General features: G+C 33.1%; 9 protein-coding genes and 1 non-coding gene across 15 annotated transcripts; 5 read left to right on the top strand and 5 right to left on the bottom strand.

Moving 5' to 3' along the window:
- The first annotated feature begins 13814 nt into the window (after positions 1–13814).
- Positions 13815–14659, top strand: LOC115723004 (monothiol glutaredoxin-S4). The gene has a single exon (XM_030652399.2). It carries the CDS (start codon positions 13992–13994, stop codon positions 14298–14300), a length of 309 nt encoding a protein of 102 aa, XP_030508259.1. The 5' UTR covers positions 13815–13991; the 3' UTR covers positions 14301–14659.
- Positions 14660–15487: 828 nt separating this feature from the next.
- On the bottom strand, positions 15488–16147 carry LOC133031204 (uncharacterized). Its single transcript, XM_061104646.1, has one exon. The coding sequence runs from the start codon at positions 16145–16147 to the stop codon at positions 15488–15490; it is 660 nt and encodes a 219-aa protein (XP_060960629.1).
- Positions 16148–17943: 1796 nt separating this feature from the next.
- Positions 17944–19122, bottom strand: LOC115720280 (uncharacterized). Its single transcript, XM_030649435.2, has one exon. The coding sequence runs from the start codon at positions 19120–19122 to the stop codon at positions 17944–17946; it is 1179 nt and encodes a 392-aa protein (XP_030505295.2).
- A 2565-nt stretch (positions 19123–21687) lies between these two features.
- On the top strand, positions 21688–27919 carry LOC115721781 (acyl-CoA-binding domain-containing protein 6). Of its 3 annotated transcripts, none has more exons than XM_030650858.2 (17): positions 21688–21920; positions 22118–22167; positions 22287–22371; positions 22465–22617; positions 22709–22786; positions 22927–23031; positions 23619–23685; positions 23781–23842; positions 24060–24199; positions 24363–24489; positions 24601–24715; positions 25298–25386; positions 25567–25650; positions 25878–26222; positions 26805–27329; positions 27421–27480; positions 27565–27919. In XM_030650858.2, the coding sequence occupies exons 2-17, from the start codon at positions 22130–22132 to the stop codon at positions 27643–27645; spliced, it is 2154 nt and encodes a 717-aa protein (XP_030506718.1). In that variant the 5' UTR covers positions 21688–21920; positions 22118–22129; the 3' UTR covers positions 27646–27919. The 3 variants fall into 3 exon arrangements, with proteins under 3 accessions (XP_030506718.1, XP_030506716.1, XP_030506717.1); XM_030650856.2 differs by having other exon boundaries at positions 21725–21920; positions 22054–22167; XM_030650857.2 differs by having other exon boundaries at positions 21751–21920; positions 22102–22167.
- Positions 27920–27943: 24 nt separating this feature from the next.
- On the bottom strand, positions 27944–34096 carry LOC115721782 (anaphase-promoting complex subunit 7). Its single transcript, XM_030650859.2, has 18 exons — positions 33807–34096; positions 33627–33695; positions 33475–33525; positions 32711–32842; positions 32513–32575; positions 32147–32259; positions 31864–31948; positions 31698–31757; positions 31394–31439; positions 30980–31053; positions 30665–30715; positions 30355–30555; positions 29851–29895; positions 29650–29743; positions 29369–29514; positions 29054–29283; positions 28678–28738; positions 27944–28556 (listed from the first exon to the last, which is right to left on the bottom strand). Exons 1-18 carry the CDS (start codon positions 33873–33875, stop codon positions 28470–28472), a joined length of 1677 nt encoding a protein of 558 aa, XP_030506719.1. The 5' UTR covers positions 33876–34096; the 3' UTR covers positions 27944–28469.
- A 1596-nt stretch (positions 34097–35692) lies between these two features.
- Positions 35693–37590, top strand: LOC115722219 (uncharacterized). Of its 2 annotated transcripts, none has more exons than XM_030651366.2 (5): positions 35693–36169; positions 36276–36395; positions 36488–36545; positions 36663–36916; positions 37243–37590. In XM_030651366.2, the coding sequence occupies exons 1-5, from the start codon at positions 35805–35807 to the stop codon at positions 37304–37306; spliced, it is 861 nt and encodes a 286-aa protein (XP_030507226.1). In that variant the 5' UTR covers positions 35693–35804; the 3' UTR covers positions 37307–37590. The 2 variants fall into 2 exon arrangements, with proteins under 2 accessions (XP_030507226.1, XP_030507227.1); XM_030651367.2 differs by having other exon boundaries at positions 35727–36169; positions 36663–36911.
- On the bottom strand, positions 37542–42235 carry LOC115722217 (probable serine/threonine-protein phosphatase 2A regulatory subunit B'' subunit TON2). The gene is made up of 12 exons (XM_030651365.2): positions 41946–42235; positions 41112–41203; positions 40853–40915; positions 40646–40744; positions 40157–40315; positions 39953–40024; positions 39728–39860; positions 39302–39366; positions 39146–39221; positions 38837–38938; positions 38486–38678; positions 37542–38058 (listed from the first exon to the last, which is right to left on the bottom strand). The coding sequence occupies exons 1-12, from the start codon at positions 42082–42084 to the stop codon at positions 37821–37823; spliced, it is 1431 nt and encodes a 476-aa protein (XP_030507225.1). The 5' UTR covers positions 42085–42235; the 3' UTR covers positions 37542–37820.
- On the bottom strand, positions 38199–38317 carry LOC115724352 (small nucleolar RNA snoR104). Its single transcript, XR_004013148.1, has one exon. It is a non-coding gene; the product is annotated as a small nucleolar RNA snoR104 (small nucleolar RNA).
- Positions 42236–59102: 16867 nt separating the features above from the next.
- On the top strand, positions 59103–62835 carry LOC115722745 (probable serine/threonine-protein kinase PBL2). 3 transcript variants are annotated; one of them, XM_030652041.2, is made up of 9 exons: positions 59103–59586; positions 59702–59746; positions 60634–60812; positions 60931–61169; positions 61315–61441; positions 61518–61589; positions 61696–61879; positions 61966–62107; positions 62190–62835. In XM_030652041.2, exons 3-9 carry the CDS (start codon positions 60656–60658, stop codon positions 62436–62438), a joined length of 1170 nt encoding a protein of 389 aa, XP_030507901.1. In that variant the 5' UTR covers positions 59103–59586; positions 59702–59746; positions 60634–60655; the 3' UTR covers positions 62439–62835. The 3 variants fall into 3 exon arrangements, with proteins under 3 accessions (XP_030507901.1, XP_030507900.1, XP_060959986.1); XM_030652040.2 differs by having other exon boundaries at positions 59103–59746; XM_061104003.1 differs by having other exon boundaries at positions 59103–59746; positions 60602–60812.
- A 2242-nt stretch (positions 62836–65077) lies between these two features.
- Positions 65078–66875, top strand: LOC133031203 (uncharacterized). Its single transcript, XM_061104645.1, has 4 exons — positions 65078–65284; positions 65394–65797; positions 66244–66347; positions 66826–66875. Exons 1-4 carry the CDS (start codon positions 65078–65080, stop codon positions 66873–66875), a joined length of 765 nt encoding a protein of 254 aa, XP_060960628.1.
- Positions 66876–70467: the final 3592 nt, after the last annotated feature.

Below are 70467 nucleotides of genomic sequence, written 5' to 3'. Positions count from 1 at the left end.
GACGACCTACAGGCTTCTTTTCCACAGGTACCCCAACTTTCATATTCTTGATGTGTTCTGGGAGAACCCAATCATCCTCGTCACCAGCAAGATTGATGGTATCATCGTAAATCTTCCTCCACGTTTCTTTTGAATAATAAGGTGAGCAAAGCGTGTACACACTTGTGTTCGTTTTCAATGTCGCGGCACATGCATGAAGGCAAGGGAGTTTCAATAACGTGAACACGCGCGAGTGCATGTTCTTTCAACTAGATTCACATCACCACCTCTTTCACCGTTAGGTCCCCTACCAACGTTATACAAATTGGCTCCATTTCGTTGGACGCGCCTGTACCTTGCATTTTCATGAATTTTTGCCAAGTTTTTTTCAAAGAGCGTGGCCAAAGGGGTGGTACATTTGTCAGCATTTTCGAGGCGATCAGTGAACCACGATTGGAGTGTGAACCTGATAAATTTAACCAAAGTAGTTATTGGATATTTCCTGAACTCTTCTGTGACACTATTGAAGCTTTCAGCAGCGTTGCTCGTCATGATGTTGTATCTATCGCCCAAACAATAAGGGTGAGCCCACTTCTCAAACCCTATACTCTCCACGTATGCAGCAATGGCCGAATTCATCTTTCTAAGCTTCTCGAACTCTCTATCACATTCAGTCTTCGACCATGCGTAAGCAACATTATATATTTGGTTGTGAAAAGCATCAGTCTTGAATTTGGCGTTCACGTTCATAACAATGTGGTGATAGCATGCACGGATGGATCGCTTCGGGAAAAACGAGTTCAACAGCATGATCAATGCTTTGATGCCTATCTGACACAAACACTAAGTTCTCAACCACGCCAATTGCTACCCTCAACTTCTGTAAGAAATACGTCCAGGAGTCGTTATTCTCACTGTCAACGATACCATAAGCAACCGGCAACAATTGGTTGTTCGCATCGTATGCCACAGCAACTAACATTATACCGCCGTATTCGTCTTCAAGAAGGTGCCATCGATACTCAAAACAGGACGACAAAAAGAAAAGCCCCTTCTACATGCACTGAGTGATATAAAACAGTACTTGAACCGCTCATCCTCTAAGTACAAGTCAGTAATGGTACCTGGATTCTTCTGTTCCAGCATGTACAAGTACCCAGGAAGCTTCATGTATGAAAACTCAGGCGTACCCCTAACATACGTAAGTCCATCTCCCTGCACCTCCACGCCTTCACATAACTCATACTGATACCATAGTTGTCAAACATGTCCCTCTGTATGTCTTTAGCCTTGTACTTAGTTCCATCTTGGGTGTACTTCCCCTTAATAAGGTGGCCAACTACCCATGGTGCTGCTTGACGGTGATCTGAACGTCTCGCATTCAAGTTACATGTGTGTTCATTGTGAAATACAGTGACCTCAAAGTTGTCTGAATGCATCTTCTTCCTCCCCCTCAATCTCCATTTACAATTTGGAGCCTTGCATGTAACGTACAACACATCAGGGGATGACTTCTTCACCATCCACTCAAAATTGTTATTAAGTGCAAACCTACCCACTACTTGTCTCAGTTCTTCCTCTTTTTCATAAAAATTACCAAGCTCTATCACCCCTGCATCCTTACTTTGTAAACAAGTAGTTAGCTCATGATTTTCCATTATATCTTCCTTTGTCCACATGGGAGCTTTGAACTTGGTACAAACTTCAAAAGAGGAGAACGTTGAGAAGGTTGCATGACGAGCATGTTCTTCAGTTCTGCCTTGTCGACTACTGCTAGTTCCAGGTGTACTGCGATTTTCACTACGAGGTTGTCGTTCTCGCTGTGTACCTTGGTTACTCGGTACACACTCTAACCTCAACGAAGGTCCCGCTATGGCTTCATCGACTGCCAAATCATGTTCATCGTCCATATTCAAATCTACAATAGGATCGTTATTGTAGAAGGTTGTATCGAACTCTTCAAACTGATGAAATCCTGTCGCTTCTTGTTCTTGCTCTACATTGGTCGGAACCTCCTCATTCACACCAATCCCAACATCTGTTTCGGGAACGCAAGACCCTACCACACTTCGAGGGAGAGGATTAGTAGGCGGCGTAGGCTCCGAATTCCCAACTTTTCTCACCTTGGTCACGAATAATGGCATAAACTCTGTATTTGACATTGTTGCCCTCATCTCTAAGAACGTTCTCAGTTGGCGTTCTCTCTTAATAACCTCTGGCGCAACCATTTGTCCCTTCATGTACAAGGAACAAATCTCCAACTTTAAATCATACGCTACCGGATCAACTTCCAACTCTTCATATAAAATTTGTCGCAGTTCTTGTAGGGTTGTCTCAGTTGTAACTGTCAACGTCAAGCTGCTATTTGCTTTGTAGATCCAATTATAATTCTCACATAACCAAACACCATCGTACGATACAACAAGGAACACTTTCTCTCCTGCAATTGCAAACCAAAAAACCAAGGTGAGTAAAGGAAAAAAACACCCAAAAAAAAAAACCGACATCCCATCGATATCAATCGACATAATGTCAATAACAACAACAGCAGAAAATATGACACTAATTGTCGACATTTTGTCGACATAATATCGACATAACGTCGACAACCACACCAAGCATGCTCGCCATCGATATAACATCGACACACCATCGACATTCAATCGACAAACACATAGTGCATGTGTTTCATGTTTTACGGTTACACATTTATTTAATGTTAATAAATTTTACCTACGTTCCCAACAACCCTTCCCAACTGCCACGTTGCATGTCAGACACGTGTCCTATCGACAAGCTATCGACATGACGTCGACATGGTATCGACAAATAAGTTAGCAATGTCACTAAATTGGCATGTTGTCGACATCATATCGACATTGTATCGACATTCAGTCGACAAATACACCATTTCATGCGTTTTACCTGTACAGTTACACATTTAATGACCATTAAATTTTCCTACATTCCCAACATGTTTACTGCTCTATAAAAGCAAATCCCTTTCTTATTCATAAGTGCTCTTGTCTTCTACTTCTCTCTTACTCTTAAAAATTTCTCTTATTCTTAAGTTCTAAATATGGCGCCAAGAAAGAACAAAGGCAAATTCTCCATCTTAACTCCTGAAGAGCTGAAGCAGGAGCCTGATGTTGGCATAATTACTCCTGAAATGCAGAAAGTTTTTGACGCCGAAAGAGCTTTCGAAAGAGAACGATGTGGGAACGAGTTCAGGTTCAGGCAACTTGAAGCACATTTTTGCAAAACTGGTGTATGGCCGGCTCCACCACCAGGGTTCCCCGAAGGATGCCGTCGTTGCAAACTAGGCATATTTAACGGTAAACCTGTGAAGCCTGGAACATTATGCAAGTATTGCAAGGCTCACCCACAAGCCAAAGAATTTAAAAAAAAAATATAATTTGTTATGTTATGGCTTGTGGTGAGTTTTATTTAATGTTTGTTTTTTTTTTTATGAACTTTATTTTCTGTTTTTCAATGTTTTTTTATGTTATGTTTTTATGTTATTTTATTTTATGTTATTTTAATGTTATGTTATGTTTTATTTATGGCTTTTTTCATTTGCATCGATATAATGTCGACATGGTGTCGACAAAATATCGACAATTTTTAAAAAAAGATAAATGCTTTTTGTCGACATGCTATCGACAAATTGTAAATAATATGTTGGTTGCTTAATGTCGATAACATGTCGACATAATGTCGACATAACGTCGATAATGGTCGTCACTGACCTTTCCTCGTGTAATCATCGACAGACCATCGATAAGTTATCGATATATCATCGATAACACTGGAAAACCCAAATTTCGACTGAAAACCAGATCTGCCAGATCTCAACAATTTCAGACCAAAAAACAGCAGTTCCAACAAATAATACACATATAACAATTTTAAACTACATAAAGTCAAACAAAATGCTTAAAACACAACTTACCCATTATAATGGTGTAAGATTCTTGAGTGATATTGGGTTGTGCTTCGGTTTTCCACCAACACCCACCGAGAAACAACCATTCAAGAGGGAAGAGAGAGAGGGACGAGAGAGTGGGACGGACAGAGAGAAATTTTTTGAGAAATTTTTCAGTTTTTTCTAGAGAGAGAGTGGTGCACGAGAGAGAGGGAAGAGAGAGAGAGAAAGACCAATTTCAGTTTTTACCAATTTTATTTTTTTTTTTAAAAAAAAGGGTAAAATGGGAAGTTCATGTAATCAATGGACTAAATTTGTACAAATTAAGGGAGAGTATAAATTTTGATATGGGGTATATTATTAAGGGCAAAAAGTGAAATTTCCCTTTTAAAATAAGAATATTTACTTACATAGTACTAAGATATGAGGTCATTTACTATAATTTTCCTATAAAATATACATATACTTTTGTAATTGTAAAAAAAAAAATATATGAAAAAGTAAACCATGATTTAAGCCAATATATAAAAACAGGTTGACCTGTTTAAGAAATATGGACCGACACAAGCAAAGCATGGCACGAATTTGACCATGACACGAAAATATTGGGCCTACCATTTAAAAATGTTGGCACAATACTGTACGATCCATATTTTTTTGTGGCACAGCACGACACGACCCAGTTTCTAAAAATTTGGATAAATATGGACTAGATCAGCACGACACACACAAACATAAGGAATAATTACATAAGACACTATTTTTTGTAAAAAAAATTACATTTTTACGTTTAAATATTTTTTTTTTACATTTTTACGATTTTCCATAAAAAACACGAAAACAATAAGAAAATTATATAAAAATTACATGAAAATATCATCTAAATAATATTAAAACAACAATAAAAAAGAACATACATATAACAAAAAATCAACAACAAATTAACAATAGTACAACATAAAAAAACTATATTTTCTGTAAATAAAATTAAAAAAATCGTAAAAATATTTAAAATTCTGTAAAACCATATTTTTGTAATTTTTTTTTTTTTGTATTTGTGAAATAATCCCCAAACTTAAACACTACCGTACCGTAGGTAGGTCCTCTAATTTAAGGGAAATTTACAAAAATACTGTAATTTGAGTTAACTTTTACAAAAATACTGTCACACGGAAAAGTTTTCAAAAATATTGTATTTTTATAAAACACCAATAAAATACAAAGCAGAACAACTCAAAACAATAGTAGAACAACTACAAAACACCAGTAGAACACCAGTGAAAACTTAACACAGTATACTGCAGTATGAAACTTATAAAAAAATACAGTAAAAAAGTAAAAAATACCGTCTGACAGTATTTTTGTAAAAAATTAGTAAAAATTAGTATACCATATAAATTTCCCCTAATTTAATCGTATAGTGATGGGCCCTTGGGTTAGTTATAAAAGGATCATGAGAGTAGATCACTCCATTTATCCGAACATGCTTTAAAAAAACTAAACAAGGTTTGGTCCTAACTGTGGGCAAGTAGTACCGGCCTTTATTAATTATTGAAATCAATTTTGGTTTTAAATGTGAGAGCAAAGCTACCATAACACAATTTATATGAGCATGCCCATTCAAATTAGCCACTTAAAAACCTAATATTTCATTCTTTTCTAATGTCGTTTTTCAAGTTGTCATTGATTAAAATATAATACTGTTAATTTAGAATATGATTGATTTATTTCAACTATGATGGTAAAAAGTATCATCATGTCATATTTGTGTTATATTTTATTTAATTTATTTTTGTTTATTTTGTGTCAGGCGTGTACTTGCGACTAATTTTTTCAATTCTAATCTGATCTGTATAAAATTATATTGTGTTTATATTAATCCACTTTGACATGTTTTTTCATTATTGAAGCTAGAGTTATCGAAAAAATAATAGATTTAGGATTCTATTAAAAAATTTATATACATTTATAATAAAAAAATACAAATTTAAAAATATTTTCAATTTTCTTTTAAAAAAATTAAATTTAATTTTTTTTAAATCAACAATTAAATCACTAAATATATAATTTTACATAGTTATATTATTATTAATAATTTTTTATTTTATTTTATTTAAAAAAATTGTGTTAAATTTGTGTTAAGCGGGTCGTGATCCGTTTTTATTTCGTGTTAGGTCTTTGTCCATCTGTTTTCGATCCATATGTCTAATTTTTCTAACCCTAACGCGTAAAATTTATATTGTGTTCGTAATCCGTGTCATTTTGTCACCCCTAATTTCTACAAAAGTAGTGCAATTAAACATGTAATAGGATCTGTCAAAAAAAAACATGTAATAGGTTAAGGATAATGATAATAAAATGATGCAGCAGGTCAAGGGGGTAAGCTCCATACTTAAGAGTTTAGAAAAACACATTAAAAAAGTAATTATAAGCTTTATACCATTTTATGAGTTACTTTGTCAATATTTTTCCTTACCAAAACAAATCTCTTAGTTGGCACTTTACAATATATAATTTAGAATCAATTAAATAAATACAATTTTTTCTAATAGAAAAAAGACAAGTCTCACGTCTTCGGTTATTACATAATAATCGAAGATATAAATGCTTTATGTCTTCGATTATTATTATTATGTAATAACTGAAGACATAGGGCCTACACTCACTTGATTTTGAGAATCAGTTTTATTTACGTTTTCAGTTATGTTCTAATAGCTGAAGACATAGATCTCTTTTACGTTTCAATATTTTTAGAACTTATATTTTTGCCTCAAAACAATTTCGGTAGCAGATATATTTAAGAATAAAAAATAAACTGAGATAAATATATAAGATAAATGTTTTTTTTTCTAGCATTTTTGTTGTTGTATAATTATATGAAAACGAAAGTAGTACTTGACCATAATCGAAATTCATTGCACGAGTTCAATGTGTGTACATACATGTATATCAACATTAATTGACAGAACCAACACTTAGTAACATCTCTTAAAGATGCTGGGGCAACTAGCATCAAGATCAATATATAATGTATATATATATTAATTGTATATCATGATCGATAAATCATCATCATGAATAGGAGAAGCCAATCTTAAAAAACACATTATATACATATATATTATGAGAATATCTTTCCCAGAATAAATATTTATAGTACATTAAATTCTGACATGTGAAAAGTGATCACTTAATTTATACAATCAATTCTAGTAATAATGCTATATTACATTATCCCTTAGCTTAGCCGGGCGGGAATCGTGTTGATTTTCATGATTTTGTTCCCATTTTGAGAATATTATTAATTATTGAAATTTAATCATAATAATAATAATAAATAAATAAAAATATGATGAGATATAATTAAATGCAATTTATGATGAGAATTTGGATTATGGGAGGTAGATCTCTCACCATGAAGTGTGTTATTCTATGTGTCTCAAAAGCGTATCTATAAAAGATAAAGGGGTGATGAGTATAATATATATGGTTCCTATAGCTCAACCTTTTTTTTTTCTTCTCATTATTTTATACTTTTTTTGAGAGAGACTATAGAGGGAGAGAAATTAAAAAGATAACTAGAAGGAATAATTAAGAGAAGTGTACTAAATGTAAATAATATGAAATATTTGTGGTACAAGTATTAGGTGGTACTAAAAAGTAATGCATTACCACATACATATATACCATTCGCTAATTCTAGAGCTGCAATGCTCACATTTTCGTGTCGCTAGAAAATTTATGTCTTCTCGTGTCGAGTAGGTCCAGCATGCCTCATGCCATATGTTGTTTAAGCTTAAGAGAATTTTTATAAATATTGAAAAATAATTTAATATTTAATTTTGTAAAAAAATATTGAATTAGAAAATAATCAAAGTTTAAAATATAAAAACTCAATGTCAAACACGGAGACCTAAAGGCACGCCTTGATCAAAGAAAGAAAGTTGCCCCAGCCTCTAAGGGTATCTTAAATGAAGGAATCCTGGTTGAACTTGCAATCCTCTAGAAGGACATAGCAAGGGTCTCCCGGAGACAGAAAGGAGATGACTCAGAATCAAACTGTGAAGACCGGGAGCCATGTGCAAGAAATATACTAGAGGTTGAACTCCTAAAGAACTTTAAAATGCCTGAAATGACTATGTACACAGATGACACAAATTCCAGTGATCACCTGTCTAGATTCAACAGAGTCATGACAGTCATGAAGGTCAACAATGACGCTAAATTCTTGTATTTTCCACTGACATTAGGAGGATCTAAAGAAGAGTGGTTCAAAAAGTTAGAACCGGGATCTATGGATTGTTAGAATAAATTGTAGACTAATTTCATAAGGTAATTTGCTGTAACCAGAAAGATAAACCTCAAAGTTAGTACTTTAACTAACATCAAACAACTACCAACGGAAACCTTGAAGAACTTCATCAAGAGGTTCAAAGAGGAGGTTTCCAAAACCAAGAAGTAGATGACGGACAACAGTTGGCTTTATTACAAGCCAGAATCCGGACGAGAACTCCCTTTTAGAATGAGTTGTAACTAGAAAGTGTAGTTAGCCTTCAAGATTTCCAAAAGAGAGCCCAAAAGTATATCAACTTGGAAAAAACCCAAATAACCGCTTTCAGAGGGTATTATCCTAATGGGGGCCCTGGGTATACTTTTGGGGTACAATTCCCAGGTATCACACTACCTGCCGCTCCCCAAACGAGTGGCATGCCTAGTGTGAAATTTCAAGCAACACCTAGGTGCTCACTAAACTTTGTCATAGAATTAGCCCATTATGATTATGGACTGTCGGTAAGTGGTCCCACTCCCAAAGCATGCACGCAATATCTTGCTCAATTTGCTTCACTTGCAGCAAGTGCAACTTCAGCTCCCGAAACTTATCAGAGTAAATGGTCATCCAAAGAAAGCACCCAAAGTGATAGTAAGAAGCCAAAAAGGTACGAGTATAATCCCAAGTATAGTCAGTATATTGATTTGGTGGATACTCAAGAGCGTGTATATTTGACTGCAAGGCAAAATGTTCACTACCAAAGGCCACCTCCTTTATACCGAGACAGATCACGGAGGGACCCCAATAAAAGATGTGAGTACCACAATGACATTGGGCATACAACCAATAAATGCAAGAATCTAAAAGATGAGATTGAGAACTTGATACGGTTAGACCACTTGTATGAGTGGATAAGGAATCGCTTATCGCATATGAGGGAAGGACAAGTCATATCTCAACTACCACGTGGAAGCATGGTACAAGCCCCAAATATAAAGGCCCCTTAGGGAAAACTTCCCCAGAATCAAGGGGCCTTACCAGGGCAGCCACCCATACCAAATAAGGGAGCAGATATGATCTCGAGAGGCCTTCATATAGGGAGTTCAACCCGTACGTAATGAGTTAAAATGGTATGTTAGGGCCCTAAACCACTCTACAAAAATCTGCTATTTTTAGTGATAACTTTTTATTCACAACATAATTTTTTTGTGACTAAATGTGACTTTTAGTCACAATAAAATGTTACTTGTAACTAAAACATAGTATTTAGTTACAAGTTGTCACTAATTTAATTTTAATCACAACAAGTATTGTGATTAAAAATATATTTAGTCACAATAAATTGTAATTTTTGTGACTAATACTTTTAGCCACGGACCTTTTAGTCACAACATAGGAATCATGATTTATAAGTAGTTACAATTTTTGTACTTTTAGTCACAAATTTTGTTGTGACTAAAAGTAAATTTTTTTATAGTGCCATGATGAAGAAATATGGGAAGTCGGTTAGTTGTCGGCTCAAAGATCTCATCTAATGGACTAACCAATAATGTTTACTTAGAAACATGCCCGAATAGTGCATTTTTCGCACCATGACCTACTCGTAATTGAAATTCCCAATATCAATAAGATAGTAGCTCGAATGATGGATAAAAATTATTAAATTAAATTATATAAAACTTAATAATTAAATATTGCACAAAAAAATACTTTTAGATTTCACATTTAAAAGGATACAAAATCTATTCTCTAATTAAATGAATATAAATATAAATAATACTAATAATAATATAGATTTTGTAGGCTAAATATTTGCATGTGATGCCAGGATCCGTCGTCGTCTCATTGTTCTTTACCTGAAATATTTTTTATTTTATTATGGAAAAGTTGACATTCTTTTCCCACTCTCTACTTGCCACCCTTTTCCGCACTATGCCAACTACTCAAATTAATTTCCTAACTATACTATGGACTCTATCACCTTATCCTTATCTCACATTTACTCTCTACTACTCTTTACATATCACTACACTATTTTTTTCTCATCAAACAATATATCCATCCCAATATGATCATTAAATATATATTATTATACACACAACACATGTACTAATTGTCATATTATATAAGAATATTTGCGGTCAAATCTCTTTAATATTTAGAATTGGTATTACGATTTTATTACAGACATACCTTTTTTTGGTTGTTAAGTATCAACTAAAGTCTGTTAAGTGTCAGCTCAAAAACATGTAGTAATATATTTCTTTAATTCATTTAATATATAGTCTAGTAGTATGTCGCTATATGTATTTCTAAAAAGTTGACACTTAATGGCTTTGCTGTCACTTTTTCTGATTATGATCATATGTGTAACAATTCTAAATGTTAAGAAAATTTCGCCACAAATATTCGTATTATATATATGATATCATATATATATCCTAGTTTATTACGTACGTATGTATTAATGCACATTATTGTTAAGTGCATGTTTTGTTTTTTTTTGAGAAAAGATTGTTAAGTGTTTAACAATATTAGTTATTACAAGATTATATTTGGAGTATATATATTGCGAATTGAATAAGTTTTATATCTATTTCAAAAAAAAAAATGTGTTTTATATTATACGCAAATGCAAATGGAATATATAAAGGGTGTACGGAAGATAATATTTTACAACCATATATTGATGATAAATTTAGGTAAGATGATTTGTTATTATTTCTAACCTCTTCTTTTTACATTTATTTCTTTATTAGTGATATAATTTAATTTTCGTTTTCTTCAGGTAATTTTAATTAACTTTATTTTTAAAATTAATTATATATTATAACAAAAAAAAGAAAAAAGAAACAGGATACACTTAAAATTAGACTTTTTTTTCTACATTTTAAGAATGTTTTTTTATAAATTTCTTACATGTATTTTGTTTGAAAAAAAGGTTGATCATATTAATTTTCTGTAGCAATAACGTAAAAATAACATTATCTTGAAAACAACGAAAAAACACAATCTCTCAATATTCTTGTAAAAAAAAAAAAATTATAATCCGTAAAAATATAAATAAAATTGTAGATCTATAAAGATATAAATTTTTATCATTTTTCAGAATTTATAAAATAATAATCTCTTAATAACAATTAATCAATCATATATAAATGATGGATAAATATTTACACATATATATATATGTTACTTATAATTTATTAATGCAGATTATGGATATACTAAGAAAGGAGTTAATTATCTTATTAATTAAATTATAAGAATTAAGTTGTTGAAGATCCCCACGAATCCACGTATAGTACCTTACACGAATGCTTTAATAAGTCAGGGCAATTATGTACAAATATATATAAATATTTATATCAGTTGTTATATAAATTAAATATTATATGAGAGTATATATTATTTAATTTGGCCAAAGAGTACTAAAATAAAAATATAAGCAATATGTCAATATAATAAACATAGTCAAGTAAATAAACTAATCATGCATGCACATATATTTATATATGAGACTATTATGTACACATATAATTAAGGCATATGCCGATGCATGATACCTTTATGTATATATGATAACAAAATCCTTTAGGAGATAATATACGAAGAAGAAATATATATATATATATATACATTATTATTATATATATATGTGCATGAATGATTCGATGCGTTATAGAGTAAGTACGAGAGAGAGGTCATGTTACGTACGGTCGACATATAATGATAGTAATAATAAAGTAAAATAGCCTTAGCTATGAAAAAACGGCCCTTGGAGTCCAATTGAGCCAGTTTATAACATTATGGGCATTGTTACCTTAAATATTTATATATATATATACATCTGACCTTTTCTACCACTAATAACACCTATCGTGGCCATATCCAATACCCCTGAACATCACATATATACACACACACGTATACTGTACATATGCAACTAGTCAAGACACAATATATAATTATATATTTTATACGTATATTATTATACCTATATAGATTCGAAATTTATTTGGTAATCCATCAAAAGTAGAAAGACAAAAGAAAGTTAAATGGCCTTTTTTTTTAAATAAATAAATTGACAAATTATGATGATATATATTTTATATATATAAAACTACTCTCGATCTTTCGAGAATATTTCTTAAAAAAATTTTTTAGAAAAAAAGAGTTTGAATATTTTCTTATTGTCGATCACTATACATATTTACATTTGTTTTTTAAATTATAATAAAAAGTGAAATAGTTAAAGTACTCCAAGAGGATAATGTTGGGACCTTAGCATCTGTCTTCTCTTTCCTGGTACGGCCACATTTTTTTTCATATACTCAAAAGTCGAAAGTGAAATATACCGGACTAAGTTTTTGCATATTAATTAATTAAAACTTAGTTAAATTATTATAATTTTATATTATAAAAGGATAAAGTATATATTTAATATGTTTATGTTTGTGGTTGTATTAATTTGTATATGCATTGCTTTCAAAAAAAAATGTGTATATGCATCGATCAATTTATGATGATGATGATGATGATGATGAAGAGTATATTTATAGTAGTGAATATATACTACATTACTAATTATAATAATATGCATGTTGAGGACACGTGTTACTATGTTATAGCTTGGGTTTTGGCTTGGGTGAGCAAATTTGGACTGTAGTATTCTATTTTCATTTGTCTTTAATTTCACTTTCGTGAATTGGGTGCGAATCTCTCTATTTTACGAAAAAGGAGGTCCCAATTGGATAAATACAACTAGTTTCTCCAACTCACAAGATGCCCTCTGGCCTCTACCGATAGCTACACCCCAATTAATAACTTAATAATATTCATCCATATATATAAATAATTTATAGATATATAGATAGATACGACAGAAACAGAGTAATATTTGTTTGTAAATATAATCTCTAAATATGGAAAATTTTAGGCTACTCAATTTAAAAACAAACTTACTATTTATGGATAATCATAGTGTGCAAACTATGAATGAATAAAATATATATAAATTTGTAGTTTATCCATACATAACAACCAAAACATCCCTTTTAACATATACTATATAATATGTTGATTATTTTATGATAATGAACAAAAAAAGGTAAATTAATAAAATAAAAATTATGGACGTAGCTAATATGATATAGTATATAGTTTTGGATCAAATATATATGTAGTAATATGAAGCCGTACGAAGAACACGTCGTATTAAGTCCGTATGCAATAGAATCGTGTGGTTGTGACGACTGTTTATGATTATATTTATCTGTATACACATATACATATACATATACAACAATATATATATTATAGAGCAATATATGGTTTGGTTCACTATCAAAATGATATCAAAGTGTGATTTGGAAGCATTGCAATATTAATAACACAAAAACACGTACAGAAATATCTAATGGAACATTCTCATCCATCTTTTTTTTAATTCCTTCGCTATCAAACTTTTTCGATTTTCATGATCTCTCTCTCTTTCTCTCTCTAGCTAATAAGAATCATATGTAATACCAATCTATAGCTATAGTATTATAGTGCTATATAGCTAGTAATAATAATAAAGTACACATGTACAACACAACACCCCATCACAAGACCCTATATAAACACATCCTTACCAGCCTAAATTTCCCACAACAAAAACATCATCAACTCTTCTTATTACTACAAACTACAACAACTTCTACTACTTTCATACCATTCCAGCCTAGCTCTACTACTTCTTCTTCTTCTTCTTCTTCTTATTGTCAAATATTATTGTTGGCATTGTTACATTTTGATATATTATTAATAATTATAATGGAGAGAGTGACTAAGATGGCATCAGAGAAGCCAGTGGTGATCTTCAGCAGAAGCACTTGTTGCATGTGCCACACCATAAAGACATTGTTCTGTGATTTTGGTGTGAACCCAACGGTTTACGAGCTAGACGAGATCCCAAGAGGGAGAGAGATCGAACAAGCCCTCACCATGCTCGGCTGCAGCCCCACTGTACCCGCAGTCTTCATTGGTGGTCAGCTCGTTGGTGGTGCCAATGAGGTCATGAGCCTTCATCTCAAGAGGTCCTTAATTCCAATGCTCAAAAGCGTTGGAGCTTTATGGGTTTAATTAATCCCAATATATATTATGTTTCTTATAACCCTATTACCTTTCACGTACGTAAGTTTAGAGTTTTAAGAGATTATATATATATATTAATATTATATATATAACGGAATATGAAAATAGCTTATAGAATGAGCTTTAATTAAGTTATTATAAAAATAATAATAATAATAAGCATAGCTTAATTAGACTACTTTTTCCTTTTTTGAAGAAAGTAGTTAGTAAGCTAGCTAGCTAAATATATATATATATATATATATAATATGTATAATCTACTACTTGGTGTGTACTGTGTAGTACTTAGCCTTTTTGTAACACTATTATTATAATATAATTAATGAATATATTGTGTTTTTCTTATACATTATATATATATATGATCTCATGGTATTATTAATTAATTAGTTCTTAATTAATATTAACAAAATTGATCTGGGCTGGCTGATCTTGGTATATATGGGTCCTCGCCAATATTGATATGATGGTCTGGTATGGATTGAATTTCCTTTTCTATTTTATATATATAAATAAATTAATAATCGCAATTTCCACTTTTACAAAAACGAGACATAAATTAATCCATTGTATGAGAAAAACATATATACCAATAAAGAATATAAGATGATTTTATATGCAACTTGATCATCACTTTTAAATAATATAGATTTGAGCATTTTTCATGGCCCCCATTACCAAATTTCCTAATCAAGTAATTCATTATTATTGGTGTAAACGCTCAAAAATTGACACTTCTCTATTATGGGATATATATATTTATATGTATAGAAATAGCTAACTCGACCTTTCAGCAATATATTGATTATTTATTCACAATCACAACATGCAAGTTTGAAAAGAATATATTTATTCACTCTCTTTTTATCAAAAATAACTAGCCTATGACGGAGAGAATTCTTTACCAATCTTGCATATCTGCATGTCATTTATATTCTGGATTGATTATTTTATTGAATAATTTTGTTTTAATATATAAATATATATATATCAAGTAATTATCTTATGGTTTTATATTGCTTGACTTTATACTACTCTATTTCAATATTAATTATATATATAATTAAGATGGGAAAATAACGGAATCCATAATATATACTCTATTTCGTATTAAAATATAAACACTCTCTTGTTCATTAATTATTTTTTTTTTTGAATGGGAATGGATGATATTATTAAATTAAATCCGCAATCACAATCGATTTGAGAGTACTAGGAAGAGTACTCTCTGAAAAACTACGATCAGACCAATAACAAGAGCCACGAGCCAAACAATGGGCAGCCTTGTTAGCAGATCGCTTAACATGAGAAATAGTTACATTAAATAAAGAAGACAATAAAACTTTGCAGTCTTTTACAACAATTCCAAACATTGAAGGCATATCAATTTGACTTTGCAAAGCTTGAACGGCAGTAAGGCAGTCCGTTTCGATCACCACATTCGACAGATGTGAGTCTTTTATCCAACTCAAGGCTTCTTTTATGCTAATTATTTCAGCGAAAGGAGCGTTAGAGAAGCCATACGAGTAGGTAGAAGAAGCCAATATAACCGTCCCACTAGAGTCTCGAGCTATGAAACCTGTGCCAAAAGAGTTGGTAGCATCAAATGTAGCTCCATCAACATTGATTTTGGTCATTCCTTCAGCTGGTTTGGACCATGAGTTGCAGCTGCTGGTGCAATTAGAGTTTAGGAAAATTGGCTCAAACCGAAGACTTTGTGCTGAAAGCCATTGTCCAAGTGATTGATGAGCGATAGAGACTACATCAGCTGCAGAACTAACACGATTATTCCAAATGAGGTTGTTGCGAGCTTTCCATATAGACCAACTTACCATTAGGATTTCTGCTATATAGTCTCCATCATGCCGAGACCATTTTTCAGCAAACCAGTCGAAAAAACTGGTGCTAATTTATAATAAACTTAAAGTAGTTTTATTTTATTCACATAAAAAGAAAAAAGAAAATTTTTTCAACTTGCATCGTCCATGCATGCATTGACTATTTAATTTAATATATTAAATATGGACTATTATGATCTATGGAATTTTGTTGAATCTTTGACCTCGAGCCTGAATTTGTAAGATGATGGGCAAATTGTGAAGAAAAAAATAATTTAGGAGACTAATTTTTTATTTTTATTTTTGCTGAAAAGGGAGACAAATCCTTAATAATTATATACAAATTTATTTTTTTAATATTTAATATATATATATAATTTATTTTTGAGGACTACAGTGCCCTTTAGTCCATTAGTTAATTTTCCTTTTATTGAAATAATAAAGTGGTCAACTTTTTCTATTGTTTGATAATATAATTTTTTTATTTAATAAACTAAGACAAAGTGACATTTAATTAAATATATATTTGTTTTTTTTTTATGTTAATAAGTTGTTATAATATTTCAATCCATAATATTTAAGTGGGAAATTTGTGGCAAAAATCCTTAAAAAGATTACTTTTATGTAGATTAGTCTCCAATCTTCAAAAATAGTGGCAATAGTTTTCAAGATCATGCTTCTTATTTATCCGTTAGTCCTAATTTTAACTGAGCTGTTTGTTTTTTTTAAAATTGTCACGTATCGAAATATTATTCGTCCAAATTATTATTTTAATTTTAAAAAAAAATTATTTAAAAATGATTTTTTTTTCTTTTTTCTTTCTTCTTTATTCTTCTTCGTCTTCTTCGTCTTCTTCATCTCCACTCCAGCACCGTTTCACCCCCAACCTGACCCCCACTCCCAGCCCTCATCTTGTCAACCAACTACCAAAACTCACCACCCACTCTCTTGATATCCGAGCCGCACTATTTTAATCTTAAACATCCATCTCCTTCGCCACAAACCACTCCGAGCCACCAGCTGCACCTCAACCATTCCCAAGTGTCATCATAACGATTTTTAAACCTACATGCACACAAAAACCTCGATCTTGTCAACCGGCCACCAAAAACTAACCATCCTCTACAAGACCCTCCGCGGTCCAGTCGTGGCCAACGAGACACTCCGCGGTCCAGTCACAGCGAGACCCCGATCTTGGCATTCCAGTCACAGCGAGACCCTCTGCGGTCCAGTCGTGGCTAGGCTCTCCACCGGCGTGGTCCAAATCACAGTGAGGTTACAGATTTGGGTTTTGATTCGAGGTTTTGGATTGATGGTTGTTGATGGAAAGTAAAATAGAAACTGAAGGAGGGTGGATGTGAATGAGTATAATATAATATATACTTAGGTAGTTTATAAAAAAGTATATGCCCAAATAATATTTTACTACATATATGATTAGATTTTTCTTTTGTATCTTTAAGAAATGATCAGTAGGGAAAATAATTAGAGAATCTAAATTTTTTTATTGATTTGCATATAATTGATCTATAAAAAAACCTTGTATATAGTTATTTTTTTTAGTGCATGCACATCAATTATTTAATGAGAAGAAATATTTACTTGAAAGTGTAGAAGAATTATTGGGTAACTGAAATATTTTGTGTAAGTATTATTCATAAAAAGATAAATTATTGATTCACATGTATTAATGGTTTTGTAATATTCAAAATATATCTTAATTAAAAAATTATTTTTTACTTCTTATTTCGGCATACTTTTTTTTTTTTTTGAATAAAAGGTGCAAAACTTTATTAGATATCCAAACGAATTACATCCATCAACGTAGCAGGGACATTAGATTCCCTGTACATACAATCAGCATAAGAAACGGAAGCTCTAGCAAGATGGTGAGCTACACGATTCGCAGATCGTTTTATAAAACATAAATCAACATCACACAAGTTTGAAAGCAACGATTGACATTCAGTAACACAAAAACCAAATGTTGAAGAAAAGGAAATTGAACTCCTAACCGCTTGTATGGTTACCAAGCTATCAGACTCAATCACCACATTTGAGAGATCATTATCCTTCAACCAACTCAGCACTTTTTTCAAACCCAAAGCTTCTGCAAACTCAGCAGAAACACTCCCGCAAAAGCTGCTAGATTTTGCCCAAAGCAATCTTCCTTCATTATTTCTAGCAACCCAACCAAAACCATAACGATTTTGACTCTCGAAAATAGCGGCATCAACATTGATCTTAATCGTATTTCCAACGGGTTTTGTCCAAAGCTCACCCCCCTCATTCGGTTTCAAATTGAATTGAGAGGGAACAAATGTTTTGTCTTGAGCGTATCTCCATTGATTAAGATTACCTCCAGCTAATGCCAAAATATAACGAGAAGTCCTAGAATTACCTTTCCAAACTTGGTCATTGCGGGCTTGCCAAATAGCCCAGCAGAGCATCACGGCTAACCTCAGATTATCATCATTCCATCGAGCAGCTGCTGCAACAAACCAGTTGCCAAAGGTCTGATCTGCAACAACTCCGGACGCCAAACCAGCAGCAAACCAGCAGGTATACGCCCGAGGACATGATAGCAGAGCATGAAAAGCAGTTTCTGCTGCAATTTGACACCTCGGGCAGGTTCTTTGCACACTCACATGTCGAGAAATAAGTTGCACTCTTGTAGGTAAGCAGTTTGTCAAGGCTCTCCAAACAAGATTAAGTGCTTTTGGAGGCACTTTAATCTTCCAAAACCGCTGCCAGAAACGGGTATCAACATCGGCAATGCTCTCATTTTTCTGATCTTGCTGAAACTTATAAGCTGAGCTAACAGTATACTCCCCCGATTTATCAAAGCCCCAGTGCCATTTATCCGCACCAGCAGAATAAAACAAAGGTATGCTTAATATTTTTTCAGCATCTCTATTGTTGAAAACATCCCTTACAATCTCTTCATCCCATTTCCTATCTCCCAAAACCATTAATGAATCAACATTTTTGTTAATATATCTTGATTTATTTTTTTTCTTTGAACATTTAAAAAATTACATTTAAATATAAAAATTACATTTAATTTGATAAAGTATATTAATATAAAAATATTTTAAAAATTAATACAAAACTAAATAAATAAAATACCATCATTTATGAGTGAAAACTTTATATTTTTAAGAAAATAAAATTTTGGAAACTAATTTATTAAAAAAATAAAGTTTGAGGACTGGTTAGTTAAACTTTATATAGTTTAGGGACTAATTTATAATCAAACAAATAAAATTCAAGGATCAATTTACTAATATTTATACAATTTAGAAACCTTCACTACAAATAAGCCTACTAAGAATTAAAATGGAACCAAAATTTTAAAGATTTTGAAAAAAAAAATTGAGATTTTTTCATTTTTACACTTTAAAGTAATAATTTTTTTTTTGTATTTTTATGAAATTTTACACAAAAATCTATATAGCAATTATGGAATAATTTAAATCGCAATTAAAATTAGTATAATAATCCATATAAAAACTACCTTTTTATAAAAAAAAAATAATATATAAGTAATTCCTTCTATAAAAAAAAATTATGTGATTAAATTTAAGTATACTACCATTCAGTAAAAATTAGATAATTTTGGGTAGTTTAAAGGGATTTTTTGAAATGTATTTGTAATTTGTGTGAATAGGCTTAGAAAGAAATACAATTCCCAAGGTGGGTGGGTTGTACTGAGTTGGGTCCCACTCTCCGTCATGAAATAAATGTCTCAGCCTCGACCACCTCAACTCACTCCTTCACTCTCACTTCTATCAACTAGTCCACTTTTCCATGTGGGCTATCCTTAACGCTCCGCGCATTTTAGCTTCCTTCACCCCTACTAACAATTATTTATTATCATTTTGTATTTCTATTGTTAAAACATTTTAGTTAATTTTACAATATTAAAATAGGTGTATAAATACGTCTTTTTATTTTTGGAAAGAATAAATACATTTTTATATTGTAATAATTTTTAATTTTCATGATTATACATAACAATATAATATATATTTAAAATATATCTTAAATTCTTTAAAAAATTGAAATAATTCAAATAATATTATAAAAGGTAAATAGTATTTTAAATTATTAATTTTGTAAAAAATATTAGCTTTATTATTTATTTTGTTAAATAGCAATTTATATTTTATGTTTTTTAAAATAGTATAAAATAAATATTAAAAAATTTGAATTTTATTATGCTAAAAAGTAAAAACTCAGTTAGGTTGGTTTTTAATTCAAATTAGTTATATTAAAAAAATTAATAAATATTGAATTCATGATTTATTTTGTATTACTTTTGAAAACACAAAATTTAGATTTGAGTTATCATTCAACAAAACAAATAATTTAATTGATAATTTTTAAAATAATATTTATCCTATAATAAAACAAATACACTTATAATATTTAAAATTTATATATATATATATATATATTTTTTTTTTTATATTTTATAGAATATTTCAAATATTTACAATTTATAGAATTTAAATAATGAAAATATGAATTGAGTAAATTCATACATACACATATATTATTTTAAGATACATCCTACAATTTTACTAATTATACTCACAAAATACTCTAAAAATTCTCTTACCAAAAATATTATCTCAATTACAATTTAAATAGGATAATTAGGATTTTTGTCCCTTAAACTTTAACATATACTAAATCATGACTTTTCTGACCATTAAAAATTCTCCCTAAACTATTGAGATTGTTAGATTTAAGAACTTTTGTCTAATTTCATTTAATTTTACTATTTTAGTGATTGTTTATGTACTAAACCATGCTCCCCAGACTTTGATATCTATCAAATTATGCCTCTCGAACTTTGACATGTACTAAATCATGCTCCCTGAACTTTCATCCACGTTAGACTTTTTTTATTAAAGTAGGAACAAAGTCCTTAAATTCAACAATCTTAATAGTTCAGGGGTATTTTTAACAACCTTAAAAATTCAGATGACATAATTTGGTACATGTAAGAATTCGAGGAGTAAAAAATCTTAATTAGCCATTTAAATAATAATATATTAGATAGATTTAAATAGGCTAGTTAGTAATTTTTCCCCCGAGCTTTGACATGTACTAAATCGTGCCCCCTGAACTTTTTTGGCCGTTAGAAATTCTCCTCGAACTATTGAGATTGCTAAATTTAAAGACTTTTGTCTAATTTCATTCAATTTTACTGTTTCAGTGATTGTTTATGTACTAAACCATGCTCTCAAAACTTTGATATCTATCATATCATGCCTCTCAAACTTTGATATATACTAAATCATGCCCTTTGAACTTTCATCTATGTTAGAATTTTTTTACTAAAATTAGACAAAAGTCTTTAAATTTAACAATCTCAATAGTTCAGGGGAATTTTTAACGGCCAAAAAAGTTAAGGAGGCACGATTTAGTACATGTCAAAGTTCGGAAGGAAAAATTACTAATTAGCCAAACAATAATTAAGCTATAAAAGAAGAAAAAAAGGAAAAATCCCCCAAATCTGAAAGGAATATCAAGAAGAGCAACTATCGTATACCTAAATACGGACAAAACGACAAAGTTATACTAACGTACGCACCTTCCTCTATCTCCCTGTCTCTCTCGCGCTACCTCGTTCCAGCTCAGTTTTTTCTCAGAAGAGAGAGAGAGAGAGCGAGTTAGCTCACCGAGTCACAACTCTCTCGACTGGTCTCTTTCTCGTTTGGTCACTTGACTTTCTCAGGAACCAAACAAAACTAAAAAGGTGATTTTGCTTCTGACATTACTGCTAATCAGTTTTTTTAACGTCAACCGTATGCGGTCCTGTTCATGTCTTCCAGAGCTTTCTTTTAGGGCTTTTTGATGATAATGCAGCTTCCTTTTCCCAAAATCTACAGGGTTTTCTTCTGAAGCTTTTTCTGTTCATGGTTGTTTGTGTGATATAGAATGCTTTTCTTTCAGAAGAAGAAAAAGATGCTCGGTTTTTCTCGACGACGGATGAAGTTTGGACGGTGAGATTTTTTTTTTCAAGTAGTGCAGAACTCTAGATTTGGAAAAATAAAATTAAAGAACTTGACTTTTTTTTCTTAGAACTAATAATCTCAGTCAAATGGGTTGGTTGGGCTCTCAGATTGAAGGTTCAACAATCTGACTCTACTCATGGAACTAGAAGTCCAATAAGGCCTCAATCAAAACGAAATGACAGCTCTAATAATGTAAGTTTTCTCAGCTTAATTGATTCTGCTTGTGGGTTTTGTATTTTCAATGGTGGTTGTTTCTTGAGCTAAAGTTCATTTGAGTTTTTGCAGAGTGAAAGTGCTGCCAAAGTTAGTGGTCACTCTGAGGAACGTGATGATCAGTATTTGTCTGCTGCTTCGGACACTGGTAGCTCTACAATGGCGAACTCTGAGAGTTGGATGGTGTTGTCAGTTTCTGGGGATAAACCCACTCCCCGCTTTAATGTAAGGATATTGTTGGTAGTTTTTTTTTCTTAAGATTTTCCATTTGAGTTTATTAAAAGAGAAACTAAAGTTTTACTTCTATTTTCAATAGCATGCAGCAGCTGTGATTGGGAACAAGATGATAGTAGTGGGTGGTGAATCTGGAAATGGATTGCTAGATGATGTGCAGGTAGATAAGTTTCTTTGTTGAATTATGTTCTTTAGGTCTTAGATTCAGGGCAAAGTAATCCTATCTAGCATTATAAGAGCTATACTCATGTTCAATAGAATTGTCATTTAAACGGTTATAGTGTTCAACTCCATTGTCAGGTGCTTAATTTTGATAGGTTTACCTGGACCAAAGCTTCTTCAAAACTTTATTTGTCATCCAGCAATCTGCCATTAAAGATCCCCTCATGCAAGGGCCATTGTCTGGTAATAACACAAATACTTTTAATAGATTTCTTGTGTGATTGAAATCATTTAATTTTCTTTTTGGGAATAATTTTAGAATTCATATTTGCTTGCTTGTTAAAATGATTGATGTTACCAGCTGTGCAATAATGAGCTTAGGACTTTTGGTTGATATGGTTAGGCATGATATAAATATTATGATCACTGGTGTTGATCTAAAAGTTCACTTTCAGAAGAGAGTTAAACAGTTCACGCAGATGAAAGTTCAATGTCTAAGCATGGAAGAAGCCGTGAATCAAGAAGCCATAAATTGATCCGTCAATATATGAAGTATCATAAGAAACTGAAAGAATAATTATATTTAAAGAAGCACACCAGTATAAGATTTAACCTAATAAAGGCTTCTTACAGAAGTAGAAAATTAAGTGGCAGGCATTATGATATTGATTGTTCGAGGATGCCAATGATGTTAAGTAGTTGATGCACATCACATCTATCTTTTATTTTTCCTATTTCTTATCACTAACTATGTGAGCTAGAAATTACATCTTAGTTATTAGTAATCGAATCTCTCATTGTTGTGGCTGAAAAACATTCTATGCTTCTAGATTTCATGGGGAAAAAAAGTACTTCTTGTTGGCGGAAAAACTGAACCATGGAGTGAGAAAGTAAAAGGTTAAATATCCCTTGTGTCTCATTTGTTCAATTAATCACCAATATTTTGTTAAACGTGATCTAAAATATGGCTGTCTTTTCTTTGGTTTCTGCAGTGTGGGTGTTTGACACAGAAACAGAGTGCTGGTCTCTTATGGAAGCAAAAGGAGACATACCGGTAAGGTTATTGCATTGATGATAGTGCAACTACATCTGGGTTAACAGTACACAAACAAATGTATCGTATGGTGTATAGATACTATAAATTATATGCTTATGAGGAGCTTGTTTTGTGGATAATGTTGGGCATGTCAGACACTTTTAAAATCTGTATCAAGTTTGAACAGTCATTATACTATATAATAAGTCCCTTTCACGGATTTTATTAACTGCAGGTTGCTCGCAGTGGTCATACTGTAGTAAGGGCGAACTCTATTCTGTTCCTATTTGGTGGTGAAGATGCCAAGAGGAAAAAACTAAATGATCTGCATAGGTTTGATCTCAAGTCATTGACGTGGCTTCCTCTTCATTTCAAGTGAGTGGACTCTGGTGCTCTGAATTTCTTGATAATGTTCTCTTTGGAAACTTTGTTTGGTGGCGTCCAATTTGTTTAGTCATGGGATGATTTGGATTGGTATCCAATGTCCTTTTGTTGTAAGCTATCTCTTGATCATATACCTTTCATAATTTACCTGCAGAGGACCTGGACCTCCTCCTAGATCCAACCACACAGCAGCTCTTTATGATGACAAAATGCTTTATATTTTTGGAGGGGCATCAAAGTCGAGGACCTTGAATGATTTGTATTCACTTAATTTTGAAACAGTATGTAATTTCCTTTTATTACTTTTAGGTGATCAACTATTTTATCTTTTCATAGACACCCATGAGTAATGTATTATACTTTGACATCTAATAGATAGCTATTTCCCGCAGATGATATGGTCTAGAATTAAGGTGCGGGGATACCATCCATCACCTAGAGCCGGTTGCTGTGGAGTTCTATGTGGAACAAAATGGTATATTGTTGGGGGTGGAAGCAGAAAAAAACGTATGCTCCATAACCTGAGATGATAAATGTTTCATGCTATGTTATTAAATTGTTCTCAACAAGATTTGCTCTATTGACCCAATCTTGTGATTCTTGTAACATTTGATTTGGCTAAAATTGTGTTTTCTCACTGTATGTTTACATGTGTTGGGTTGACAGATAATAATTGATGCCATGCCATAAAATGGAAAACATTCTGTTTTGATATGTTATTTCTTGTGGAACCTTTTTCTTTCTTTTCTTTTTTTTTTTTTAAAAAAAAAAAGGAAAATCTTCAAGCTTCTTGATTCGTATAGGTCTCTGCTTTATTATTATTATTATTAACATGTAATCTGACATATCTTGCACTTTACTATTTTCTTCCACAGTCCACACAATAAATTATTTGGTTCTACTCGCAAGTCCTGGTTGGGTGTCTATTTTTTACTTGCATCATTTGTGCTATTGAAAGAAATCTATTTTCAGATTCAGATATTTTATAAAAGTTTCCTGTTGTGAAATTTGTTAACTTGTTATAAATTTATTGTAGAATTTGCTGTGTTTTTCATTAGTGTTTGTTAACTGATACATGAATTTTTACAGGACGAGGCGAGACTCTTGTCTTTGACATTACAAAAGTTGAATGGTCAGTAGCAAGTACTTCATTCTCATCTTCCATCACCACCAATAAGGTACCTGCTGTTAAATTTTGTTGAGCAAAAATGTTCTGATATGTAGAGTTGGCCGTTTTGCTTGTACCACATTTTATTTTATTTTTTTCCTAAGATTTAAGAGATTAAGCAAGTATTTAATGGCATTTTCTTTTGGCAAATGGACTTGTTAACATGTTCCCTGCTGTTTTTTTTTCTCAGGGTTTCAGTTTAGTTTTCGTGCAGCACAAGGACAAAGATTTTCTTGTCGCATTTGGGGGATCCAAGAAAGAGGCATCAGATCAGGTTGATAAAGGAACATACATTTCATTTCTTATTCTGTTTGCCTAAATCCTTTCAATTTTAAATTTAATTGGCAACAGGTGATTTCCCCTTATTGCTTCAAACATCCTGATTTCCCATGTTTTTTGTCATATATGCCTTTAATTAATAATCACTACTAGGTTATTCTCATTTGTCAGTTGTGTTTACTTTGTTTTTTCTTGCTGTCTGCTTAATTCGTTATGTTTCAGGTTGAAATACTGGCCTTGGAGAAGAATGAATCATCTATAAGTCGGCGACATATCCCCAATAACGTCCCAGGGAGTTCGCTCATGGAAAAATACTCATCATCCACAGATTTGGCTAGTCAACTCAGTAATGGATCTTCCCAGCGCACAGTTGACTCAGTTGCCAGACAAAATTTAGCATCAGCTATTGAACAGCATGGCTCTGGACGATTATCATTGTCAGAATCTCTAATGGATCCAAATCCTGTTCCTGGCAATGTGTCACTTCGCAAGCAGTTTCATAATGAGGAAGAGTACAGCTCGGTTGTTAAGATGACGAAACCAGAAGACGAAAGTTCTTTTTCACAGGTAACTTCATCCCTTTACCATATTGAATATTAGAGTGTGGCTGGGTTTATGGGTTTAAGTTACACCTTAGGTAATGGAATAAATAGAAGGGAGAGGATTCATTTGGGGTGAGTATTGATCTGTAGCTCTTGGGAGAGTATTGGGTCTCTCAAATACCCAACAATGTTCTTGTTCACTTCTTTTATCAATTAATAGAGAATATTCCTATCAATATTGTTATTGAGTGATATGTGAACCTAAAATATACAACCAAATTTTCTACCCAGGGACACAACAAATTTGTTAACCAATCATATCTATTTAAAGTAGGACTCATTATTATTATTATAGAGATGAAATTTTCTGTTCAATTTCTCAACTTTTTCCTCCATACATTCTAAGATACTATTTCTTTAATCTGTATCTTACCCTGCTTTGCCCAATAATTTACACATAGTAAGTCTCGATGTCTGCTTTCCGTTAGTTGCTCTTGATTTCACTTTTTGGGATGTCATGCAAGATTGTAAGTGAGCATGGCTTGTCATTATGATCAGAAAGATTCATGCATATTTTTTTTTGACATTGTAAACATGTTTATTGCAGGCAGTAGAACATAAAATAAGTCAAACTGATACAGGAATTCGATCTAGTTTGACTGGAGGTAAGTTCCATGTGGAAGATATGCTTGCTGCATATGACACTGAAAGTTCAAACCCCCATAACCAAGGAAGTGGGAGTCTGCAGGTTGATAATTGTGATTCAGTTCTCCCTGAAAATGATAGTAAACTGGGAGCATTATCGACTCCTTCAAGTATATCCCAATTTTATGAAACAAAAGTGTCTGCACTGATTAGAAAGAATGCAATTTTAGAAGGACAGTTGGCTGCTGCATTGGCAGGCCGAGAAGCTGCGGAAAAGAATTCATCATCGGCTCTTAAGAGCAAACAAGATATGGAGAAAAAGTTGGCTGACATGATGAAAAGGATGGAGTTACTGAAGGAGAAGCTAGCTGGTGTGGAACTTGCACAAGAAGAAGCTAACAGCCTCTCCAATATAGTCCACTCGGACAATGTAAGGCTAGAGCACGACGTAGCTTTCCTCAAGGCAGTGTTGGATGATACCCAGAAGGTAAGTCATTCTTAGCATTGACTAACTACTCTACATTGATTATCTTATATACTTGTCTCTGATGAACAAAATGCTGGTGAATACTCTTTAGGAACTGCAATCAACAAGAGGAGTTCTTGCTGGTGAACGAGCTAGGGCTTTTCAATTACAGGTATCACGTCTAGTTATAATCAAGTATTGTAACTAAAATCTGATGCTCATTTTTACTATAATTGTCTTGTGTGTTACCATGCAGGTTGAAGTATTTCATCTCAAACAAAGATTGCAATCAATGGAGAATCGAACACCAACACCTCGGAAACCATTCCATGTTTAGTATAGAGGAGACCAACTAGAACATTTTTTTTAATGACCACGAGCCGAAGCTGATACGAAGATCCTTTAGATTCCCACCTGAGCTCGGAATCAAGTACGTTGTATTTCCGTAGCAAGTACTGTACATAATGTAACCATTAGATGTCAGATGTAACATTTTTTTTTTGCCATTTTCTACTTTGTTATTGTTTAGATGCCGTTCCATTAATTATCATTTGTAAAGTAATTGTTACACTAAAATATTTATGGTTAAACAGTTTGACTTTTTTTTTTTATTTCGGAGTAATTTCACAAATGAGTAGAATCAGAAAACAGATGGGCTATTTTATAAATAATAACCACGTAGAAATAACTGGGTAATCAAGAATACAATAATCTCTTTTTTTTTTTCTTTCTCGTAATGAGAACGACCACTCACCTCACTTTATATAATAATACAAGGGCACATTGAGACATACAAAGTGAAAAATAAAATAAAATAAGAGCACCAAAAGAATGAGTTACCAAGAGCATGAGATGTATCACCATTGTTGGGAAGATGAACAACTCTGCAATAGTCAGGCATTGACCAATATTCTTTCCTGCTTTCTGTCATCTGGCACCTCAACTCAGGCAGTTCATGGTTTCAAGTTAGACATTTGTGAGTGCGCATCCTTGACTCAGTAGATAGATATGAAAAGACAAATTCTGTTCTCTAAAGAAAACTCTGAAATAACAGCTCGAGAGCTTGGGACATCCACGGCAGTTCCCATGCTTGTGCTCAGCTTGATCTGCAAAGTGTCATCTTCTCATTTCAGCAAATCTTGAAATGTAAGAGGAAAGTCCTCATATAAGATCTGTCTCTTCTTGGTCCCCATCAACATCCTCTACATCGTTTTCCTCATCTTCTTCGGGTGCATCTGGATCCACCCCCTATGAAGTGTCACAAATATCAAAATTCAAATGTTTTATCAAGTTATTGATATAAAACTGCACTAATTACTCCCTATCATACAAGGAAATGTGAAAGAAAAATAAAACTTTGGAGAAAAACCTTCATTTGTTTCTCTAATCTATCTAAACCCTTCTTCGCAGCTTCATTCTGAGAGTTTATCCTGCAATGTGTGAAAATATATTTGTTAGCATCCATGATGGAAAATCTTTTCACTAACTGTTAGCATCCAGGATGCCTGCAAAAAAAAAAAATATATATATATACATATATATACATAGCATTTGATGTGAAAACAGATATATGGAACAATATATTATAAATATGCACATAATTATCAAGAGAGAGAGTAATAAGTAATAACTATAAGACCAAGCCTTTGTTTCGCATGATTTAGATTTTGAAGGGTGCAAGTGGAATAGCAGATTAATACTTGACAAAAAGTAACTTCGGATGTAATTTTATAGAGTTCTCTAACCTTAATGCTGCTTGATAATGTGACAGTGCCTCCTGCAGCATATTGGTTGCAGCAAATACTTGTGCTAGTTTTACATGAAGGGAGTCATCAGCCCAGTCTTTGAGATATCGCTCGAGGAGAGATACAGCATCTCCATTTCGGCCTTCAATAACATGAAGCTCAGCCAGAGCTAATGCAGCTCCAAGGTAACCAGGTTCGAGCCTAAGGGCTGACTCATAGAACTTTTTTGCCTGTTACAAATTCAGCCTCAATATGATGTCTCGAAACAATAATAGGAGATAAGCTCTACTTATGAACTGACGCTGAGATGATTACCTTCTCCCTGCCACCCGAGTTACTAGCATGTACATCACCAACTAATTTTAGAGCCTTTGCAGATTGAGGCATGGCCTTCATGGCCTCCCTCGCAGCATACAAAGCCTCTTTGATTTTCGAGAGAGCCAAATAAGAATGCACCAAACCTAACACAAATGAATTTACAAATTACAATTGTTGTAAGTATTATAAAATTCTGGGTATGTATTACTTGTAAGAGAATATGTCGAGCTTGTATATACACAACCCAGGTTCAAGATATGTAGATGAGTGTGACAAACCTTGATACGAACGAATATCTGGTCTCAATTCTTGAGCTACTCTGAAAGCAATTACAGCTGTTTCTGCTCGCTTCATTGTTAACAGTAGGTTACCCTGATAAAATCAATCATTGCAAGTATTAAAGAAAAGTCTTGATTTATTGGGATAATCCTAACATGAATTTCTACTCAAAGGTTATTAAAGTAATGAAGAATCAATACCTTCATTATATAACCTGGTATGTGTCTCTCATCTATTCGTATGCTCTGATTGCAAAGAAAGAGATACTTGTCAGATATGTAAGAGCATCTCCAATGGAATGCCAAATAAGTAGTACAATGCTATATTTTGATATTTTTGTAAAAACTCCTTCTCCAATTGTGTGCTAACTTGTGCCAAATTTGGCACACAATTAATACACCTTTTTTTATTTACATTATTGTCATTTAGCATTAATGAGTTACTTAAAAACACTTTAAGTACAATATTGTCATTATTTTTTAGAAAATATATTTAGTTTATTGATTATTAATCATAATTACTTTTTATATCAATTTGTATCTTAATTTGCTATTATGCATTGAAGCACACTTGCAAAAAGTGTGCTAAATATAGCATGTACTTATTTTTTGTGCCAAATTTAGCACATTTTTTACCCTACGCATTAGAGAATAGAGATGGTCTAATGGAAGAGAAAGTCAATTTAGTTAAACCAACTAAAATACCTTCTCAGCATAAGATAAAGCTCCTCTCTCATCTTTCTTTTCCCACAGCACCGATAAAGCTACAAAAACTTCTGGCCTTGTAGGATCAGTGACCAACAAATCGTGTACCAATTTATTTAGCTTTGAAAAATCGGACTTTATCTTTAGAAGCATTGCATACTCATCCATATAAGTCACCAGATATGGATCAATTGATCGAGCCTGCATAGACCAATATATATAATTTAATAATGAGGATGGGCTTCTCCTCATCTTTTACAAGGGTGATAGAAAAATGAAGAGCACTCCAGCATAATAAAAACATGTTTACCTTTTCAAAATTCAATATGGCCTCATCATTTTTCCCAATGATTGCTTCAACCTTCAAAACATTTGTTGTTCACACAGAAGTCATTGAAGAAATAGAGCAACAAAGGAGGCGTATTCTCATTAATTTTGCATAGAAATAACGCAAATTTAGATTTTTCTTTACACAGTCACTAACTACATCAGGCATTTCTCAACACACTCTCAATAATGACCAATTCAAATAAGGCCAATACCCACCTCTCAAAACAAGGATTTACAAAGCACAGATAGCTATCTAATGTAGAATATGAGCTACACAATGTAATTATTTACTAACCTTTGCAATCTCAAGTAATAAATGTATATTATTTGGGAAACGCTGTGAAAGATCTGTAAATAGTTCCAGACCACCTGCAAACACACATGGAAAACAAAATGCTGTGGTTCAAATTAAGACACTTGCATTATTTTTAATTTTTATATGATGCATTTACATAGACTTGAACCCAGGCATCTCACCAGCACAACCACTTAAGGCTAAGTGGCTACACTTGGATCTTGGTTACCTGTTAGAATTTCTAACTTTACTTGGAGTTTGAAGTGCATATGTCATGTTTGAATTTCTCAACATATTAGACATTTGTTGTATATAAAACTTAACCTTTGGTCATTAATTAACAACATATAACTTACCCAAGCAATTTATTTACAGGCTATCACTTATACACATAAAGGATTTGTAAGTTGTTACCTTTGTAGTCATTTGAAGCAACGCAACACTGGGCCTCAACATACCGCTGCACGGAATATTGTTGTATGAAATGTGTAGGAAAATTAGAGAGATTAATAAGTTATAGTCTATTCAAAGCTCAAAAGGCAAGTTGTTGGAAGATTAAATGTGTCAGATTAGCAGACAAAAATGCTTATGCCCTTTTTACAGTAGCAACTTCCAATATTCTCCAACTGTGTTGTACAAAAGAATGCTGATAGTTAAATATATATGTACAACTACATATATTTATGTATTACCAAGTACCAAGTTGTAGAGTACTTACTTGAAGCCAACGGCTTGAGTCCAAACAATCAAAGGGAGCCCTAGAACTTCTGTTTGCAGTCTGGATTGAACAATACAAAGAGGATAAATGTTGCAGTTGAAGAATCTTAGGTTTTCACATTCTAAAAATAATAAATTATAAACTGCTCTCTGATAAATAAACAAACCTGAGGAGACAGTGAAACAATCTCTTTGGCAGAAACCCCAAGCTCTGCTAAAGCTGTGACGGCTTCAATTACATATGGGCACTGCCTGTCAAAACGGCAAAGAGTTGAAGCAGCAACATCGTTAAAGAACTCTAAAGATTAGAAAAAGAAAACTAGGCGTAGCAGTAGTATTATTTATCAACCCAATTTATTCTGCCTAACAAACAAATAAGTTACCGATCTATAAGATAAGACTATAAGCTTAATTATTAAAAGAAAAGTGACATAAAAACAATAGCAGAACCTCAGGCATTCTTTATAACACGTAATAGCAGAACGATTATTTCTGGAATATCTATAAAGCTTTCCCATTAAAAGATTCATCTGCAAGTTTCTTCCTTTGCTGATTTGCTCCATCTGCAGAGTAATAGGATTCAAACAAATTTAACTCATTAAGGAGTAAAAGAAATGAAACAGCTACTGACGAGTAAAATCTATCAAATTCCATTTAGAGTCTTGATATTTCACACCAGATTATCAAAACTGAAATACTCCATGCAATACAAAATAATCAAGTTTTCTTACTTTAAAATGTGTGTACCGAAAAACAAGTCTCACATTTCTATTTTCTCGTATTATTCCCCTAACAAGAATACATGAGTGTGCATACCTCAGCAAGGGCTTGTCTATTCTCATTTATCGCACAATGGCAAGATGCAACTTTGAATTTCACCTGTCAAATAAACAACGGAAAAGAACACTTCTTTATAAGATAATCTTTTGCACTAACATAACATAACATAACAAATAATACTATTATGCTCAAACAAGGAGAAAATATAAAAAAAGTATGAAATAAACAACCTACCTCATTCTCATTAATAGCTGATATGTTAAAAGAATTGGGAGAAGAGGACCTGTTCGACGATAACGTACTTCTAGAACTGGTTGAATTTTGTTTTGCAATCTTGTAATGTTGCAATGCTTGCTTGTACGTGTGCTGTCAACAAAGGAAAAACATTACAATCCATCCATATAACTCGAAGCATAAACCAAATTCATGTATAAGTGACATTCAATTACAGAGATCCATCTTAAAGCCTACTGCCTTAATCGATGTAAATTGGACTAGAGTAGTTATTAAAGCATACTGCCTTAATCAATGTAAATTGAATTGGAGCAGTTATAGCTTAACATCTATAAAACTTCATCCAAAAACTCTTCAAAACCTTATGACATAATAATAGCATGAATACTCTCTCTCTATGAAAAAAAAATAGGTGAGAGCATGAGGTTTGCTCCATTCATTGGGGCATTTCTTGTATTTGGTATGTAGAGAAATTATAAACTAATTTTTTTATATGACGATGTAAATTATAGTTATAATAGGCATTCTATCTGTTTTCTAAAAATTAAGAATAATTTAAAGTGCCGAAAATAAAAGCCACTTAGCCTTCAGTTGCACAGTGTTTGTTTTATTTTACGCACATAAAACAGACTATTTTGAATTTTATTTTTGACACCGAAAAAGTAATCAGAATTGGGATATAACAACTATGAAAATTAGAAATCACCCTACAGTAGGAGCAAATCCCCTATATATATAAATATAAATTGCGCTGATATTCTTACAATTGCTCGGCGATATTCCCTCTCACGAAACAATGCATCACCTAACAGAACCTGTGCAAAAAAAGTAAGAAAATAATTAAAAACAAAAAACAATTGAAAAAGGGTAAAGAATACAATACAGAAAAAGGGGGAACGAAGTTCAAGATCCTTACCAAGCTTTCAGCTTTGAGGTGTGGATTGGTATCGGCATTAGCAGCAGGTGAGGAAACAAGAAAACAACTCTATTCAAAAAGAGAAGAAGAAGAAGAAGGATTAGCTTTTATAATTTGAAAAATAAAAAGATCGAAAATAGTATTGAATCAAGGTTGGGAAAAAGAAAGAGAAAATAATACGAGCATTTGAGCTGAGTTGTAGAGGCCGAGGTCCATAAGGGTCGCAATTTGATCTTTGGGAACCTCCATAGGTGAGAGATGGAGGTCAGGTATAGAAAAGCCGAGGTTTGTTGGGGAAGAAGATGAAAGCTTTGAACCTATTTTTGCTGTCACTCACTAAACACAGTGAAAAGAAACTCTTTTTCTCAAACTCAAACCCCAACCAACCGCTCTCGTTTGAAAACCCCTTCATTCAATATCAATTCAACCCACTTTTCTTTTCTAAATTATCTCTTACACCCCGCAATTATTACATAATCATAAAATTATACACACCCATTTTATTAATATTTATTTTATATAAAAATGGCACTGATGCACCCTTTATATGTTTCGTTTTAGAAAGAAAATTTAATTTAATTTTTTTTCATATTCAGGTACATTATAGTTATTTAATATATCCTACAAAATTTTATAATTTACAATATAAAAAATAGTGTTCAAATAAATAGTCACGCGTACAACACAATATTTGAACTATATTTTCAGTATTTTTTTTTTCTGAATTTCTTAAAATTTTATAAAATGTCTTAAATAATTATAATTTACATGACTATGACACAAAATTTGATTAAAAAATTAAGATACGAAAACAAATAAAATGTATCAGTGCATACATTGAAAAAAATTTCTAGAATATATATCTACTAATTTTTTAATTTTTTTTTCTTCCTTCTTATATTTTTAAAAAATATACTTATAAAATAATTTTTTAAAATATTAAAACAAAAATTAAATTAAAATAAAATATTATATGAAATTTTATTACAAAAAAAATAAAAAATATATACTTATTTTTTTAAAAAAATGTGAATATAAAATTAAAATATATTGATATTAAAAGAAAATAATTTAAAAAGGAAATTTTGAAAAATTATTAAAAGTAATTTTTTTTTTTTTAATATTGGGTATACTTATAACTTGGAATATTTATATAATAGACTAAAAAATTTAAAAAAAAATACGAAAATACATATGAAAAAAATTTATTTTTACTTTTGAACTTTTTTATTTACAAAAATGCATTTTAAGTAAAAATAATAAACTATTTATTTTTGTTATTTTATAATTATATTATAGTTGTCATGTGGTTGTTTTTCTTTCTATTTTTGTTATTTTATAGTTTATTTGATTTATAGTTGTTGTAAGGTTGACTCTTGTTGTTTTTTTACTTTTTGCTGAAAAAAATATATTTTTGTAATTTTAAAATTTTACAAGTGTATTTTTGTAATTAAAAATTTCAAGCCATAAAATTATAAATAAAATATAAAAAATGGTATTTTTGAAAATTCTCCAACAAAATATCAATATTAAATTAAATTGAAGAGGTTAAGAAAAAAAAATGAAAAGTAGAAATTAATGTCATAATGTTTGAAGTAAAGGCATTTTCGTTTGTAATGACTATATATCTAACTCGTATGTTTTTTAGTTTATTCAATATATAAACGTCTTATTTTTTTTTTTCAAAAAAAGAAAAGTGTAGGCATTTTAAAGCAATTTTCACACAACAAGAGGACCCCATCTCAATAATCAATTATAGAGGGAAATTTACATGGTATACTAACTTTTGCCATTTTCTTACAAAAATACTGCTAGGCGGTATTTTTTATATTTTTACTATGTTTTTTTATAAGTTTCATACTGCAGTATACTGTGTTAAGTTTCACTGGTGTTCTACTGGTGTTTTACTAGTGTTCTACTGTTGTTTTGAGTTATACTGCTTTGTGTTTTACTGGTGTTTTATAAAAATACAGTATTTTTGGAAAAAATTCCGTGTAACAGTATTTTTGTAAAAGAATCAAAATTCCAGTATTTTTATAAGTTTCCCATTATAGAATTATAGAGGAGGGTGTGTAGAGAAAGAGCAGGCCGAAGCCCATTAGGCCCAATTAAAAGCCCAGAGTTTTCTACTTATTTTGGCCCGCTCTTCGTCGTCTTCCTTATTCCGACTCCGAGCTCATGGAACTCCCGTCGCCGTCGTCATCTACATACCGGACATCATCGTCGAAATCCGGTCGTTGCGAAAAGTTTATCAACAGAGTAATTTGGCCTGCGATTCGAGGAAAGTCTTGCCCCATATGCTTGGAAAGCCTTCATATCCAAACCTCGGCGGTTCTGACTCTGTGCACCCACGCTTTCTGCGAGGTATGTATACGCAGATGGAGCTATCTGAAACGGAAATGCCCTCTTTGCATCGCTGATTTTGATTCTTGGTTCTCACGTATCGATCTCTCCTCTCAAAACTTCCGTAAACACCGTTTACCAGCTCTAAATACAACTAGTTCTACACAGTTCCGCTTACAAGAACAACATTCGAATTTTAGGTTAGAACACTTAATCCTTTTCCTGTAGTAAAATTGCATTCTTTTCCATGATTTAAGTTTGTGATTGAAGATTACAAGAAAAAATAATCATGATTTTGCTGTTCAGGACAGTGATAAGTTCTCTACGACGGCGATCATCGCCTTTGCCGTGGCGGCGGTCGTTTGGACGGCCGGGCTTAGTGGGTTCTGATGTTATTGCTCAGAGAAAACTTCGATGGCGATCAAGGTGAGTAATGAATTGATAAGCTAATTTTATTTTACTTTTCACCCCAATTTGGCAATTGGGTATTGAAATTCTTGTTCTACTTTTCCTTTTAGCATATATGAGAAGCAATTGAAAGCGGTTCCTATAACACCAATGGAGAATGTTGAACAGGTATTTCATACTGAAATTTTATAAATTCACATAAACGTAAATATTGAATTTTTCTTACTTTTTTTTATCTTTCTTTCTATATATAATTTAATCTTGACATGGTCTGTAAAACCACAGAATATGTCATTGAACAATGGTGTAAAAGAAAGAATACTAGGAAGAATAGAACCATGGATAAGGAGAGAGCTACAAGCAGTCCTTGGAGACCCAGATCCATCTGTGATTGTTCATGTGGCTTCCTCACTTTACATTGCTACCCTTGAAAAGAAGATTCAGTTTTCTTCAACACAGCTTGATTTGAGAGACAATTTTTTGGATGAATTGCGGCCATTTCTGCTCGATAAAACTGACATGTTTTGGCATGAAGTAAGGTAACTAATGGCTATAAACTTGTTTTGTCGGCATTAATAGTTGTTTCATTTCATCATTGAGAGGACTGCAGTTGCAATGACTTTGGCTTTAAATACACAGTTCCTAAAGTAACTAATTTCTGGGTTTTGTGGCATCAATCCCTTCTCTCTGAGTTGGGTATTACTTTTGATTGCCTGAAATTGAAATACTAATAAAGGTTTGCATGTCATATAGGCTCATAGTAGAGGCACCATGTATAATTCTAGTTTGATTTCTTTATGCTAAAACATATTTATCAAATATTTAGGTTTCTCCTTTTAATTCAAGTTTCTTTTGATTTCGTCAGGTGTTTTGCAGAGAGTTCATTTACAATTGAAACATACGATGCTGTGATTGAATATACAGAGTAGTGATTGCAATGCATTCATCCATGAGATCCATTCAAATAGAGGTGCATCATTTGGGCTAGTTGGCATCTCTAAATTTTATGGCAACAGCAAAGAACATACTGAGAAACTGGAAATTCTTTAAAAGAGAAGCTCAGCATGTTTTAGTTAAATGTGGAATTAGATTTTATAGGTTTCATTTCGGAGTGTTCCTTTCCTGTAATATAAACTTAAGCATAAACAAAAAGTGGCCAGCTTCTTTGTGCAAATTTCTTTGAAATCTTATCATTCAGTCAGAATTACAATCACTTGCTAAACGTAACTAATTAATTATATATATATTTAGTAAAAAAAGAAAAAGAAAATTGTCCAAAAACGTTATCCTATATTACAAATCCACATCAATAACATACACACATATTCAATAAAGATGGCAGTGAAAACTGACATTCTTCACTTGAATTGCAGTCCCACACAATTAGTGATGTTAGTTTCAGTAAGAAGTTTTAACAGGGTAATGATGTTGTTGATCAAACCATCACTCTTCTTCTGGCTCTTCCTCCTCTTGAAGAAGATTTTCTCTGTTGTCATGTGCCCAAAAACCACGCACATCTATAAGCATGCTAGCCACTGTCCCACCCTGTTTGCAAGATAATAAGTCTGCCAATGTTATCTTCAGCGGATCAGCTGGCTTCACCATATCCCATATTTCATCTCTTACATCCTCGATGCACAACTCGTAGTTACCACCCTCGATCCATTTCTGATGCACGTCTCTGTTTCAGGAGGGAAGGAAGATACAAGCTTTCAGCACATGGGATTTATAATAGCAACAAAGTTCATTTAGACTGCAATCTATAATTCTAAGATCTGATCAAGATAATGATTAAATATTTTTGAGTTGTAAGAATAGTTGTTGTGTCCCTGCATAATTGAGACTTGAAGATCTTGCTCAAGCACTACAAGTAGGAAAGATGCAGAGATTCTCTTTAGGAAGGTTGTATCAGGTAACATCTCAACTTTTGGATGTTCCCCTTCTTTGCTTCCATATATGGTTTTAACTCACTCTATTTGTCACTCAGAAGCTTGTTTCAAAATTAACCTCTGAAAAAATAGTTTCACTGACCAATAAATAGACGTCTACGAACTAGAGTACCCGATAGGTCGTCCCAATCTAAAAGTTAAAATCTAATGCAGATTTACCTGAAAAGAGAGTGGATATCGGCAGTTGTCAGGTAACCTCTACCCTGAAGATCAAGACATCTGAACAAATACGTTAATCCTTCTGGTGTGTCCTTATTCTCCAATGCGAGGACAAAGTCCAAAAAGCATTCAAAGTTCATCTCCCTTGTCTTTCCCCCACCACTTTTGCCACGGCGAACATGTTCATCAAACACTATTGGAAGCATATTTAACAGTATTAACAAACATACCAGGATTCATATGCCAAGAGAAAAAAAAGAAAGTGTAGTTCTTGGGATAGTCACATGAAACAAAGAAGCCTCCTAAGTTCATCAATAGAATTACTTAAAACACTCATCTGTAATTGTATACCTCTTTCTATGAAAATTTCAGTCAGTGTTCCATCTGCGTATTCTTGAAGCTCCTGCTTGCTCAATGTTTGGCTCCTATCTTTATCAAGGGCAAGAAAAATGTCTGCAGACAGGAAGGATGGGAGGACTATTCAAAGTTCCATTCAAAATGATAGCAGAATAAAGCTACTTGAGAGTAAAACAGAAGCGTCTAACTTGAAATGCAGTACAAACATATTAAAATACATAAGACCATCAATAAGATAAAGCAGGAATGGTCGTGAAAAATGCAACAAAAAGTGCTGTGAAATTATATGTGAAGTGTACCCACCACAGATTCGCTGAGCAGATGTCAAAGAGAACCAATTTTCAGCTTGTTCAGTATCAGTGATTTCTTCTTCACTTTCCTATAAGGAGAAGGACAAAAACAGTTCAGTTCAATGTATCATAAAAGGATGCCACTTGGTAGGTTACAAGCACCATGTACCTGGTGCAGCTCCATTAGTTCCTGGAGACAGTTACTTAACAACACCTTCTTTATACAGGCTTTTCCTGTTTAGACATAGTAAACTGTGAATAACAAATCAATGCAAGCACTGAATGAAACAATAACCATCCTTAAAATCCTACTGCCCTTAGAAAAGGTAAATTCATGAAGAGACTTAAGATGTGAGGGGAGCAGATGAGAAAAAGAAAAAATTGTACACAAAAGGCCAAGGCGGGAGCTCTTTCAAAACAAAATCTAATACAATCATAAACCAATAAAAATTAAAGCACATGCCTCAGTTTTTTAAGAGGGAAATTATAGATTATATAACAAAAATAATCTACACATCATTATTATTATTTTAAGAACCTTACATACAATGGGCATATGTATGAACAATCTAAAATAAGTTGAATAACAACCAACCTCGTCTATGAGGGTCACAAAAGAAAAAGAACTTGTGTGCCGCTATTTTACAGTAAGTGTCAATAAAGCCGGAAGGCATGTCTCGTAATTGTGCCAGATTAGGTATAAGACCATTTATATAGCCCTGCATCTCCTGATAAAGGGATAAAAAAAAGTATTGATTACACCATAAACAGTGAAGACTGAAAAAAGCAGAAGTAATGATTATTCTAAAAAAGTTAATACATGCTGTTGAAGGAATCCATCAGAATCCCCGTCGAGTTCACTCATATCAATTCGGGCCTGTGTAAGTGAAACCTGAACAGAAAATCACGGTAAGTACTCCTGATAGCAGATAATGAAAGTAAAAAAGTACATTACAAATACACTATTGATCAGAAAGAAAGAAAAATCAAAACTCAGATACATAGCGTTTTTTTAGAGGCCTACCGTTCGCATCACATAAAGGTAAAAGGGCAAAATTGCAATTCTTCCTTGTTCATCTTTCTCAAACTTCATAAAATTTGAAGGGCTGAAAAAACGACGACATTTGGGGCCTATTTGTTCAGTACATACAGAGGCAATATGGCAAAAATCTTCATAATTCATCTAGAACATGAAAAGAAGAGCCTTATTAGAATCACTGCAGAACGCCTATTTCAAAGTGAGACAGAAATGAAAAGAATAGTAATATAAAACATCATACATTGAGTTGTTTAAAAAAAAAAAACTCGAAATCCAAAATTTACAAATGAATCACATTACAGATAATTTGGAAGAAAAACTGAGACATTAGATCTATAAATAATATGCTTATAGAATGACTAATGCCTTTAAAAATCATAACAGAGCTTAACATTTGTCATTTCAGCTTAATTTCTGCAATCTCATTGGCTAACTGTCATACAGATTAAGATATGAAAATAATATATTACTAACCTTTTCAGCTCCAGTTGCATCATCAACCACACAATTTTCTCTTAAGCATGTCCACATTGCATCCAGATCATCAGCATTTAGCAAAAGATCTGATTGCTTCTGCAACAATTAAGGGAAGAATGTCTAAAGGAAAGCGCCAACTAAAATGATTTAGCAGATAAACACTCAACAATATAGATTTCCAAAAGAAAAAAACCCATACACTACCTTTAAAAACCGATATTTCGCCAGCCTTTGGACCCTATTACTGATGGATCCTTCCTCAGGTTTCTGAAACAAAATAAAACAATAATTTAGGAAAAAGGAAAGTATATGGAGGACACAATGACAGAATAAAATAATATAAACTATGAATTATACAAAACTTTTAAAGCGTAGATGCAGTTGTATTATATGTAACTCATGGTCGTGTCTTAGTAATTTAGCATTTCAAGTTCTCCTTGCAATATAAAATTAAAACACATGCCTTCTTATAGAAACTCGGAATTGTGCCAGCTTCAGCACTTTTTTGTTGCTTCTCTTTGAAAATATCAAGCAAGATTTTCTTTGTTTCAAGCTCTACAAAGAGAAAAAATACACAAAAGAAAGATTAAGATAAATTGTACACCACAAGAAAATGCATAGTCACATAAACTTGTCGAGAGCATCCGAACATCACAACACATACACAATTCACTTCTATGCAAGCAATAATGTCACTCGAAATCTATGCCGTAGAAGAGATAACTGTACCAAATCACAATATGGAAACTATAAGCATGGTTATGAACTTATGATGCTCTCACACTTTAACTGTAGTAATGGGCTCGCTTGCATAAATGATAAATGTATCTTACTTGAAGAAGAATCCAAATCTCATGTGCAGTCGACCACAATTATACAAATTCAAAAAACAATGAAATTTCAAATTGATGAGGATGATCTTTCATTAGGCTAACAGTAAAATGTACAATGAAATTGGACAAGTGATCCTCTCCACCACTAACTAAAATCACAAGGTAGCTAATAAATTAGATAACAATGAACTCATTGAACATATAAAGAATTTAAGATAGCACACTTAACTATATATTCTCATCTCATTTCGTTAGGAAACCACCGCATACTTTATAAAAATACTAAATTTAAAGGAAGGATCTTTCAGTACATTATCTCAGCTACCAATTAGATTTCAAGCACAAAGCACACCAACTTTGCTAAAGAACGCACCAATGCAGGTTAATTAACAACACTACATCCATACCAAAAGAAATGAAATTTAAACGAGAAAACTTCAACAAAATTAGAGAGTTGCAAGTACCCATTAGAGCCTCAGATCCGAGACCCCGTCCATCTCCGATGAATCGTCGGAGGTTCCTGACCCAAGGCATGGAAGAAGCTGGAGGGATCTTCCTATGCACCGCCTCATGGCCTTCGCCATCGCTGGAACCACTGTACATGACCGAGTCGAATCGTATGGACCAACTCAGGCAGTCGAATTTCTGAAAACCCTAAAACCAGACCTCTGAAGAACCTCTGATCGATGAGTTTCTTCTTCTCTCTCTCTTTCTCTCTCTAATGTATATTTTATTATACTAATTATATATTAGTTATGCAAATTGTGATAAAATAAACGCTAATTAGTAATTTTCTCCAGAATTTTGACATGTAGTAAATCGTGTCTTTAAATTTTTTTGGCTATTTAAAATTCCCTCGAATTATTGAAATTGTTAAATTTAAAGATTTTTGTCTAATTTCATTCAATTATACTTTATGTACTAAATTATGCTCCCAGATTTTGATATCTACTAAAGCATGCCCCTCAAACTTTGATATGTAATAAATCATACAAAGTTCAAGGGGTATGATTTATTACATATCAAAGTTTGAGGGGCATGCTTTAGTAGATATCAAAATCTGGGAGCATAATTTAGTACATAAAGTATAATTGAATGAAATTAGACAAAAGTCCTTAAATTTAACAATTTCAATAGTTCGAGAGGAATTTTTAACGGCTAAAAAAGTTTAGTAGGCACGATTTAGTAAATGTCAAAGTTCAGGAAAAAAATAACTAATTAGCCTAAAGTAAAACCTCTCATTATAACCTCCTGTCTCACATATTTTTTTCTTTTAATAACTTATTATTTTTTATCTTTCATGAAAGTTATTTGGGGTTTTTTCATTTTTATACTTTAAAACAGGTTTTTTTTTTTTACATTTTTACGAAATTTTACATAAAAACCCCTATTGCAACTAGCGCTGCAACTTAAATTGCAACAAAAAATTGTATAGAAACCCCTGCTGCAACTAGCGCTGCAACCACTTTAAAAACCCAAACCGTAAATTTGAAAAAGAAAATAGTATATGGGGTAATTCCCCAAGTTATTTTTATAATTATAATATTATTTCGGAAAATTATTCTATATATTATTTTTTTTTTTAATTTACAGTTTGAGTTTGTCCGGTAGTTTTTATGTGGATTGTTATATAAATTTTAGTTGCGATTTAGATTGTTTCGTTAATTTATGTAGAATTTCGTAAAAATACAAAAAAAAAAAAAAAAAAAAAAAAAAAAACTGCTTTGGGGTGTAAAAATAAAAGAGTCTTTATTATTCATGTAAATTTTTGAAAAAATTCAATGGACGACTCTCTACTTTACACTATGGCTAGCTTCAACGAATCCTCAAGTTCGCTCATTGCTACTTTTTCAGCCCCTCTTGCAATTACACTCTCTTATGTGTAGAAAATTAACTTTAAATAAGTTAGACTTTTTTTATGAGCTTTCTTATGTTCTAGATGAAAATAAAATTGCCTTAGATTTTCTTTCTCTCTTAAATTCATATCAACCTGTTGTCCTCAAAAGTGAGTGTTTTAATATTTATACTCGCAAGTGCACGAATCGTTTCGGAATATAGTGTTCATGTAAGTGCAAGGTCGAACCCATGGGAGTTGACTAACATCAAAATAAACTATTTCAAACAAAACAAGAATATTCTAATCTAGCTCCAAATATTTGATAGAATTTTGGTTTTGAAAAATAAAATAAAAGACAAGTAACTAAAATACTTAAGATTAAAGATGAGTGAGTATGAAAATAATTTTCCAATAAGATGTGTAAAATAAGATTATTAAGATATTAGAATCCACAAAATGCAAGTTCAATAGTATTTATAAGTATATTGATTTCCAAGTTTATATATATATAGTTGAAAATTACACTATATTTTCCAAAATATATTTTTCTTTTAAGTACAAGTTATTTTCAAAAATGTAGGATTTTTCTTCACTTATAAAAGGTATAATTTCTAAGCATTAAATGTGTTACAATTTAATGAAACTACACAAAATCAAAGAAACTATGTTTAGGCAAAATATAACACTTATATTCTAAGAATTAGATGTAAACAATTTAATGAAAGACATTTAATCAAAGAATATTATATTTTTGCATAATGAAGAACTAAGTGGAAATATGCTTTAACAATAAAAAATACATGATATTGAAGATGAAAAAGACATATTTTTGATAGAAAAATCCATGAACTTTATAGCACAAATGGGAAATCAACATACAAACATAAACACTATCTAGTTACATTTTGCTTCATCATCATCTTAATAATCTTGAAAAAAGATTAGAAGCTCATAACTAGATAAAAATTACAAAAGATAAACATACTTGACATGCTCTTCAAAATGTAAAAATGGTAGAAAGAAAATGGTAAAAATGAAGAGTGTGGAATGGAGAAGTGTTTTGGGTTGAAGAGGTGTTTAGAGGGGGGTGAAGAGATGTATTTTGAAATGGTCTTCCAACACCATATTTATAGACAAAATTGGGAGATTAAATTAATCAAAATAAAATAAATAAATTGATTAATTTAATTAGTGTTGGGAAGAGAAGGGATAAATAGAGTATGTGTAAGAGTATTGGAAAAAATAAATATTTGTTTGGATGGAAAAAAAGTGAAAAGATAGGGTAAAAATAAATTAGGAATGTTTATTTAGGTGAAATAAATTGGGAAGAGTAAATAGAATATTTATGTGTAATATGTGGGAGAAAATGAAATATTTGGTGTTTGTGAATGTGATTTTTGGATGAGTAAATCAATTAACACTTCACTTTTTTTCTTATCAGCAGGCGGACACGTGGCGAGCTGCTGTTGGAGGTGAGGCTGCGGACGCTTGCGTGGCGAGAGCTGGTTCGTTGGGCGCTGACGGGCTGGGGACCACGCAGGCCAGCTGGCGGAAGGAAGAGTGGGGGACAAGATGCTGCGTGCGGGTCCCATGCGGCAGCTGGCTGGAGCTTCACTTGCTCCTTGGTCGGGTGGATCTCACGCGTGGATGGGAGCCCTTCGATCAGTCAACGAACGGTGCGGATGGGGAGCTGACTTTGACCGCAAGTGGGCCTTGCATAAGGGCTGATGAGATTTCTTTTTAAAAATTGCACTTTTAGCTCTATTTCTTCAATATTTCTTCAATTTTATCCCAATCTTTTTCTTCTAAACACACCTAAAAATACATAAAATTAATTAGAAAACTAAAATAAAATTAAAAATAAATACCACATAACATATTATAATAAAATAATTATAAAAACACACAAAAACATATAAAATTACAATAAAGCTAATAAATTCAAAAATAATTAAAAACTTACTAAATTAATTAAAAACTTAAGAACTAAACCAATTTTTAGTTAAAAAAATGTGAAAAATAACTCTAATTTCTAGAGTTATCACAACCTTTCACTAAAATTCCTTCCTCCTTTACTAGATCCATTAAAGCACTTATTAAACTATCATTCAAAGCTCAAAAAAAAAAAGAAAATACATTTAAGCTTCCAATAATCCGGTTAGTGCCAACTTGCACCAACACCAAAAGTTCAATTTGTGACTCTTGAAATTCCATCTCAACTCCCTCCACAATGGATGGTGCAGGGTTATACCCACGTCCACTTTGCTGCTATTCGCATTGCTCTAAATTATCATGGCAGGAAAGGACTTACAGTTAGTGCTCGTATTGGTCTTCTTGATACTCGAATGAGGAAATATCAACATGCAAGTATAGCTACTATTGAAACTACTTTAAATGCAGGAACAGTTGTCGTCACTCTGTTTCACATTTTCAACATGTCTCTCAGAGACAATCGTCTTACTGATGCTTTCAAAGTAGAAGTGTAGACAAAAGGAGTGGACCAAGACCCTGTTGGGTTTTATGCCCTAAATAAAACTCTTTACAATCTGATTAGTTATCAATATAAGAAATTTGAAGTGATTGATGTTTGCATGGATTTTACATGCTAATGGTTTAATATGTTTAATATGTTTATTACATTCATACACACAAAATCAGTTAAATCCAGATCATATGTTTATTCACAATTACAGTATCGTCAACACAGTGGAATGTGATTGTGATCATATGAATCAAAAATTTTGGTCCCTGTTTCATCAATGTTATTGGATTTACACTAATGTGATAATCAGCGATGATGTATACTTACACTTGGAGTAAGTGTTATGTTCTTTCCAGGACATTAGTAAAGTATACTAGTTTTGAATGTATGGAGTATACATTGGACTGGACCGATATTGCAACTAAGTTAAGATATTACAAACTTACCGTTATACATATCTTTCCAAGTCAATATCAGTAGTTGATCTTAAGATTAAAAGAATCTAAATCCTGATATGCTTAGGCTCAACTCAGGAGTGCTATTCATGTTCTTAGATTTATTAGTTAAGCCTACTTTTGGGTCAGGGTGATACGTATATTTTGGGAACATGATAGTATGATTGAGTTGGAGTGCTGAACATAAATATGGAATCTATAGCTTCTACTGGTGTATAGAAGTCAAGTGATGATTCCCTTCGAGCTTAGCAAATAGAAGTAAATGGATGAGCTCTTGTTTAACTGACTAATTATTAGATCACTAAACACCATTTACAGGTAGCTAAGTGTTTTAAGGGGCAAAATACATTGAGGGGTGAGAACGGTAAAGAAATCCCATCTCGATGTAGATCATCTATATAGAGGATCTTTAAATCACAATAAGATTATAACAATGGTTAAATGAGATAGTATATTGATATCGTGGAACATACAATATGCTCTATATAAGTCTGAGAGTGCAATTCTAAGTTCCAAGAGTGGATTCAACGAAGAATTAATAAGTAGGAATTTACTTGGTAAATTTGGTTCACTTATTGGAAGCTCAGCATATAGATCTATGGTCCCCATTCTAGTTGAGAACATTCTGCTTGTAAGACTCATTAATTGATTCGTGATTGATCAATTATAATTCTAAAGTTAGACTATGTCTAATTTTATGAATTTTCACTAAGCAGGGGTGAAATTGTAAAGAAAAGAGTTTTCTAGGTTTATTTATTTATTAATGGACTTTATATGTCTAATTAATAATTAAATTAAATGACAATGTTATTTAATAATCTATTTTAGTTATTAAATAATTAGTTTTGGCATTTAAAAGGTTAGAATTGAAAAATTGGCATTTTTGAGAAAATAGAGATAAAATTTGATAAAACTGCAAAATTAAGTGAGGCCCAATAACACACCATGGCCGACCACTTAAATAGCTTTTTCAAATTAATATTTTCATTATTTTAATGCCAAATAAATCCTAACCTAAACCTAGTAGTTGCCTATAAATAGAAAGTGATGGCTCAGTCAAATCACAAGTTTTCACAAGCATTTCTGACAGAAATTTCTCTCTTCAGAAAAACTGAGCCTTCCCCACTTTCTATACCTTGGCCGAAACCCTCTGTCCTCTTTTCTCCTTCATCTTTTTCGACCCTAGTGAAAGAGTAAGTGCCCACACACAGCAAGCAGTAACTCAATCATAGATTGGAAGACTGTGAAGGATCAAACTTGAAGAAGAAGGACATTCGGGCTCAGATCTTGATTATACTCTGCTACAGAAAGGAATCGAGGGTTAGAGATCTGAGTGGAAGGAGACATTAATTCCGCTGCATCAATGTAAGGTTTTCTTAACTTTATATGTGTTTAATTTATCGTTTTAGAAAGTTCATATTTAGGGTGTTTAAACAACATACTTGTGAGTAGATCTAAGATCCTGGTAAAATAATTTCCAACAGACCCAACTTCTCTTTGCGCCACACTCCATTATTAGATGGCATATCGGCTCTAAAATCATGCTCTTGATCTTAACATCCCTCAAACACAATCTCAATTGATTCGAAACAAGTACCAACCTGTACACATGTCCCAAAGCAAATGACCACTAAAGAACTCACAAAGCTTTTACCCAAATCGTGAGTCACCAACTATGAAAAGCTTCATAAGCCACAACCCGTGGTTCAAACCACAACTAAGCCTTCCTACCACAACAAAACCACTTAGTTGTTTTCGCACCTAATATGTCATCACACTCATCCAGCCAACAGATGCAAAGATCATGTACTTTGATTCCTAAGAAAAGTAAATTTATGCTTTTGAATCCTCAAACGGGCATAAATACTCGGATGTTTATAATTGCAAAAGTGGTCTAGAAGATGATGAGCCCTCACGATGTCCCACTCCAGGAAAGCGACTCAAGCAAAAGCTAGAAAAGGGCGACAAAATCATCGGTCTATTAGGCCAATCATCTGAAAAATTTTACTATATAGTCAGATACTTTGCACTAAAAAGCTACAATCAACCTACACCAGAACCCACCAGATGGGATTCAGATGATTCTTCAATAGCTTCACAACCACAAATAGTCTTGCCTTGTTACAAAAAACAAGCAAAGTGGATGAAGAAGCATGGAGAAAAATTTCTAGCATCAGTTGCTCAACCATCAGTTCGATCACTTCCTAACACAAACATGATAACCCCCAATACTTGCATTGTACTTTTCTCTCCTCTCAAGAAGTTCGAAAAAATTGAAGGGCAAGGTACCACTTCCCACCAGCCAAAAATACAAAATCTTACAACTAGGAATGCGGATGGAACTCAACAAAAGGTCTCCGTAGTAGAAGAAGTATTGAATTGGCAAATGAAAAATATGATTGCCCAAAACTATATCTTAAAATAGGTAGAAAAATAAATCAAATGCACTAAGACAATGCGTAAACAACAATCATAAAACACGATCATTGAAAAGTTAACAAACAAGATTCAACAGATGCGTGACAAACTCATGTCCATCATAAAATCAAATTCTATTCCGATTTTATTATTCTTGGCAAAAGAAACTGAAATGAAAGCCCTTAAAACCCAGTATGAATCTCTAAAAAAGAATTTTTTTGAAAGAGAATCATATTCTATAGGGTCTCAATCAACGCTTTTTAGAGGAATACAATGCTTTTTAGAGCAAATACAACATTAGTACCAGGGCAATTCTCAACAATGCCAAAGACTTCTCCAACATCATCTTTCTCGGTCTCTTCACAAAAAGACTCACTTCTCCGACTTAGACGAATGCTTGACAAAAATCAACAACAACAAGAAACCAAAAAGGGAAAGAGAAAAGAAAGCCTAGATAATTCTCCTCCACAAGCATCCTCCCTATCGAAAAAAGAGCCTAAATAATTCATGGCCCAACAAATTGTAACTAATCCTATTTTTGCCATGATCCATCAAACAGATGAAGAACTCGAAAATGAAGGAAATCAGTCCTCTTCCTCTATTTAGAAGAGATTTTGAAACTTGGTCCTAAGATTCAAATACTAGTGATGAGTCTCAAGATTCAGATACTAATTAAGATGACGTACCCCCACATTTTATTGCTCAATTTGTAGAAGAATCATATTCCTAAAGTGAGCGTATTATCAAAAGTGAAGAAGAAGAAGCAACTACAATAAAACTAGAATCCAATCATCATCAAAAGAGTAAATATTCTAAGTTTCAAACTTTTACTCTTGATGACATTCTCCCATCTAAGTGGCAAGAAATATTTCAAGAATTTCAAGCTTGGCTTAGCCTGGAAACACAAGAAACCACAGGCATAGACGAGGACGATCCTTTTGAATTTTGTCTCAAGATTCACCAAAACTTTGCAAGATTGGTGGACTAGCTTAGACGAATACAAACATATGACTTTCTTGCAACTCCCATCTATCGTAAATTCCCTAAGCTATTTATATGTCGAGTTTTATGGCCAAGACGCACAAGTAACTGAAAGACTTATAGTAGAGTTTTTCAAGCTCAATTGTTGTTCAAAGGACAAAAGAGACTTGGAAAAACATTATAAGAGAATAACTCAATGATTCTACCAAATAGGTGGCATTGATGGTCTAAATCTAAAGCAAGCCTTCCTTTCCTCTATTCCAGAGCCATTTGGCGAAGAAACTTTCAGGCTACTCTATGGATCAGGAAAAAGCCTAATGAATGCTACAATTAGAGAAATTTTCCAACTAGTCTTAAAAGCCCTTGAAAAAATGTGCTCCTAGAAGAAATTTCTCTAGGAATATATGAAGCAATCCAAAAAATTAGGCAAAGTCTACAGCAGACAAGAATTACTCATCAAATGTCATTCTAAATCTTTGTGTTCTTACAAAAACCCAAAGAACAGAAACAAGTTCAAGACATTCAAGTTCTCAAAGCACAAAGGGCGCAAAATAACATTTTTGTAAAGGAAGCGCAACTTTCGAAAAAAATTTGATCGATGCTATGTATGTGAAAAAAAGGTTCATTATGAAAAATGATGTCCTTAAGGAAAAACAATCAAGCTTCTCTTGCATATCCAACAAACAACTGGGATGTCTCTTGAGGAAAATGACATAGAGTCAATCTTCTCCACAGATGATGAATTTAACTCAAAATCTCTTTATGCATTCAAACAATGGATTGATTCAGACACTCCAGAATGTTATCAAATATCCATTATTCACACGATGCAACCATCCCTTGTCATCACTGTGCAAGTTTTTCCAATAAAATATGTCAAGCCGATAAAAGTGGTAGCATTTTTCGACATAGGAGAGGCATACACGACAATGAACCCTAATATTCTTCCTAAAGAAATTTTGGAGTAAAGAGAAGAAAGACCTTCATGCTGCAAATGGAAGCATTTTTTTCACATAACTCATCAGCAAACTGATTCGGTTGCAGTTCTTCCCAGGGTGTTCTATTACTCACAGCGTCATTGGATTAAAATTACCCGAAAAAGATTTAATTGTTGGCTTTAATCTTTACACAAAGAAGAAGATTTTGTGTATTCTTCTTGGTGGACTTGGTTACAAACAACATTTTGCTCCATGGGAAGCCATACCAAACTATTTCTTAATGTCCCATGACCCATTTCATCAAATTAAGAAAGAGCTCATCGAAGTCTCATGTGCCAATAATCATGTCGAATTCCTGAAGAAATGTGACCATCCTTTATGGAAAAATCAACAATTCTTCATAATCCTTCCTTTTAAGCTTAATGAAGATATAAACTCTACAAAGGCTAGTCACCAAGCATGAATTCAAAACATCAACAAATGGCGTCCACTAAATGCAAAGAGTTACAACAGTAGGGTTTAATAGAGTCAACTTCCTCTCCATGGGCATGTCATGCATTTTATATCAATAATTGATCAGAGCAAGCTCGAGGAAAGCAAAGGTTGGTCATCAACTACAAGCCCCTAAATGAGCTCTTAGCAAATGATAAATTTCCAATACCAAATAAGAATTCATTGTTTGTCAATCTATCCAAAGCCCATATTTTTTCGAAATTCGATCTAAAAGCGAGATTTGGGCAATTAGGCATCAAAACAGATGTCCGGCCCAAAATAACCTTTTGCATTCCAAATCATCCTTTCTAATGGATCGTCCTACTTTTGGGGCTCAAAACTGCCCCTTCTTTATTCCAAAAGGCTATGACCAAGGTATATGACCCGATATTGGAAAAGACTCTCATCTATATTGATGATATTTTGCTTTTTTCTCCTGATGAAAAATCCCATCAATCATTATTGGCCCAATTTGCTTTTATCACTAAAGCCCATGGTATCTTGTTATTTGAAAAGAAAGTGATTATTGGACAAACACAAATATAATTATTAGGATGAAATTATCCAAATGACAATATGAAGTCCAACCACATATAACCCATGAACTACTCAAATTCCTAGATGAAAATCTCATGAAAGTTCAGGTCTAACAATACTTGGGCATCATCAATTATTTGCGAGACTTTGTTTCTGACTTTCTGTACTAACAAGGCCACTCATTAATATACTTAAGAAGAATAGTCCAGAATGGTCACATGACCAAACTGTAGCAGTCAGAAAGTTGAAAGAAACTATGCAGAATTTACCACCTTTACAGATTCCCTCTAACGAAAAATGTGTTCTTCAAACGGACGCCAGTGACCAACATTGGGGTGCTGTCCTTCTCGAGCAAGATGAGCAGGGGAAAAGACGAATATGTGGATATAAGAGTGAACACTTTAAAGATTCCCAGCTCCATTATCATTCAACACTCAAAGAGTTAATTGCAATCAAGATGGGAATCAAAAAATTTGAGTTCCACCTCATAGGCCATCATTTCTTAGTGGAAATCGATTTTGATGAATCAAAAGGAATGATAAACCTAAGAAAGAACAAGAAAACCAATGCTCAACTTTTGAGACTGACAACATGGTTTGATCATTACTCTTTTAAAATAAAATACCTTCCCAGAAAAAAAAAATTGGTTGACCTTCTATCTAGACCTATGTCTATAAATATGGTCTCTTCACATCCACTCCAAACCATCTCCTTAATGACCTACAACTCTTTCCATACCATTCCATACATATATATATATAATGGCATCTTTAACATCATCACAAAAGAATTTTTTATTTCCTTGAGATGCAAAGCTCATCCTTTCCAAATCCAAAAAGTTAGTAAAAGAAAGGGCCTCTCACAAGGCAATTTATACTCACAATTAAATTCTCTCTAAACTTGGACCTTATGTTCAACATGATTATGTAATTCACCCAAAGTATCCTTTTGCCAATATGACCCCCCTCTAGACCGCACTTTTCACTCCAAAATCCATAGCTCATCTTTTCTGGTACCTAACATGCATCTGTATGATTGTTGTCGAAGTCCAAACTATGGCCTTCACACTGCTACACAGTCTTTCCTTGAACAAGAAAAAATTAAGCTAATCTACCAAACCAAATACTTGGTACGCTCCTCTAGAGGAGTGGAAAAAAAATACTTGGGATGAATGGGAAAAAGTTCGCAACAATAGACACGTCTTTGTTTATCTATCAGGACCACATGTAGCCAACATGATAGATTGCTGCATTGTCTTCCTTATCAGTCTTAATGCAAAATTGGATGAGAACAAGAAAATAGTTTGCAATCATACCTTTGAACTATACGACTCTCAAAAAGCACCTTTCAGAGAAAGTTCAGAGTACATGGATCTCCATAAGGTTATTTTTTAGAAAAATCAGACTATTTCACTAGAAATTTGGCCAAAAATAGAAGATGATGCCCCATGGAAAATTTTTTCCTCACATTATTCACGACGCATAGTAATGGCTCTAGAAAAATTCTAAATTTTTGAAAATAGTCACAATCAGGTCCAACCCCTAAAGCAAAGAAGAAAAATTCATCACTATTCAAGGAAACGGACATTGTAGGGGTCATACTCCGTAAGACAAGCATTTAAAGTTGGTAATTTAGTCCTATAAAGAGTCTTCTTCAATATCTGAGATCTCGCGGCAGGCGTGTTTAACCCAAATTGAGAGGATCCTTATGTGATTGAGACGGTAGAAAGACCAATTGTTTATACATTAGTTTGACCAAATAGATCACCGGTAAAAAATACTTGAAACATTGAGCATTTAAGGCCATATTTTCAATACTATATTTCAAATAAAGTGTAATTTAAAACACTTATTATTATCCAATATTTGGATTATGTTAATGAAATATTTATTTCTTCTAGTAACATAAAGTTTTTTTACTTTAAATTACTTAGGGGGCGTACTATTAGTAACTCATCAAACATTAATAAGCATGAGAAACATGGACAAACAGTTAGATATTAATATACAATGCTAACAAAATTTATTGCAATAAAAATAGATAAAATAATCTCGGTCAAGCTGGTCTAGAACAGTAAAAATTAAAAGATATTCTACTTATAAAGCAAAATAACAGCGAGTGATACAACAAAATTTTAAAGATTAATTTTGAAAATAGTACGAGAAACTAAGTATGGGCATATAGATTAACTGCTCGCATACAATAAACAAAAGCATTAAAATAGCTAAGTCTCAAACTAGTTAAATCTGATGCATAACTTTTTATTACTTGATGGGGAATGAGTACTATAATTGAGATGTTCTATAAAAATGATGAGTCTTTTATCATTCTAAATAGAAAAACTCACTTAGATTTTTCACAAGTAAAGTGAGAAATATGTTTAAACAACATATGCGAGTAATGAAATATAAATACATGCATCGGTGTTTAAACTTAAAAAAAATTATTATAACCTAGTAGGCCATCCAACTAGGAAAAAGATTCAAATATAAAATAATAAGTAACGCTTGATCGAAAACCAAAATCTCTCAATGGCTGATGGGAGGTCCCCTCGTGCAATCCCTCAATGGTCTCCCATTGATGATCACTGATTACGTGAACAACTTGTATGAGAAGAGCTTATTGGCCATATTTGACCTCAGACAACTCTTTCTCCTTCTTCAAGTCTTTGAGATCTCTCCTTAGAGCTTTATTTTCACCTAGCAGGCCCAGGTTGGCAACATGCAGCTGTTGGTTCTTGGATTTTACCTACTCAAGTTCTGTGACAAGGGTGCCTACTTCTTTAACGACTCTCTCCATCATTAAGGCCTCCTAACACATGGAGAAGACAATACATAGCAGTAAGAACAAGAACATAAAGGTCAAAGCTTACCCCTACTACTTGTTGTTTGACGGCATGGGAAAGGGTGAACGCATCAGTGCTACTGCAGGTTGCCCAAGTCTCCAGGGGCAACTCAAACGTGCTGCTAGATCCCTGGTCGAGAAGCTCGGCTACGAAGGGTGCGACTTCCCTCCCTACCTTAGGCGCCATCTACTTTTCTAGGGCTTCGATGTTCACCATTGGCCCAAGAGGAGTATTGGCAAAAAGACCTTCAGAGGTTTCAACCCTCTTCACAACAAAAGCTTGTTTTCTCTCATTCTCAAAATCTTCCATTCTTCCTCGTCCCGCCTTCTCAGAGCATGTTCGGCCTCCTTTGCCCTCTGCATAGCAACAAATTCCACAAGAATAATCATTGTGGGGAATTTGAAGCCTACCAAAGGAATCTCAGAAAGAGAGGTAGGTCATTGGCACAGCAGTTGAAACAATTGGTGTGGAAGCTGCTGCGATTGTGGACGTTGCCATTGGTATTACTGGTGTAGTTGTGGAATAGAGGGTGACAAATCAAATGTTGCTGGATTGTTGGCTTGTTGAGGGTTGGTGTCATGCATTCTCCTCTTTCTCGTGGAATCTCCTCTGTGCCTGAAGCTTGTCGAACCAGACTCCTTCCTAGGGCCTAGCATTCTGACTATTAAAGAGGTACCTGTGAGCACAATCAACACGGGAAGATTACTTGACATGCAACAACAAACTCTTAAACAAGTGCACACGGAAGGATCAGGTTTCCCTCCCGGAAGGATCCACTTTTGACACACCATTGTCTGAAAAATGAAGGGAATTGGCCAATATAGTGGTTGTCTAGCCCCATTTCTAAAGCCATGCAAGCCTATTCAAAAATGCAGCACGACCATACTCAACCCATCTGAATGAGGCCGACATGATCAAAGCACATAGATACACACACAGTTCGATCCTAATAATGTGTTTCTTTGAACAAGTGTTCTATAAGTTCGACATGCAATAAGAATCAAACCCAGCTTGAACTTAGCATTTCTATCTCAGACACGAAATTGTGCAAAAGTTAGTAGAGCATTGAGTTACTTACCAAATAATAAAACAAGTTAAAGAAGGATGCGGTACGCTAGACCCAAGTGCGCAAGGCTTGCCCTAATGCCCAATCATGATGAATTCAGCAACCTAAGTTTTTGTTGGACAGAATGTAAAGTGAGTCGAGACTTTTGAGCTTCAAGTTCGAAGAAGATAGAAAGACTTACGAAGGTTGAAGATGAATAAACTTTTAAAATTCACTTATACACCGGTTGAAGTCCTTATCCTTTGAACTGAATGATCCCAATTATTTCAATTAAAGAGTGTCCTCCAATCCAACGACTAGGGAGTTGAAGAGTTAGCATTTAATGCACAACCCTAACACTTAACGTTCATCATTGCATGCCTCGAGTAATGCGCTCATTAAGTAAAGAGTCATTTCAATCACCCAGCGTCACTATAACTTCTCTTAAGAAACATGCTCCCACACGCGCATGACGCCAGTAATCAAATTTAAGATATTGCCCATGTGCCACGCTAATAAAATCTACGACCAGTGACTCATTAATTGACGATAACTCTTAGAACATGAGACGATCTCAAATAGCCCCACGTGCCATGGGTTTATCTCAAAAAGTTGAGAAGGGCTGGAAGCTCTCAAACTGTTGCATCTCGAAAGCTTGGGGTAAATTTTATTCGTGTTTTATGCAAAACATGACATGTTCATTAAATGGAAAAGGTTCAATTGATCCTTCGTGAGTTAGAGTCCTTTAAAGGGTGCACAATCGCTGAAGAGTCTACTCGAGCCTAGAGCCATCCGGAGGAAAAAGATACGCAGAAGCTTACTTGCGGCAGCCTCTGTTTCTCAAAGAGCAAGATAAAAAATGTCCCACCTGAACCCGATAGGGCCTAGTAAGGAGGCTCGTTTTGAGAGGCTCCCAAATACGCCCTAGAAGGACCTGACGTGGATATCGACTCTCATGGGTGGTCGTGGATATTGAATTTTTCCATGTGCCAAGTCACCATTTGACGGTTACACTTTTCTTGACAGAATCTGATCTTGCCCCCACGATCAAGCATGGTAGCGCGTGCATCGCCACCATCTTTTTACCAGGCGAACAATGTAGACTTCTACCCATAAAGGAGCAAGCTTTGAGTGACAGGTGTCCATAGCTTCTAAAGATTACACCTTTGCGTGACATGTGTCTGAATGGTACAAAATCGTCTCCATTATCCAGCTGCATCACGCACGGGCATAATGTTACCCACTGGACCGACCATTCAGCACTACATTGTATGTAATTTACCCCAATAGTAGAACTTAAGTAGAGATCCTAGGCGGGTCTTGAGGCAACCCACATCCATCATTTAGCCTATAAATAGCTCCCCTTCATTTTTATGCGAAGGGGTCAGGCCTAAAACACAGCGAAAATTCTGCTAAAATCATTATTGATCTTCTTCTTCTTTTTAGTAAAGAAATTAAGGAAAAAGAGTTAGGATTTCCTGCATAATATAGTAAATTCATCAATATTGCCCACCGAGGCTAATAGATTGACTTGTGGATTAAGGTTTATAACACATGAACCACGTAAAAAATCTTTCTCTTAATTTCTGTCATTTATTATTTTTTTAGCGCTTAAATATTTTAGTTTCCGAAATCTCAGTAAACAAAAATAATTTTGAAATCTACAAATGCAGGTGGAGAAAATTGTAGAGAAAAATCGGTTCAAAAAAAAAATTAGAGAAAATTATAATTTTTACTAACATATACATCTACGTCAAACTGTAACCGACGAAAGAAAGTATATTCACGCTAGTTATAGTTTGACACAAATCTATATGCATCTTTATATAACTGACACGAATAGGTTTTTTACTTGGAACTATTATTTGCGTTGGTTAAAAATGATGCATGAAATTTTATGCGTCAATTTTTAACTGACACAAATTATTTATATGTCACTTAAAAAATGACGTGAATGAGCCATTTTGTTATAGTGTATACAAATATACAAAGTGTAGAAATAATTATTGATAGATTAGTTAACACTCACATTAATATCTAGTATCAAGATTGAATTTCATACATAAACATATGTATTACTATAAGTGTATAAACATAGATTTAAAGAGAATATTTGATGATTGAACATGAAACATAAATAATAAATAATAGAAGCATATCTTATTCTCTTATTAGAAGTAATCTTTGGGGCGATGATCTTCTAAGAATACAAAACTCATTTTTTATCTAGTGTTCTCTCTAAACAGGGAAGAAGAAAAGAATGAGTAAGCTCTCTTGTTTCATGGTAGAAGGAGAACTATTACATTTGCACTACCTTCATCAAAACTAAAAACTATACAAGTAAAAGTAAGTAATACTATACATACGGTGAAACATTTTCTATTCATCAGTGTTTTAAAATCAATGAGATGAAATAGTGACTGAATAAACATGCAGTAGGAGACAAATTTCCTTTTTTATTTTCTTGCTATTATTCTAAAAATTTAATACAAAGAAAGGACATAAAGTAAAATGCAACTTGATAAAGAAAGGTCTAATCCTACATGGGTAAAATCTTAAAGCCACTATAGTATAGGACTAGTAAATACTTTATATCTCTAGGACCCCCTTCTTTTTTCCTACCAAATTATTAAAATTTAGAACACAAGTTAGATAGTAAATGTTCAAAACATTATTCATAGATCTTCTGTTAGTAATTGGGTGATTTTTTTTTTAACAAGTATGTAGCTATACATATATAGATATATAGCAATGCTAGTGCTGAGAAAATTGCAGGGTTACAGCAATGAAAATGGAAAAAGATGCCTGACATGATGAGTTGTATTGAAAGGAGCGTTTATAGGAAAAGATCTAGTCAATTTGTGGATACTAAGTTTGTCAACTCAAGTTTTGACAAAGTGTGTGTATTTTCATTTTGAGATTTATAAATGTGTTAAAAGACTTTAATTATTATTAGTTAATGTATGCCAAAACTGAAGAAACACTCAATTGAGAGAGAGAGGAGTTAGATAGTTAATGAGTAATTATTAGCTTTATGATGATGATGATGACTCAGAATAAGAACTCATGAAAATAATGTACAAACTATATATGAACATGTAAACCCACTTACCTACTTTACATAATTTTGTTAAAAGAAAAATAATAATGAAAAGAAAAGCATCAAAACAACTGTATTATGAAACCTTAAAAGTGGTTTTTGATTCATATAAGTCTACAAAAGAGAAAAAAAAATGAAATTAATAATATCTATGACAACCAAAGGCAAAGGGGTCCAAGATCAAGAAGCCAAAAAAATGGCCAAAAGAGTAGTCTTATTATGGTCCCCCCTATCTCTAACATTAGATCTCATCAATTTACACCAAAACAGACATAAAAGCCAGTAAAATGCCAATGTATTGATTCTTGATTTTGGGCAATCTTTAACATAAAAGTGGGTAGTTGATCAATCTATGTATAATGTATAGTATATGTATGTATCTAATCTTTGAGATTCCTCATAGACTTTCTTTCTTTTTACTGTTTTTTTTTTTGTGTTTTTTTCACACATTTTTCTCAAGGTAAAACCAAATGAATTAGTCATAATAATAATAAAAAGAAAGAAAGAAAGAAAGCATCTTTAAACTTAAAAAACTCTTCTTTGTGATAGTATATACTATAATACTAATCTGTTTATTAATTTCTTCATGGAATGGCTTTTCTGATATGGGCCTGTTGTGTATATATAATCAAGTGTCCACCACAACATGACAAATCTCCTTTCCACCAATGCCCTTCTGCTTTCCAGCCAAACTTACAAGCCTACAAAATCACTAGCCAAAACAAAATAAATAAATATGAGAGAGAGAGAGAGAGAGAGACAGAGAAAGAGATACAATATTACAGCTCAATAATCTTCCCCACCATAGTTCAATAAATATAGAATTATAATACAGAGAGATATGAATATCTCAACAGGTACAAACACAGAAGAATTGAAGGCAAAAAAAGAAGTTTGTCAAAAGAGAAATATATATATTGATTTTAAGATGATAAAACCAATAGATTGAAGAGAAGAGGAGTTAAACTAGCTGAGGTAATGTCTTGTTTTTGCTCAGCTGTCATGACCCCATTTGAGGAATAGTCCTCATTTTTTTTCTGTACACACACACAAAAAGAACAGGAAGCAACTCTCCTCTTCTTCTTTCCAGATCAGATGACAAAAAAGAGGCAAAAAGGAAGAGATAGTGAATCAGGTAAGAGACTTGGAATACATATATATATGTATTACTACCTTTTTCTTTTGATCCATTTCAATAATTATGTCTTCTGGTGTCAGCAATCCCAACCTGATTAAAGTCACTTTCTCACCTCTTCTGTTCATATGGCACGTACCTATTACTAAAACATATACTCATATACATATATTACTTACATTCTTGTAAGTAACTAACTAAATTACAACTGATAACATAAACTTAATCATCTTATTCATCTTTAACCAAAGATTTTTTTTTTCTTTTTAAGTAAAGTTAATCATCTTTTTGTATGTTATTTCTCTTTCTTTTCTTTTGAGCACAGAGGACAACTTCATAGGACACTTTCCTTTTCTTTTACCAAGCAATGCCAAATCTAGACCACCCTTAAGTTTTATGTATTTACACACACACATACACATATCTTATTGTGTTTCAAACCAGTAAATAGAATGTTATTCAGTGTTGAGGGGATTCTCTTAGTGCCAACTTGTTGAGATGCTCATGAATGCTGGACAGCAAAGTGGGGTATCTCCAAAAAAACAAAAAACAAACAAATGTGGCATTGTGTTTATCTATTGGTTTATACAACTCTCCTAAAGTAGATTCTTGAGATCAACAAATCTGCATTTATGAGCACTTTTTCAGAGTATTTCCAAAACCATTTCAAACCAGAAGAGGATGAATTAGATGTTAAATTCCCCTCTATAGATGTCAAAATCTTGTCATAGTCTTGGATTTTTGTTTATGTAGTTTTGGCACCAGAGATGGATGCTCATCACTTTTCTTAGCTTGTTTTAAGTTAATTGGGTTGATCAATGATCACTACTCAAAGCCAGTTTCTTCTTACATCAGAGGTTCAATGTTTGTTTTTATTATTGTCAAAGACTTGAAGAGGAGTTTTGAGACATGTCAAAGCAAACTACAACAACCATAATTGGAGGTGCTGCAGGTGCAATAGCATTCATTTTAGTGGTCATAGGACTTGTTTGGTTCTGCAAATTTCAATGGCAAAAGTATACAAACAAGAGTTCAGACACAGGTTCATCAGATCCATCTGCACTAGGTGAGTTGTTATTCTTGTACAAGACTTTCCAAGAGCTAATTCAATTCACATTGTTTTTTTTTTCTTTCTTTCTCATTTTGGTAAAGTCATTGATTAATAATCTTCACAAACACCACAGTGGAATGGAATAGAAGGGGAGAGAGCTCATCAGGTGTGGAGAATCTATCTCCATTTGGACCGGTTGGAGCAAGGCAGTTCACAATGGAGGAGATGGAACAAGCTACAAAACACTTCAATGAAAGCAATCTCATTGGTTATGGAAGTTTTGGCACTGTGTATAAAGGTTTTCTCCATGATGGTTCTGTTGTGGCTATCAAAAAGCGTGCTGGTTCGCATAGACAAGAATTCGCTGTCGAGGTATAGACAAGAATTTCCCACAAATTATCCCACTTATGTTTTGTACACAGATCAAATCTTCCCTCTTTAAAATGACATGAAAGTATGGTCTGTCATCACTTGTGACAAGCATATAACAACAGATGTTGGTTTACATGTCCAACAGGCAGCTTCCTTATCAGAGATTCGTCACCGAAATTTAGTTACTCCACTTGGTTATTGCCAAGAACGTGGATCCCAGATGTTGGTTTTTGAATACTTACCAAATGGCAGTGTTTGTAATCACTTGTATGGTATGAATCTTTTCTTTCTCCAATGATAGCTTGTGTTCATAGTTACCTATTTGAATTGATTGTTTTCTTTTTTCAGATACTGGAAAAGATCCACCAACTAGACTAGAATTTAAGCAAAGACTATCCATTGCTCTAGGGGCAGCTAAAGGTAGATAACCTCAGAAGCTTAATTGAATGTTCTTGACTTCAATTAGAAATAACAAACAATTTGATTAGAAAAGGAAAGTGTGTTTTTTCTTCCTAAACAAATGCAGGTTTATGCCACTTGCATAGCCTAAAGCCTCCAATGGTGCATAAAAACTTCAAGACAGCCAATGTTCTTGTTGATGAGAATTTCATTGCCAAGGTTGCAGATGCAGGAGTGGCAAAGCTGCTCGAAAAGATCGAAGAAGCAGGTCCATCCCGCTTGTCTAGTGTCAATGTTTTCCAAGATCCAGAGTAATTTAAATTCTCTTCTCATTAAACTTTTGTTATGGAATGAAAAAACCTTTCTGTTACTAATTTTACTTGTTGCCAAATTATAGGATAGGAACAACAACATCTGAGGCTGCAACATCTCAAATGAGTGATGTGTACAGCTTTGGAGTATTTCTTCTTGAACTTGTGACAGGACAAGAGGCCTTGCGCAACGATATATTGGGATCAAATGCCAGCTTAGTTCAATGGGTAAGTAGAAACATAGTAATCAAAACACATTGTTGAGAGTGTCAGTTTATTTTGTTTGATTTTTCATGACTTTTTTGTGAAGGTGGAATCAAGGTTGAGTATAAATAATTTTGTGGACCACCGTTTAGGGGGAAGCTTCACACTAGAGGGAATGAGAGATTTGATCAAGTTAACTCTACAATGTATGAGTTTTCCAGGAAAAAGGCGACCGAAGATGGAAAGAGTTGTCGTTGAACTCGAAAGAATTCAAGAGAAAGAGATGGAACTAACAACAGTTATGGGGGAAGGCACTGCCACAACTATCACTCTAGGAAGTCAACTATTTAGTTGAAAAACCAGAAAGAGAAGCAAAGTTGTTGCTGGTGTTAGGCTTGAAAATTTACCACAACAACAATCAAACAACTTTGGCTTGGGAGTAAAAATTGTTTTGGGGGAGAGAAAGGCATAAAGTGAAGCTGATTATTTAATTTTATATAGATTCATATGAATTTTTCAAAATCACAACAATGTAAAAAAATATATATGTAATATATTATATTAGCCATTTGATGAAGAAAGTTTGCATAGTACCATTGTTAATAATTGTGTCTGTAATTCATTGAAAACATATGTCATTTTCTGGTACTATTACTGAGACCTCAGTCAGTCACAAGACTCAAATGTAGTAATATTTCATAACATTTGGATCTTGTGTTGGTAAGTATATGCATAGTTTGAAACTTTGAGAATGAGATAAGTGTATACACTAAACAGATTGTATGAATTTGAAGTGAGTTGAATTAAGGCCAAAAAACCAGTTTCCAATCTTTTTACTGAGTTAGTTTCCTATAGAATAAAAGGGTGTGTGTAAAAACCAAAGAATTTCATTGGAGAAAGTTTAAGAACCATATATGGGCAAGCATGTATCATTGGTTGAGGTACAAGAAAATTAATTCATAAGAAAAGATTGGAGATGGTGATGTGACAAGCCTCTTCCCCAAGAAATTCACTATTTCATGAAACATCCACTCCAACACATTATTATTGTTATATTGAAATGACCCCAAATAGTGTAGAAAGTTGTTGATGTTGTTGTTGTTGTTGTTGTTTCATTACAATGTTATGTTAGTTACAATCATAAAGACCAAATAAAAATCATTAATCAGTAAATGGATCTTGAATTTTGAGTGTACTACAATCTCATATTGTCAGAATAAACATTAATTGTTCTAAGACAACTTAATATAAAAACCAAATATCATACAATAGTTTCACTTGTCCCACATGATTCCTTTGTCCCCTCTTTCTCCCACTAAGATCCACTCATGATTTGGATTGTTGGTCCACTAAAGATTTTAGGTTTGTTTTGCTGAAAAAACCACCACTGCCTCTCTTATTCCAATTTCAACCAAAGGTGTAAATTTATCATCACTTTTCACTCATGCACAAGGAATATACCATAAACAGAAAAGGGGTGAGAAAAAATTAAGAAAAAAAAGGTTAACACATGTAGTACTATTATTATCCAATGCACTCTCTCAATCATTTTACATTTGATGGAAACCATAAAATATATATTATTAGTTTTTCAAAACCTTGTACAACTTGGTTCTTGTTTATATGGTCACATGGAAACAAAGAAAAAAAAATATATAATAAATAGGATTTTTACTCACTAAATTATGACTTTTATTTGATTTTGCCATTTGATTTTTTTTTTGGTAAGAAATTTCCTCGAATTATGAATTATGAATTATGGATATAATTATGAATTTTCCCTTTAAGTTGTATTTCGTTTTCTTAAGATAATTTAGTAATATTGCCACCATGGGTAGACATTTTTAAGGGGCTTAAGTGGAAAAGTGCCCCAAATAGATAGAAAAGTAAATATTTTTTTGGTAAATTGCGTCATAAATATCTAATGTTTTAGATTTTATTCACTTAAATACCTAATGTTTATTTTTGGAGGCAAAAATACCAAATGTTACAATTCTCTTACACCGTTACTACCACTTCTGTTAATTCATAAATATGGACACGTGAAGGGTTCAGATGCATTACATTTATTTTTACTTTATTTTAAAACTTAATATTCTTAATATCAGAAACTAAATGCTACTTGTTTCAAAAAAAAAAAAAACATGTTCTCATTAACAATTTTCACATGATATTGACACTTCAATTCGATAATCATGTTTCATATACTATACTGGTTCACTCAGCTATGGAAATTTAGTATTGCATATCTCTTATTTTTTTAAAAAAAAAAAACAAGTAATATTTAGTTTTTTATATTAAGAATATTAAATTTTAAAATAAAATAAATAAATGTAATGTATTTGGGCCCTCCACGTGTCTATATTTATGAGTTAATAACGGAAGTGGTAGTAACGGTGTAAGAGAATTGTAACATTGGGTATTTTTGCCACCAAAAATAAACATTAGGTATTTAAGTGTATAAAATCGAAAACATTAGATATTTATGCCGCAATTTACCCTATTTTTTTCTTTCAAAAATTTAGCAAAATAGTCCAACATAATAAATAAATAATAAAAATTATAAAAATATATTTACGATTTTTTTTTAAAAAAAAATTATGTAATGATAAAATTAAATTATATAAATTTTTGAGTATTTTATATTAATTTCTCGTAAATACAACGGAAAAAAATATATTATATCATTACATATGGAGAATATTTTTTTTTTTTTGCAATGGCATATGGAGAATATTTTAATAATTATACTTTAATATAATTATAATATTTATATTTTGGAATTATATTTAATTTTCTCTCCCTACTATTATCTCCAAATTAAATATGTACGAGTGTTAAGCTATAGATTAAGCTGATGTGCTCAATGCTAGAGATCAAGCTTTAGTGTGGAAAATTCCACTCAGTAGTTATGTGTGTACTGATTTGTGGTACTGATTACATAATACTTCAGGTGTTTTCACTGTTAAAAGTGCATATTCCCTGCTTCAATCAATGAAAACCAGCAGAGATATTCCAGATAACTCTGATTTCTGGCGGCTCTTATGGCAGTTACAGCTCCCTCCAAAAGTTCTCAACTTTCTGTGGAGAGCTTCTACCAACAGTCTTCCAACTCGGTTTCATCTTTCCACAAAACATATTCCAATTGCTGCAACATGTCCATTTTGTCTTGTTGCTCCTGAGACGACTCTGCATGTTCTGGTGCGGTGCTCTTTTGCTCAAAGTTGCTAGAGCAAGGTTCCAATTACTGTTGTGGCGCCTGATGTGATGTTGTTCTCGAGTTGGTTTGACATCGTGGAACACGACCAAGGCTCTTGAGGCTGGTATGATTTGTTGGTCAGTTTGGACTCGTCATAATGATTTGGTTTGGAACTCCAAACACCCTGATGCGAGTGAGGTTGTGACTATGGAAAAATTAAATTATGTTGAATGGTTTAATGCTCAAAAACATAATGTCACGGATGCAAGTTTAAACTGGCCGACTGCACTACCCGTAGAGCAATGGACAACACCTGATTTCCCTTTTGTCAAAGTTAATGTCGATGGTGCACTATTCTCTATCCAAGGGCGATATGGCCTGGGTTTGATTGTAAGGTCTGCTGCGGGAATGGTCTTGGAGGCCAGAATTTTATCTAGAGAAGGCTCTTTGCAACCTCATATTGTTGAAGCCATTGGTATAAAGGAAGCTCTTTCTTGGAGTAAAGCGAATGGATGGTCACATGTTGTAGTTAGGGGTGTTCATAAAAACCGAAAAACCGAAACCGACCAGACCGTAACCGAATTTTCGGTTCCACGTCATCACCGAATTTGGCGGTCGGTTTCGGTTTCGGTTTTTTTGACATGGCGGTCGGTTTCGGTTCTTGAAATAAAAAAATAGTTTAACCAAAAAACCGTCAAAACCGCCTAAAACCGCCAAACCGAAAACCGCCAAAAATCGTACAGTCGGTTTTATACGGTTATAATTTCTAAACGGTCGTTTACGGTTTTCGTAAAATAAAAACCGTAACCGACCGGTCGGTTATAAAATTTTAAAAACCGACCATAACCGACCGATTTTCACCCCTAGTTGTAGTTGAGTCGGATTGTTTAAGAGTCATTAATGATTTGCAAAAGTTCAAACGTATGGCTTCTCCTTATGGCCATATTCTTTATGATTGTAGGACTCTGGTTGCTGATTTTGATGTTGTTTCTTTTACTTTTGCTAAGCGGTCTGCTAATAAGGTTGCGCATGCCTTGGCGCGATCTTCTTTTTCTGAGACTGACCGTATTTTTAGTAGGGATTCCCTACCTTTTGTAATTGCATCATTAGTTTTTGGATGATTTAGTTTAATAAAATTTAATCATTATTAAAAAAAAAATGCAAAAAGCTATCAAGTTAATTTTTATTTATTTATTTCACTGTAAATCTTTTATTTGGTATGTACCTATATATATTCGTTGATTTTAATAGCACCTTTTGAGAATACATAACTCTATTCATTATCTTTCTCTATTGCTTAATATGTTTGTGAAAGAGTCTTTTTTTTTTCTTTCTTATTATCACTTTTATTTCTTTTTTATTATTACTTTAATTAAATTTCATATTTTTGGGTCAATAACTATAGATGTATAATTAGTGAATTTTTTCTAATAATATTTTGAATGTTTATGCTATGCTAATTTTATGTTTCTTTTATTTACTGTTTATGAATGAGATTACATAATGCATATTTATACTGACTATTGTCTCTATAAAATTTTAGGCTTTAATGTGAAGGAGGATAATGAGTTGATGCCAGATTACGAAAATTAGAGGAAGCAATTTCTCTAATAATTGCTAATTTAATAATTACTATGCATGGTGAATTACACGAGGATATTTACGTGGTTACAAATTAAAGAAAAGTCTCTATGGCTTGAAACAAGCCTTTAGACAATAATATGCAAAGTTAAACAATACCCGTTGAAAATTATTTTACCAGAATCTTAGATCTACTCACAAGTATGTTTATTAACATCCTAAATAAGAACTTTCTAAAACGATAAATTAAACACATATAAAGTTTAAGAAACCTTACATTAGGTGCAGCGAAATTAAATGACTCATTCCGTTCAGATCTCTAACCCTTGAATCCTTTCTGTAGCAGAGTATTATCAAGATTTGAACTTGGATCTCTTTCTCTGAATCCTTGATGCTGAATTTCCTTTGCTGATGATCTTTTTTCACGATCTTCCTCACTATGATTGAGGTATTGCTTGTTGTGTGTGGGCACTACACTAATCACTAGGGTAAGTTCGAAAATCAAAGGAAGAAGAGAGAGAGTGAGTGGCGGCTAGGGAAGAGAGGGAGGAGGCTCAGGTTTTTTCTGATTCAGAAAGTGATATTTTCCTGAAGCCTTCACTATCTATTTATAGCATTCCACTAGGGTTAGGTTTGAATTATTTGGCATTAAAATAATGAAAATATCAACTTAAAAAGCCTACAAAGGTGGCCGGCCATGGCTTAGTGGATTGGGCCTTGCTTTTTGCAATTTTGCAATTTTAACACTTTTGTATCTGATTTTCTCAAAAATGCCAATTTCCTAATTCAACCATTTAAATGCCAATTCTAACTATTTAATAACTATAAATAATTATTAAATAATATTGTCATTTATCATATTTATTAATTAAACCATACAAAGTATCATAATTAACAAATATGCCACTATTAACTCTTTCTTTACAATTTCGCCCTTACTTAGTGAAAATTTCACAAATAGACATAGTCTAACTTGTGAATTATAATTGATTAATCAAAACCAATTACATGAGTCTTACAAACAATATTATCTCAACTAGTGCGGGGACCATGGGTCTATATAACCGAGCTTCCAATAAGTAGATCAAGAATTTAGCACTAAAATTCACTAACTTATTAATTCTTCGTTGAATCCACGCATAGAACTTAGAATTGCACTCTCAGTATATAGAATGCTCTATATGTTCCACCATATAGACACATCATTAGTTATCCATTGTTATAATCCTAATTTGATCAATGATCCTCTATATGAATGATCTACACTGTAAAGGGATTAGATTACCGTAACACCCTACTATGTATTTTATCCTTAAAACACTTGACCCCGTATAAATGATATTTCAGCTTATGTGAAATGAGATCTCCGCCATTTATTTTCGTTTGGTCAAGCTCGAAGGAGATCATCCTTTGCTTACTATTCGCCAGATAGAAGCTATAGATTCCATGTTTATGCTAGCTGTAACACCCTAACTAGCATAGGCGTATTACGTGATTTTTAAACATGCTGTGCAGCTCGTTGCTAATCAACGAGGTTTATGGAAAACGTGATTAATTAAATTTTTTTCTTTTTAATTAAACTTGTAAAATATTTATACAAAAGACTCGGGATCCCGATTACAAAATCATTTACAAAAGTTTACTGTTTATACAAAATATTTGTCGCCTAGCGACTAGTTACAAAAATAGCCTTGTTGTCCCGACGATCGTACGCTCCAGGCCTAACCGCCCCGATATGTACAATCTTCATAGGCTCGTTCACGGTTCATCAAGCCTTGCCTTTACCTACACATAAACATAGCACTGTGAGTCGACAGACTCAGTAAGAAAAGCATAATAATATTCATACATAAACCCCGGTCATGATCAGACGCCCATACCCCTGATCATAACCCTAACTGCCGTGTCTAACACGATACTGAGTCCCCCTAACTGCCGTGTCCAACACGGTACTGAGTTCTGAACGTTCATAGGGACGGTACTATTGACAAGTAACAGCCTGATCGGTCGAACCGGTCATACTCCAGCCTGTATCGACGTGTTACAGTATCAGCCTAATTGGTCGAACCGGTCATACTCCGACTGCTGGTCATACTCCAGCCTGTACCGACGTGATACGTCAAATAGTACGGAACCACCAACCTAAGTGTCAGCCTGATCGGTCGAACCGGTCATACTCCGCCGTCTTGGTCATACTCCACTCGTACCGACGTGACACAGTTGGATGGTTCGAAGCCAACATACATATCTAATGTAATCTAACAGGCTTCCTACATGCACGCTAAACATGTGATCTACATATGCATACTGTTATACTAATCTTACCTGGATTCCGAATTCAGGTATGCCGGTCAACCTGACTGGAACTATCTGCGCGGCGGATTACAGGCTCCTAAACCATAAAAATCACAACACTATAAGTGATACGCTAAATCACTTCCCGGGGACTTAAACTAGGAACTAAAAGTTTCCCTATCGATAAAAAGCATGGCAATACCCCCAAAAACATAAAATCGAGGAAAACTAGGGTTCCTGAATTTTTCCCAACCGGTAGACCGGTTGCCCAACCGAAATTCCGGTTCTGGAAAATTTCAGAACCCCATCCAGAATTCCGGATGCACAACCGGAATTCCGGTTCCTCGCAGACAGAACTTCAAAAATTCACACAATGCTCAAATCAACTCCAAATCAAACCAAAGCTTCCAGACCTGCTCTATACGTCCCCTAGAACATTTCTAAAGCATCAAATCCACTCAGAAAGTACAGAGGTGAAAATCACCATTAAAGCTCAAGCTTTGAGTTCCAAACTCAAACTTGGTTAAAAACAACTAACATGCATCCAATCCATGATTCAAACTCATATACAAGCATATAACAACTATAGAAACTAAAACCTAACTCAAGCAAACAATACAGCCACCAAAACCTCAATTTTTCTTTGAAAACTCAAGCTTTTTAACAAGAAATCTATCCAACTAGAGCAAGAAACACTAGCATGCAATTCAACCTAATTAAACATACTTAAATCAACATTTTTAACATAGAAACAACAACAATAATTTCCAGCAGCAACAACATCATTTAATCCATGCATAACTCATATTTTTCATCATTTTTTTTCAAGAAAACAAAGGAAGAAAAGCTAGAGAGAACATACCACAACAAGAGTTCACAAAATTAGATTGAAGCTAGCTTGAAAATCAAGGAAAACTCAGCCCTCGAATCCCCATGCAGCCGAGAGAAAGAGAGAGGAAAAGAGAGAGCCTTTTTTGAAATTTTCTATTTTTTTTCTTTTCTAACTTGATTTTGAAATGAAAATGAAATGCCACTTACTCCTATTTTACTTCAGCCAACACATAATAAAATAAACATTTATTTTCCAATTATTAAATCACAAAAGACAAACTAACAATGGGGCAAAATGACCATTTTGCCCCTTCACACTAAAATCACATAAATAACACTAAATGGGTATTTTTGGAAAATTCTAAATTCCCGGCCATTCCCGACATTCCCAATGTCTAATAAACCGTCCCAAATTACTAACATACTAAGTTGTGATTTTATTGAGCCAAACACCGAGTTCCAAAATACCGGGCACCGG

This window comes from Cannabis sativa, chromosome 9 (assembly GCF_029168945.1).
Source record: "Cannabis sativa cultivar Pink pepper isolate KNU-18-1 chromosome 9, ASM2916894v1, whole genome shotgun sequence".
NCBI classification, from domain to species: domain Eukaryota; kingdom Viridiplantae; phylum Streptophyta; class Magnoliopsida; order Rosales; family Cannabaceae; genus Cannabis; species Cannabis sativa.
This window is presented reverse-complemented; position numbering and strand designations above follow the sequence as displayed.

Excerpts from the sequence above, each read along its gene's own strand:
- LOC115723004 (XM_030652399.2), top strand. The coding sequence starts at position 13,992 with ATGGAGAGAGTGACTAAGATGGCATCAGAGAAGCCAGTGGTGATCTTC.
- LOC133031204 (XM_061104646.1), bottom strand. The coding sequence starts at position 16,147 with ATGGTAAGTTGGTCTATATGGAAAGCTCGCAACAACCTCATTTGGAAT.
- LOC115720280 (XM_030649435.2), bottom strand. The coding sequence starts at position 19,122 with ATGGTTTTGGGAGATAGGAAATGGGATGAAGAGATTGTAAGGGATGTT.
- LOC115721781 (XM_030650856.2), top strand. The coding sequence starts at position 22,103 with ATGCTTTTCTTTCAGAAGAAGAAAAAGATGCTCGGTTTTTCTCGACGA. Across the intron at positions 23,843-24,059 it reads AAGCAAAAGGAGACATACCG|GTTGCTCGCAGTGGTCATAC; the intron begins GTAAGGTTATTG and ends TATTAACTGCAG. Across the intron at positions 26,223-26,804 it reads ACGAAAGTTCTTTTTCACAG|GCAGTAGAACATAAAATAAG; the intron begins GTAACTTCATCC and ends TGTTTATTGCAG.
- LOC115721782 (XM_030650859.2), bottom strand. The coding sequence starts at position 33,875 with ATGGAGGTTCCCAAAGATCAAATTGCGACCCTTATGGACCTCGGCCTC. Across the intron at positions 31,758-31,863 it reads TTGTTTCACTGTCTCCTCAG|ACTGCAAACAGAAGTTCTAG; the intron begins GTTTGTTTATTT and ends TGTTCAATCCAG. Across the intron at positions 29,744-29,850 it reads TACCAGGTTATATAATGAAG|GGTAACCTACTGTTAACAAT; the intron begins GTATTGATTCTT and ends TGATTTTATCAG.
- LOC115722219 (XM_030651366.2), top strand. The coding sequence starts at position 35,805 with ATGGAACTCCCGTCGCCGTCGTCATCTACATACCGGACATCATCGTCG. Across the intron at positions 36,546-36,662 it reads CAATGGAGAATGTTGAACAG|AATATGTCATTGAACAATGG; the intron begins GTATTTCATACT and ends GTAAAACCACAG. Across the intron at positions 36,917-37,242 it reads ATGTTTTGGCATGAAGTAAG|GTGTTTTGCAGAGAGTTCAT; the intron begins GTAACTAATGGC and ends TGATTTCGTCAG.
- LOC115722217 (XM_030651365.2), bottom strand. The coding sequence starts at position 42,084 with ATGTACAGTGGTTCCAGCGATGGCGAAGGCCATGAGGCGGTGCATAGG. Across the intron at positions 39,861-39,952 it reads ATGGATTCCTTCAACAGCAT|GAGATGCAGGGCTATATAAA; the intron begins GTATTAACTTTT and ends TCCCTTTATCAG. Across the intron at positions 38,059-38,485 it reads GATATCCACTCTCTTTTCAG|AGACGTGCATCAGAAATGGA; the intron begins GTAAATCTGCAT and ends CTCCTGAAACAG.
- LOC115722745 (XM_030652041.2), top strand. The coding sequence starts at position 60,656 with ATGTCAAAGCAAACTACAACAACCATAATTGGAGGTGCTGCAGGTGCA. Across the intron at positions 61,170-61,314 it reads GACAAGAATTCGCTGTCGAG|GCAGCTTCCTTATCAGAGAT; the intron begins GTATAGACAAGA and ends CATGTCCAACAG. Across the intron at positions 61,442-61,517 it reads TGTTTGTAATCACTTGTATG|ATACTGGAAAAGATCCACCA; the intron begins GTATGAATCTTT and ends TTCTTTTTTCAG.
- LOC133031203 (XM_061104645.1), top strand. The coding sequence starts at position 65,078 with ATGAAAACCAGCAGAGATATTCCAGATAACTCTGATTTCTGGCGGCTC. Across the intron at positions 65,798-66,243 it reads TGGAGTAAAGCGAATGGATG|GACTCTGGTTGCTGATTTTG; the intron begins GTCACATGTTGT and ends TTATGATTGTAG. Across the intron at positions 66,348-66,825 it reads TTCTTTTTCTGAGACTGACC|GCTTTAATGTGAAGGAGGAT; the intron begins GTATTTTTAGTA and ends ATAAAATTTTAG.